Raw genomic sequence first — 60948 nt, 5'->3', positions numbered from 1 at the left:
ATCATGTAGCCTGGCATTAAAAATGAACTGCACGTATCCTATTTACCTTTTCAATAAATTACTCTAGAGAAAATGCATTTTAATGATGGGAGCTGAAGTTGAAAGGAAGCCATAAAATAGAGGGGAGTTGTCTCCAGCCATTTGCTTAGAAAAGTAGCAGGGACACACACAGACAAAATAGAAAAAATAAGACATAAGACCTACTAATTGATAACACAACAGGGTGACTATAGTCAATAATTTAATTGTATATTTACAAATAACTGAAAGAGTATAACTATAATTTAATTGTATGTTTATAAATAACTAAAAGAGTATAACTGATTGTTTGTAATACAATGGATAAATACTTGAGGGGACGGGTACTGCATTTTCCATGATGTGATTATTATGCATTGCATGCCTGTATCAAAGTATCTTATGTACCCCATAAATATATGCATTATATACCCCCATAAACCCAATATGTACCCACAAAAATTAAAAATTGAAATGAAAAAAGTAGCAGGTAATGTGAACAAGCAGAAGAAATTATGACTAGAAAGTGGAGGTTGGATAGATGCAAGAGAGAGAAAAATGAGCAAGAGTGCTCACGTGACTAACGAGAGCTGCTTTAATTCACGTCTTCCCAGACCTCGTGCCATGCACCCCACCCCCATTTTTTCTTAAAGAACTCGAGACTCTGTATCAATTAGATGATTTGGACTGCAAGAAATAAAAAAAAAAGCCATCTGAAAGCAGTGTAAACTAGGGACATTTATTATCTCACATAACATGAAGTGCGGAGACCAGCACGGTTTTAGGCTGTCTCAGTGATGTCATCAGGGATACAGTTCTGTTCTATCTTTCCTATGTGCTGTACTCAACATTTTGGCTAACTTTGGTGCATTCTTGTGAAATTTAGTTGCTTCTCAGCTTTCTCCATGGATGGCTTACATTCAGCTCATTCAACTTTCTTGGGTCTTCTCTCCCCTCCTGTTTTCCTCATTTTTACAAATTTATGCCTTAAAGGAAATAATACTATTATTTTAGTGGGGTTTTGAGGGGAACCAGTGGTAAATACATGTATTTAATCATTTAATCTGCCAACTTTATTGTGAAGTCCCTTGAGTCTCTCTTTTAAGATGAAAGAAATTTACTCAAGAAGTTTTCTCACTGGACTTCCCCTCCCATATCATTGGCCAAGATGGAGCTATATGTTTTTTTTTTTTTTTTTTCCCGAGTCACTGTAGTTCTTTTTTTTTTTTTTTTTTTTTTTTAATTTATTTATTATTATTATACTTTAAGTTGTAGGGTACATGTGCATAACGTGCAGGTTTGTTACATATGTATACTTGTGCTTTGTTGGTGTGCTGCACCCATCAACTCGTCATTTACATCAGGTATAACTCCCAATGCAATCCCTCCCCCCTCCCCCCTCCCCCCTCCCCATGATAGGCCCCGGTGTGTGATGTTCCCCTTCCTGAGTCCGAGTGATCTCATTGTTCAGTTCCCACCTATGAGTGAGAACATGCGGTGTTTGGTTTTCTGTTCTTGTGATAGTTTGCTAAGAATGATGGTTTCCAGCTGCATCCATGTCCCTACAAAGGACACAAACTCATCCTTTTTGATGGCTGCATAGTATTCCATGGTGTATATGTGCCACATTTTCTTAATCCAATCTGTCACTGATGGACATTTGGGTTGATTCCAAGTCTTTGCTATTGTGAATAGTGCCGCAATAAACATACGTGTGCATGTGTCTTTATAGCAGCATAATTTATAATCCTTTGGGTATATACCCAGTAATGGGATGGCTGGGTCATATGGTACATCTAGTTCTAGATCCTTGAGGAATCGCCATACTGTTTTCCATAATGGTTGAACTAGTTTACAATCCCACCAACAGTGTAAAAGTGTTCCTATTTCTCCACATCCTCTCCAGCACCTGTTGTTTCCTGACTTTTGAATGATCGCCATTCTAACTGGTGTGAGATGGTATCTCATTGTGGTTTTGATTTGCATTTCTCTGATGGCCAGTGATGATGAGCATTTTTTCATGTGTCTGTTGGCTGTCTGAATGTCTTCTTTTGAGAAATGTCTGTTCATATCCTTTGCCCACTTTTTGATGGGGTTGTTTGTTTTTTTCTTGTAAATTTGTTTGAGTTCTTTGTAGGTTCTGGATATTAGCCCTTTGTCAGATGAGTAGATTGCAAAAATTTTCTCCCATTCTGTAGGTTGCCTGTTCACTCTGATGGTAGTTTCTTTTGCTGTGCAGAAGCTCTTTAGTTTAATGAGATCCCATTTGTCAATTTTGGCTTTTGCTGCCGTTGCTTTTGGTGTTTTAGACATGAAGTCTTTGCCCATGCCTATGTCCCGAATGGTACTACCTAGGTTTTCCTCTAGGATTTTAATGGTATTAGGTCTAACATTTAAGTCTCTAATCCATCTTGAATTAATTTTCGTATAAGGAGTAAGGAAAGGATCCAGTTTCAGCTTTCTACTTACGGCTAGCCAATTTTCCCAGCACCATTTATTAAATAGGGAATCTTTTCCCCATTTCTTGTTTCTCTCAGGTTTGTCAAAGATCAGATGGCTGTAGATGTGTGGTATTATTTCTGAGGACTCTGTTCTGTTCCATTGGTCTATTTCTCTGTTTTGGTACCAGTACCATGCTGTTTTGGTTACTGTAGCTTTGTAGTATAGTTTGAAGTCAGGTAGCGTGATGCCTCCAGCTTTGTTCTTTTGACTTAGGATTGTCTTGGAGATGCGGGCTCTTTTTTGGTTCCATATGAACTTTAAAGCAGTTTTTTCCAATTCTGTGAAGAAACTCGTTGGTAGCTTGATGGGGATGGCATTGAATCTATAAATAACCTTGGGCAGTATGGCCATTTTCACGATATTGATTCTTCCTATCCATGAGCATGGTATGTTCTTCCATTTGTTTGTGTCCTCTTTTATTTCACTGAGCAGTGGTTTGTAGTTCTCCTTGAAGAGGTCCTTTACATCCCTTGTAAGTTGGATTCCTAGGTATTTTATTCTCTTTGAAGCAATTGTGAATGGAAGTTCATTCCTGATTTGGCTCTCTGTTTGTCTGTTACTGGTGTATAAGAATGCTTGTGATTTTTGCACATTAATTTTGTATCCTGAGACTTTGCTGAAATTGCTTATCAGCTTAAGGAGATTTTGGGCTGAGACAATGGGGTTTTCTAAATATACAATCATGTCATCCGCAAACAGGGACAATTTGACTTCTTCTTTTCCTAACTGAATACCCTTGATTTCTTTCTCTTGCCTAATTGCCCTAGCCAGAACTTCCAACACTATGTTGAATAGGAGTGGTGAGAGAGGGCATCCCTGTCTTGTGCCAGTTTTCAAAGGGAATTTTTCCAGTTTTTGCCCATTCAGTATGATATTGGCTGTGGGTTTGTCATAGATAGCTCTTATTATTTTGAGGTACGTTCCATCAATACCGAATTTATTGAGAGTTTTTAGCATGAAGGGCTGTTGAATTTTGTCAAAAGCCTTTTCTGCATCTATTGAGATAATCATGTGGTTCTTGTCTTTGGTTCTGTTTATATGCTGGATTATGTTTATTGATTTGCGAATGTTGAACCAGCCTTGCATCCCAGGGATGAAGCCCACTTGATCATGGTGGATAAGCTTTTTGATGGGTTGCTGAACCCGGTTTGCCAGTATTTTATTGAGGATTTTTGCATCGATGTTCATCAGGGATATTGGTCTAAAATTCTCTTTTTTTGTTGTGTCTCTGCCAGGCTTTGGTATCAGAATGATGTTGGCCTCATAAAATGAGTTAGGGAGGATTCCCTCTTTTTCTATTGATTGGAATAGTTTCAGAATGAATGGTGCCAACTCCTCCTTGTACCTCTGGTAGAATTCAGCTGTGAATCCATCTGGTCCTGGACTTTTTTTGGTTGGTAGGCTATTAATTATTGCCTCAATTTCAGAGCCTACTATTGGTCTATTCAGGGATTCAACTTCTTCCTGGTTTAGTCTTGGAAGAGTGTAAGTGTCCAGGAAATTATCCATTTCTTCTAGATTTTCCAGTTTGTTTGCGTAGAGGTGTTTATAGTATTCTCTGATGGTAGTTTGTATTTCTGTGGGGTCGGTGGTGATATCCCCTTTATCATTTTTAATTGCGTCGATTTGATTCTTCTCTCTTTTCTTCTTTATTAGTCTGGCTAGTGGTCTGTCAATTTTGTTGATCTTTTCAAAAAACCAACTCCTAGATTCATTGATTTTTTGGAGAGTTTTTTGTGTCTCTATCTCCTTCAGTTCTGCTCTGATCTTAGTTATTTCTTGCCTTCTGCTAGCTTTCGAATGTGTTTGCTCTTGCTTCTCTAACTCTTTTAATTGTGATGTTAGAGTGTCAATTTTAGATCTCTCCTGCTTTCTCTTGTGGGCATTTAGTGCTATAAATTTCCCTCTACACACTGCTTTAAATGTGTCCCAGAGATTCTGGTATGTTGTATCTTTGTTCTCATTGGTTTCAAAGAACATCTTTATTTCTGCCTTCATTTCGTTATGTACCCAGTAGTCATTCAGGAGCAGGTTGTTCAGTTTCCATGTAGTTGAGCAGTTTTGATTGAGTTTCTTAGTCCTGAGTTCTAGTTTGATTGCACTGTGGTCTGAGAGACAGTTTGTTATAATTTCTGTTCTTGTACATTTGCTGAGGAGTGCTTTACTTCCAATTACGTGGTCAATTTTGGAGTAAGTACGATGTGGTGCTGAGAAGAATGTATATTCTGTTGATTTGGGGTGGAGAGTTCTGTAGATGTCTATTAGGTCTGCTTGCTGCAGAGATGAGTTCAATTCCTGGATATCCTTGTTAACTTTCTGTCTCGTTGATCTGTCTAATATTGACAGTGGAGTGTTGAAGTCTCCCATTATTATTGTATGGGAGTCTAAGTCTCTTTGTAAGTCTCTAAGGACTTGCTTGATGAATCTGGGTGCTCCTGTATTGGGTGCATATATATTTAGGATAGTTAGCTCTTCCTGTTGAATTGATCCCTTTACCATTATGTAATGGCCTTCTTTGTCTCTTTTGATCTTTGATGGTTTAAAGTCTGTTTTATCAGAGACTAGTATTGCAACCCCCGCTTTTTTTTGTTCTCCATTTGCTTGGTAAATCTTCCTCCATCCCTTTATTTTGAGCCTATGTATGTCTCTGCGTGTGAGATGGGTCTCCTGAATACAGCAGACTGATGGGTCTTGACTCTTTATCCAGTTTGCCAGTCTGTGTCTTTTAATTGGAGCATTTAGTCCATTTACATTTAAGGTTAAGATTGTTATGTGTGAACTTGATCCTGCCATTATGATATTAACTGGTTATTTTGCTCGTTAGTTGATGCAGTTTCTTCCTAGCCTCGATGGTCTTTACATTTTGGCATGTTTTTGCAATGGCTGGTACCGGTTGTTCCTTTCCATGTTGAGTGCTTCCTTCAGGATCTCTTGTAAGGCAGGCCTAGTGGTGACAAAATCTCTAAGCATTTGCTTATCTGTAAAGGATTTTATTTCTCCTTCATTTATGAAACTTAGTTTGGCTGGATATGAAATTCTGGGTTTAAAATTCTTTTCTTTAAGAATGTTGAATATTGGCCCCCACTCTCTTCTGGCTTGTAGAGTTTCTGCCGAGAGATCTGCTGTTAGTCTGATGGGCTTCCCTTTGTGGGTAACCCGACCTTTCTCTCTGGCTGCCCTTAAGATTTTTTCCTTCATTTCAACTTTGGTGAATCTGGCAATTATGTGTCTTGGAGTTGCTCTTCTCGAGGAGTATCTTTGTGGCGTTCTCTGTATTTCCTGGATTTGAATGTTGGCCTGCCCTACTAGGTTGGGGAAGTTCTCCTGGATGATATCCTGAAGAGTGTTTTCCAACTTGGTTCCATTTTCCCCCTCACTTTCAGGCACCCCAATCAGACGTAGATTTGGTCTTTTTACATAATCCCATACTTCTTGCAGGCTTTGTTCATTTCTTTTTCTTCTTTTTTCTTTTGGTTTCTCTTCTCGCTTCATTTCATTCATTTGATCCTCAATCGCTGATACTCTTTCTTCCAGTTGATCGAGTCCGAATAGGAACAGCTCCAGTCTCCAACTCCCAGCGCGAGCGACACAGAAGACCGGTGATTTCTGCATTTTCAACTGAGGTACTGGGTTCATCTCACTGGGGAGTGCCGGACGATCGGTGCTGGTCAGCTGCTGCAGCCCGACCAGCGAGCGCTGAAGCAGGGCGAGGCATTGCCTCACCTGGGAAGCGCAAGGGGGAAGGGAATCCCTTTTCCTAGCCAGGGGAACTGAGACACACAACACCTGGAAAATCGGGTAACTCCCACCCCAATACTGCGCTTTAAGCAAAGAGGCACACCAGGAGATCATATCCCACGCCTGGCCGGGAGGGTCCCACACCCACGGAGCCTCCCTCATTGCTAGCACAGCAGTCTGTGATCTACCGGCAAGGCAGCAGCGAGGCTGGGGGAGGGGCGCCCGCCATTGCCGAGGCTTAAAGGTAAACATAGCCGCTGGGAAGCTCGAACTGGGTGGAGCTCACAGCAGCTCAAGGAAACCTGCCTGTCTCTGTAGACTCCACCTCTGGGGACAGGGCACAACTATACAACAACAAAAGCAGCAGAAAACTCTGCAGACGCAAACGACTCTGTCTGACAGCTTTGAAGAGAGCAGTGGATCTCCCAACACGGAGGTTGAGATCTGAGAAGGGACAGACTCCCTGCTCAAGTGGGTCCCTGACCCCTGAGCAGCCTAACTGGGAGACATCCCCCACTAGGGGCAGTCTGACACCCCACACCTCACAGGGTGGAGTACACCCCTGAGAGGAAGCTTCCAAAGCAAGAATCAGACAGGTACACTCGCTGTTCAGAAATATTCTATCTTCTACAGCCTCTGCTGCTGATACCCAGGCAAACAGGGTCTGGAGTGGACCTCAAGCAATCTCCAACAGACCTACAGCTGAGGGTCCTGACTGTTAGAAGGAAAACTATCAAACAGGAAGGACACCTACACCAAAACCCCATCAGTACATCACCATCATCAAAGACCAGAGGCAGATAAAACCACAAAGATGGGGAAAAAGCAGGGCAGAAAAGCTGGAAATTCAAAAAATAAGAGCGCATCTCCCCCGGCAAAGGAGCGCAGCTCATCGCCAGCAACGGATCAAAGCTGGACGGAGAATGACTTTGACGAGATGAGAGAAGAAGGCTTCAGTCCATCAAATTTCTCAGAGCTAAAGGAGGAATTACGTACCCAGCGCAAAGAAACTAAAAATCTTGAAAAAAAAGTGGAAGAATTGATGGCTAGAGTAATTAATGCAGAGAAGGTCCTAAACGAAATGAAAGAGATGAAAACCATGACACGAGAAATACGTGACAAATGCACAAGCTTCAGTAACCGAGCTATATGTTATATACAAAACACAGAGCCATAAGCCAATCACTGGCAAGGGGAATGAGATCACTTTGACTTGGATACATTGCCATTCACTCTTGGCAATGAGAAGGAGCACCCTCCCTTGAGCACATAGCTGTATGGAGGATGAACAACTGGAGAGTGATCTTCAAAATATTGAACAATGGATGGAGCATGGACCGACCAGTCAAAATGGGCATGCTACCCAAACAGAGCAAAGAAAACCGATACATACCCAAATGAAATCTGGTTCTACCAACAAGGAAGAAGATGGAAAAAGATTTGTGTAAGCTACCAATTGTGGCTGCAAAAGTCTTGGTTTCTAGCACCTAGAAAATAAAGTACACAACTGCTTCAGAGGAAGGACTGAATCACCTCATAAGGACCATTCCAGCCTGTAAATTTTTACCTAGAACAGAATTGTTCCATTTAATGAATATTTGCTTAAAGCAGTCTACTGACCTGAAATGAATGTCACTGCAGGGAGCCAGAATACATATAAATTACAGGGTTGTGGGCACTTTCCAATTCTGGCACAACCTTTATATAAAAGGTTACCCTAGTCCTTTAAGAGTGAACTTTTAGAGAAAGGTTCTTCCTCAATGGTATTTGCAACTAATTGTCTTTATCTTACTTGCAAGCTCTTGATTGATGAAGCTGGCTGAAGCGTTGGATTGAACAGAACTCTGAGGTTGATTTGGAGTCAGCTGGAAAGAGCACTATGTTCATTTAGCAGTGTGTGTGTGTGTGTGTGTGTGCGCGCGCGCGCGCGCGCGCACGCGCAGCACTTGGGCCATGTATTTTCTCTTTTCTTTCAGATCAGTTTTATATGGGCTGAGGCTCCATGGAGTCACCTAAGCTGGAGGCTTCCAAATTACAAACTATACCTAAGACAAGGAGATGACCTTTCTTAGTGGGTGACATTCTTAGTCTAGGAAGAGGAGCATCCTTGTGGAAGAGTTCTCAGGGATTTGGGTAACATCAGAGTCAGAAGGAAAAGGAAGTTCTATTGAGTTTCATATTTGAGAAGAAAGCTAGAAGGCAGAAGTCTAAGGGTGTGTCAGTTATTTTAAAAAATAAAACATGAAGAAGAGAAGTATAAAATATTTCCAAAGCTCTGGGATTAACACCACCAAGTTTGCTTGTTTTGTTTCCTGGTGGTAATTAGCAGTCAAACAACATGTGTGCTTTGGGTCATCAAATATTATTGTGAGTAGGGAGAGCAGCCAGTCTTGAACAACATGATTTCGAGGGATTGAGTGAGTGATGAAAATTATTGCAGGATAGGAAAGCAAGTTGAATTTCTGGTGCCTACAGTAAAGAGGAAAAGAGAATGTGAAGAACAGGCTGAGAGGAAAGCTCTAGGTTGAGCGACAGAAAGGCCTCTGTGGAGGTTTCCAAATATAGTGCCTTATACTACTCAAAGCCCTTCCTATTATCTTGTGTAATTCTCTTACTACTCTCTGGATTGGGTATAGTTGATATTTTTAGCTCTGTTTTTCTGAATAAGTTAATTTTCAGAGAAGGTAAAGTAACCCAAAAGTACACAGCTATATGGAAGCTGATCTAGGACCAGAAATGAGTTCTTTCAACTTATAGATCAGGGCTTTTCCTACTATCTCACAAGGCCACTGAGATCTAAAACAGAACTCTCTGATCTAGAGGATATCTAGAAGTATATTAGGCACAGGTGGGGGTGTATGGGTGGGGAAGACAGCATTCCAAGTAGAGGAAATAGCACTTGCAAGACCCTGAGGAATGAGAGAGAATGGTGGTTCCTAAGAACACAAAGCAGACCCATAGGGCAAGAGCAGGAAAAGCAACATGGATATTAGTGTAAGATGAGGCTAAACATGTAGTAGGGCCCAGATTCTGAAGGCTGTGAGGGCTAATATTTTACTTATTTAGCTGGATCTCACACTCACAAGCAGTTTCCTTCCTAAATAGGATCAACACGCATTTCTTTGGACCTTTGCTGACACCAAATGGTACCAGCCTTTGAGCCTCTCAGGTGAGGTGGGAGGTGGGGAAAGGAGGACATAAAATTAGCATAAGTACATCAACCTAGTTGCACACCTGTCTTAGTATGAATAAATAATATGTTCTGCATTTTCATGTGCTATGACTTTCCAAGTGAATATAGATGTTATGATGAATAAAACTCAAATTCATTTCATTGTACTCCTGAATTCCTGGGAGCTTTTAGCCATTATGGATATAATCCCTCTACCTCTTGCCTCATTGGTCTGTGACAACAAACACAGTTGCAACTCCTTTTGCTCTACAAATTATTGTGGCTTGAAAGTTGGCCCCACTCAAAGAATCATCCAGCTATTTCTGGGTATTTCCATGGGGATGGAATAGATCCCTTGGGCTCTTCCTACCTGAGTTTCTCCACCTCTTCTCCTCTTCTCTGAGTTTCATGCCATTGTCCATGTTCTGTTCTCCTTGTGGTTCACTGCTTTTCTGTGCCTATCTTTGTTCATTCCCACCTCGCATAAACCCTTCACTGCCTTTCTTTATTCTCGCTGCTCCTGAACCCCTTGTTATGTTTGTTCATTTCCATTGGTCATATCAGCACTGCTACTGTTGGGCTCAAAGGCTGAGATAGGTTGCTTTCTACATGGAATGGAATCATGACAGAATCTCCTGAGGTTTGAGGATGGCTCTGTCACTTCACTGAGATTGGCCTCTTCTCCAGCCATCATCTCTGCACTTCTACACCCACAGCTGTAGCTGATGTAAGAGGACCAGCATATATACTTGTGGAAAGCCCAGACTTGCTGTTACTACACTCTTCTAGCCTTCCCAGTTGTACTAGGGCTACTTACTCCCAATGATGGAATTTCTCTGAGGGTTTGATACCTAGGATTTCAGTACAAATGGCACAACAGAAATAGAGGAAGTCCTTTGTTCCTCTAGTCCGCGGGTCAGCAAACTAACTCAGGGGCCAAATCTACTTGTTTTTATAAATAAAATTTCACTGAAACCCAGCAACAACTATTTTATTTATAGATTGTTTATGACTGCTATTATACTACACTGGCAGAGTTGAGGTTATGACAGACATGGTATGACCTGCAAAGTCAAAAATACTTACTCTCTGGACTTTTACAGAAAAAGATTGTCAGTTCTTTATCTCGTTTATAAAATCATTCAAGGAATGGTTTTAAAATGAAAAGTGGGTGATATGATCAGATTTATACTTTGCAAAGGTCACTCCAGTTGTAGTGACAAAAGTGAATTCAGGGTGGGAAAATCAAACTGGAGACAAAGACCAGATAAGAGGCTGTTCCAGTAATTCAGAGAAGAGGTGATGGTGGCCTGAACCAAAGGAACAACAGTGAAAATGCAAAGAGGTGATGGATTTGAGAACTATTGAGGAGGTAGAAATGATAAAACGTGATAGTGGATCAGGCGCTTCATACCTCTTCTCTGACACTCAGCCTCCAGGCTCTAGGTACTACAAGTCTGATCATGGATTTGCTTCTTTGTTTCTGTGGTCTCCCGATTCCTGTCTGGGTCTTCTTCTAATCCCACCAGAGCACTAGAGTTCTATTTTCCTATTTTTGCCTGATGGCTAGGGCTCTACTGCCTCCTGACTATCCACTATGAGGCAATTAGGGGAATTCAGTATTAGGATCCATGTCTCTTGTCTTTGTCCACCAATAGAAGATACTACTAACTTGGACTTGCATTGCCTTCTGATATTTTAGGCAGGAACCTCTGTGAGAGGTTCTATGATTTCTCTGTCAGGCTGAACTTTCTGCTAGCAGTTGTGTATTCCAGGAAATGAATATAGCTCTAAATCCAACTTCTCACAGTTTGCTTGGTTCTTTTACAGTACTTGAGATGGCTGGGCCAATTCCAAGGTACTACAAAAGTAAAGAAGAGTAGGTAGGTATCCCGGGGCTTCATTATATTTAAAATGCTAATTCTTTGATTTTTATTCAGTTATCTCAACTGATTAATAATTTTTGATGGAATGAGAAAAGATAACTCTGTTTTAGTCTTTCCTCTAAGGTTCTGTCTGTGTTTATTCTATATCCCTATATGCTGATAACTTCCTAGTTTCTGTCCTAGAATCTAGCATATATCTAGCTTCCACTAAATTCCTCCACCTGGATGTTATCAAAACACTTAAAGTTCAATCTGTCTAAAACCTAAAACCTTTATCTTATTGCTCCTTTTCCTTTTCTTCCTCCCATATCCTTTGTACTAATGAATGGCCCCACCAATCAATCCTGTCACACAAGCAAAAGATGTGGAAGTCATCCTGGAGTTATAAATTCTTCCTGTTTCCTTACTCTACAGTCTATCAGGATTCTGTCTCTTAAATATATTTTAAAAATCTTTATCTCTTCTACATTCTTGCTGCCTTTGTTTAGTCTTTTTATGTCTCACAATGACTAGTCATTTCCTGGCTTGTCTCTCTGCCTCTTGTCTTGTTCTGATCTAATCCTTCAAGGACAGGAACCAAATGACCATCATTTTAGTATCCTCAGAACTGAGGATGAGATGGGAACACAGAAGGTCCTTGTTGAATATGCACAAATTTAAATAAAGAGGAAAATCAGGATAACTTATGTCTTTTCCTTTTGATACTCCTGATCTAAGATCTTCTCTTGTCAGTATCTTCCTTCTGGTTCCTAGAAAATTCCTCCTATGCTATGGAAGACCTCAAGTGAGGTTTCTACCAAGACTTTGAGAGGATTTGAAGCTTTTTTAAAATAAAAAGTTTAGCTTTTTCACAGGCACTGTTATGGCTCATTGGGGAGGTGGGAAGGCCTTCTGCTGGGGTGAGAATACAAGTCAGGCTCCTAAATTTTCATAACGGAATGTCAGCCTCGCCACCTGACAGTCTAAAACATATGCCCAAAGCATATGGATCTCTTTTCAATCAACACAACGTCTTCACTTCCTCTAAAGAGCTCAATCTTGGACTGACTGATATTCAGCCCTATCCAAGAAGCTCAGCTAAAAAGAGTGATATTTGAGAGATATTTGGAGCTAATCATTCAGTCTCTAAGTTTGGACTACAAGTTAAAAATTCGTTTGGACTACAGCTCTAATTCCATTAGAAATGTCATCAGTGAATAACATTTAAGTAATGTGCTTTCTGATTTTTTTCTTTCTTTTCTTTTTGAGATGGAGTGTCGCACTGTCACCCAGTCTGGAGTGCAGTGGCACTATCTCCACTCACTGCAACCTCCATCTCCCAGGTTCAAGTGAATCTCTTGCCTCAGCCTCTGCGTAGCTGGGACTACAGGTGCACACCACCAGGGCCAGCTCATTTTCGTATTTTTAGTAGAGACAGGGTTTCACAGTGTTGGCCAGGATGGTCTTGATCTCTTGACCTCGTGATCTGCCTGCCTCAGCTTCCCAAAGTGCTGGGATTACAGGTCTGAGCCACCGGTGCCCAGCCTGTGCTTTCTGATTTTGTGCAAGACTGATAAAAAATGCTTGCTTCTGAAGAATCACCTCCCTCCCCAAGTATTTGTCCATTGTCTTACTCAATGTGTCTTTGAGGAAAAAAAAATATTTCTAAAGAAGTAGTATGCTGCTTATATTGGGTAATGAGAACTACTATAGTTCTGTTCAAGACAAAGTTTCAATATCTGAGCTACCCCTCTTCTTCTTTGGATAATAGTAACTGTAGATAAAATAACAAAAGATAAAATTTAAAAGACAATAACACTTTAAGGAACAAACTAAATATGTCTTTGACTAGAAAAGAACAGAAATGCAAAGCAGTAGGGCTGGAGATGAATGTCTGCTGGGCTGTAGCACTGTAGGCAGACAGAGATGATTAGGAGTTCAGCACTCACAGGGTGACAGGATCTAAAAGTGCCAAGCAGGTGGCAACCAGACATTGGATCATTGTTTGAAATCAGGGTCTGAGGTGGAGTACCACTCCATAAAAGGAAGCTTAAAACAAAAACAAAAACAAAAAACTGCTGTCTAATACTACCAGAATATCAAGAAAGGAAGTAAAGATGAAGCTACAGTTTTGAAGCCAGAGCTTCTGTGAAGCTGCCTTCTGGCTCAGTGATGAGTGATAATGTCACAATTATCCCAAGAAGGCAGGAATACCGATATAACAATATAAGATTTATTTCTAATTTGGGATCCTAACAGGGTTGGCTGAAGGCCATTGAAAGGGAGGAAAGAGATAGAGGAAGAAAAGCCTAAATAATTGACAAAGCTTCCTCCTACCCAAGACAAACCTGAAAATCTAAATTCCATAATTAATGAAGAAAAAATACTAAAAATAGCCACGAAGATAAATTATTGACATCAATTCCTTCTCAGATGAAGTGAAAATAATTATACAATCTGAAAAATGCTTTATAATAAGACATTTATGATCTTTCACCAATAAGATAAAAAAGAAAAAATTCATAATGAAGACTAAGAAAATATAGAACAAAACCATGCAAAAATGATATGATAACAGGCAGATCTAAAAATAGCTTATTAAAAATTCGAGAAATAACATGGCATAAACTTTTGAAAAGGCAAAAGCAAAGAGAGAATTAGTAAATCAAAAAAATAGACCTGAGGTATTGTGAAAAAGAAGTTCAGAGAAAGGGAAGGAGGATTGAGGAGGTGAAAGTTAAGTATAGCAAAAGCTCCGGAAGAAGAGAGAAAAGAGTGAAGTAGCAACAGTTGAAGAGACCTTGGGTATGCATTTTTCAATGTTGAAGACACAAGTCCTCAGATGAAAAATGTAATCCAGGTTCTAAGAAGGATGAATGAAAATAAATGCATACTTAGATATGTCTTAGTAAACTTGAAGATAAGGAGAACATGTTATAAAGTTTTAGTTACGCAAGATGAATAAGTTCTAGAGATCAGGTGTACAACATTGTGCCTATAGTTAGCAGTACTGTGTTTTGCACATAAACATTTGTTGAGAGAGTGGATCTCATGCTATGTTCTTACCACAATAAAACACAAAGCAAAACAAAAAACTATTTGAAGAAAAAATCAGATTCTTAAAGAATGGCCTTGGCTGGGTGCAGTGGCTCATGCCTGTAATCCCAGCACTTTGGGAGACCGAGGTGGGCGGATCACCTGAGGTCAGGAGTTCGAGACCAGGCTGACCAACATGGAGAAACCCCATCTCTACTAAAAATACAAAATAAAAATACAAAATTAGCCAGGCGTGGTGGCACATGCCTGTAATCCCATCTACTAGGGAGTCTGAGGCAGGAGAATTGCTTGAACCTGGGAGGCGGAGGTTGCGGTGAGCTGAGATTGTGCCATTGCACTCCAGCCTGGGCAACAAGAGTGAAACTCTGTCTCAAAAAAAAAAAAAAAAAAAAAAAAAAAAGATGGCTACTAGGCAGACAGTTGACTTCCAATCAGCAACTATCCAATAGAGCAATATCTACAAATTGCTGAGGAAAGCCACTGTCAATCTAGAATTATATGACTGGCAAAACCACCTATGTGTAAAAGGTTACATCAGGCCAGGTACGTAAACATAACAAGGCTTTCCTGGGAAGGAAACATCAGTTCTCACAACACCATTTCCTTGAATGCTTACTGAGTTAAGATAAATATGGAAGGCCAGGCACGGTGGCTCATGCCTGTAATCCCAGCATTATGGGAGGCTGAGGCAGGTGGATCACTAGAGGTCAGGAGTTCAAGACCAGCCTGGCCAACATGGCGAAACCTTGTCTCTACTAAAAATGTAAAAATTAGCTGGGCATGATGGCAGGCACCTATAATCCCAGCTACTCAGGAGGCTGAGGCAGGAGAATCCCTTGAACCTGGGAGGCGGAGGTTGCAGTGAGCCGAGATCACACCATTGCACTCCAGCCTGGGTGACAAGAGCGAAACTATGTCTCAAGAGAAAAAAAAAAAAAGATAAATATGGAATACTGCATGCTAAGAGCTAATAATCTGTCTTGTTTACTGTGAAATTCCTGATTAGAGAGAGCATATCTGGACTGAGATTTTTCTACATGGGCATACAAGTTTCGGGCCTATATGACAGGAACAATATATAAGAGAGGTGGGAAACTAAGGCAGTAGCTTCTCTGTGCTAAGTGAAACCGTATATATGTTGAATACATCCTGTGTAGGTAAGGGGAGATACAAGAAGCTGTGTATACATATTCTTTTAGGACCTGCAAGTAGTAATAAGGCTGTTTTTCTTGACTTCTATAAATCTGAATATTTTAATGATAGATTAAATCCTATTGTGTTATATGAGTTTGATTTCCAATCTTGTGATCACTGCTAGTAAAATAAAACATTTTTCACATACAAAAATTAGGAGACTTTTCCACTCACAAACTATTATTGAATGAACTATAAAGGCTGTAATTTAGCAAGAAGAAAATCGAACTCAAGGAGGGAGACTGAGATGCAAGAAACAAAACCAAGTAGAGAAACTTAAAAATTAAGTGGATAACTAATGGTTATCTACCCAAAGGAAAAGAAGTCATTATATGAAAAAAGATAAAAAGATACTTGCACACACGTTTACAGCAGCACAGTTCGCAGTTGCAAAAATGTAAAGCCAACCCAAATGCCCACCAATCAACGAGTGGATAAAGGAACTGTGATATATATATGTGTGGACACTGTGAGATATATATATATATCAGCCATAAAAAGGAATGAATTAATGGCATTTGCAGCAACCTGGATGGGATTGGAGACCATTATTCTAAGTGAAGTAACTCAGGAATGGAGAAGCAAACATCGTACATTCTCACTCATAAGTGGGAGCTAAGCTATGAGGATGCAAAGACATAAGAATGACACAATAAAATTTGGGGACTCAGGGAAAGGGTAAGAAGGGTCTGAGGGATAAACGACTACAAGTTGGGTTCAGTGTATACTACTCTGGTGATGGGTGCACCAAAATCTCACAAATCACCATTAAAGAACTTACTCATGTAACCAAACACGATCTGTTCCCCAATACCTATGGAAATCAAAAAAACCTTAAAAAAGTTGAATGGAAACTCAAAAAAAATTAAGTGGATAAGTTTTTTTTTTTTCAATTAAAAAGTGAAACAAATTGCTAAACCTCAATAATAGAAGAGAAGGTGAGTCTTCAATGGTTACTTAATGTGTTAACATCTTTGTCCTGTTTGAGAGAAAGAGATACTGATGCTGAATGACTTTATACTCTCCTAAGAAAAACACTTAGAAAAGGATATAGTTTTAAAATTATAAAGTACATATTTTTAAAACTTCCTGAAATACATATTTTATAATTTTTAAACTTAAGAATAACCATTAAAATGAGAGTAATATTCTCCATAGCTTCTGAATTCACAAAGCAAAAAGGAGTATAGAAAATTTTATCAGTACCTCAGGAGGTAGAAAAGGAGGAAAAAAAGAAGCAAAAAGAAAGGAAGAGAATTAGATAATCAATGAGTTTTCCTTTTTCCCATGGCTGGCAGGATGACCAGATAAAAAATATTTTCCAGGTATTTCATCCTGTATTCCTAATATGGTTATTTTCACTTTTCATAAGATAATTTCTCATTTCTTTTGCCTTCATTTTGGATATCTATATATTCAAGTTAATTTTCTTCTTGTATTAGAATCATACAATTTTAGACCTGGAAAAGTCCTTAGAGATCCCCTGGTACAGAAATAAAAACAAAGCAGGTATACTACCATGATCTTATGCACAAGGCAGGCATTGCTAATTAAATACAATGTTCCTTCTCACTAAGCCTAATCATGGTCTTACATATTTCTCAATAAAGCTTTCCTACTGTATTTTATTGGCCCAAGAGATGAAACCTATTTACTATCAAGATCTAGTCCAATTATGTCTGTGACAGATGAAGAGACTGAGATGTGGGATGACAAGATAATTTGCCCAAGGTCACACAAAAACTGAAACAAGAGCTAAACCTATCAAATCCAGGATATCATCTTCTATATCAGATCAAGTCAATAAATCCTATGGCTCCTCTCCCAATCAAAGAAACTTCTAGAACCCCCAAGAATGTTGCTTTTAGTTTTAAGTTTTTTGTTTTTCCTAACCAGTTGTGGGTTCCAATTCTGTACAAGATGAAGTCACAACATGCCATTTTACTGCTTCCACTAATCACAACAAAAAACTCTGGACAAAATATGTGTGAAAAATAGAGAACAGAATGTAGATGGCTAGGGGCTTAAGGACTTGAGGAATTGCCTGGAGGTGGGTTCCCTGGGTTTTTCTCTTGCCTCTTATTTGTCCTGACTTTGGCGCTGGAGAAGCCTACAACTTGAAAACAGGCACAGAAAAAAAAAAATAAAAAAAAGCCACGAGAAAATCCTGGGCTCTTTAGCCAAAGAACTGTGAAAAGTTATTTGTGAAAAGTATAACCCAGTAAGTCACATCCTTTAACCATACCTGCCTGCTCTCAGGGTGAGTACCACAAGCAAGTCATGCCCCATCCTCCACCTTGATAGGCACTGTAGGAAATACAGTCCGTGGGCAGAGCCCTCTCTTCCAGGCCCCTTGCAATAAGGAGGGGGTGCTCTTCCCCTTTGAAGACTATGGGTGGAATTCTGACTTCCAACCCTGCATTAGTCTGCTCTGGTTGCCATAACAAAAGACTGCAGAGTGGGTGACGTAACAGAAATGTATTTCCTCACAGTTCTGGAGGCTGGAAGTCCAAGATCAAGGTACTGGTAGGGTTGGTTTCTGGTGCGGCCTTCCTTTGTGGTTTTCAGTCAGTTGCCTTCACTGTGTCTTACCTCTGTGCATGTGCAGAGGGCAGAGGAGAGAGAGATGTCTGATGTCTCTTGCTCTTCTTATAAGGACACCAGTCATAGCAAATTAGGGTCCTACCCTTATGACCTCATTTAACCTTAATTACCTATCCAAAGACCTTGTCTTCAGATAGAATCACATTGGGGGTTAGGGGCTTCAACATATGAATTTTGGAGGATATAATTCAGTCCATAACAACCCTGAACCCCTGTCCTGCAGTAATGCCCTGCCCTCTCTGGTGGAGCCTGTGTGTGAAACCCTGACTTCCATCTCTGCCCTGCATTAATAAGGAAACAAAACTGGTAAATTAAACTTTATCAAAATTACAGTCTTTTGCTCTGTAAAATAACCTGCTACAAAGATGAAAAAACAAGCTACAGACTGAGAGAAAATACTTGCAAATTACAGACCTAATAAAGGACTTATATCCAGAATATATAAAGGACTCTCTAAATTCAGTAGTAAGAAAACAAACAATGCAATTAGAATATGGTCAAAATCTTGAACAGACACTTTTCTAAAGATGACATCCTGGTGGCAAATCAGTATACGAAAAAATAGTGAATATCACCAGCCTCTAGGAAAATGCAAATTAAAGCTATATGTGCTACCACACCTATTACAATAACCAAAATAAAAATTACTGATAGTACCAAGTGCTGATGAGGAATGTTAAATGGCATAGCCATTTAACATTTCCAAACAATTTGGAAAATAGTTTGGCAGTTTCCTATAAACATACACACACCACAGGACCCAGAAATCTGTTTCATCAGTGTTTATCTTAGAGAAATGAAAAGTTATGTTCACACAAAAACCTGTACATGAATGTTTATAGCAGCTTTATATTGTACCGGTCAAAACTGGAAACAACCCATATGTCCTACAACTGATGAATAGAATAACAAAGTGTGGGCCATCTATACTATAGAATACTGCTCAAAAATAAAATGGAATTAACTACTGGTTCATGTAACAACTTGGATGGATCTCAAAAGAATTATGCATAGTGAAAGAGGCCAGTCTCAAAAGGTTACATATTGTATGATTACATTTATATAATATTATTGATGTGGCAAAATCAATGCTGCATAGATATATGATTGCCAGGGGTTAGGATTGGGGGTAGGATATGATCATTAAGGTGTAACTCAAGGGAGTTTCTTTGTGGTGACAAAACAGTTCTGTATACTGACTGGTGGTGGTTACACCAATCATAGAACTATATACACACACACATACCCCCAAAAGAAGTCCACACAAAATCTGGTGAAATCCAAATAAAGTATTGTACTATTGTGTTACAGTTATTGTTATTGTATTGTATGTACCAATGTCAGTTTCTTACTTTTGACAACGTTCTATGGTTATGCAAGATATTATCATTAGGAAAAGCTGGGTGAGAGGTACATGGAAATTCTCTGTACTATATATGGAATTTCGAGTCTAAAACTATTTCAAAATAAGAGTTATAATTTTAAAAAATTAGTTGTAACAAATTTTTAAAAATGTTCTAGTCTCACACCTGTCTGACTTCAAAGCCAGTGTGATTAAACCACTACACCACATGGTAAGGATCCATTAGAAAAATGCTTATGTTAGCAGGCACAAATAAGGGATACTCCCAGCTATTCAAAATTATTTTTGTCTCCTTAAACTCTAAAATAAAAAAGCACAAAACAAGAAATGGCTGAGATAACTGTAACATTTGAGGTGGGATGGTTTTAATAGATTTTACCATTTTAACTCTTTTAGGTTAAATCCCACTTTGTTGTTCAGTGATCTCAGAATGTTTTATGAATTCTCTTTGGTAGATTTTCACATCAGCATTTCAAATCACCTTACTCTAGATGTTTTTCTCTTGGGTGTTCTTTTTGTTAATATTTTTAACTTCACAAAGCTCTTTTCTATCATTTTAGTCAGTTAATTGAAAGCAAAGCTTAAAGGAAACGAACATGTTTAAAATAAACTTTTTAGGGTTGGAGACTACATGCTTTTTGTTATTTTTCTTGCTCTGATATCTTATTAGTGTTATCACATTCCTGAAATACTTAACATGGTTAAAAGCGTGAAAAGCACAAGTATTGAAAGACCTTAGGAGACTGCATTTTGAAGCCCTCAAAAATGTGAACTGGGAAATACATAAAACAACTCTGTTTGTTGGGCTTAAGGTCATGGGAAATACATCTGTTTGCATTTGTGGAGTATACGGTCATAGAAAACTACGCCACATGAAGCAATGGAGCAAAAAGCACAGCAGCAATATGCGGTTACATCATCTGCTAAGCATGTATATCACAAATTACTTGAAAGCAACCATCATGATATTCTGGGTCCCACCAAAATGTTATGATTAAACATTCACAACAAAGGCTGTGACCAGGAGCCTTTGTTCTGAGCAGGGTTTATTTGAAGAAAATGGAATGTTATTGTAATAAGAAACCTGGGCTGGCTCTGCCTCTCCAACTCATTAGGCTGTGGTAATGTGCATGAGGTGGTAGGGTGAAGGGAGATGGGCTGGGGAGAGGCTCATAAGTTCCACACAACACCCTGGGGCTTGACAAGGGAAGAGGAATGACAGGTGTAGAGGAGATATATGAAGTTCTCCATCGGATACCTCCTGCAGAGTTGGAGTCCTAGCCTTCAGGGCAGAACTCTCAGGAGGTGCACTCTATCATAGTCAAAAATTCCAGTGATACATTGTTCATGAGAAAAATCAGACAAGGCAATTACAGGAAAGAGCAGGAAGCCACCTCCGTCTTCCAATCAGATTTTCAATATTTAACCATCACTTCCTAAGTACAGTTGGGCTCACTGAATTATGCAGCATCCACAAGACTGTCAGAGAAGATTTGTTCCTAATAATGGATTTTTGCATCACAAATGAATAGGGCTCTTCGACTTTATATTCATCTCCCTTTTCTGTGGTTACTTCTGCCTAATTTGCGTTTTTACCTGTCACTTTGCCTATATTATAAGAAATGTGAAAAATATGAAGAATCCTCTTTTATTGTCATGGCCTATGAGTGCCCAGACTGCTTGACCCTATATGAATTAAATACACCTTTTTGGATATTTTGTTCTTCCTGTATGTAGGGCTTCAAATGGGTGCAAATAAGATACAGTTAAATCTAAATGTACTGTTTCCACCAGAAGAATAAAAACAGGCACTAGTCTGCTACCAGCTGAAGATGAGAAAGTGGAAACAGGTGTAGCTGAGATAAATTAAATTTAAAAAAATGGGAGCCTTGGGCATTTTTCATAACAGCCCTGGAGTTAGTGGTTGGCTGGGAGCAGGGACCGTCCTGTGTGTGGTTTGAAGTTATGTGGAAGTCATTCACATTTAGCATTTATTCGCAGGCTATGGGGGTAAGGGTGATGCTCATTTCTCGTAGAGAGAGAATGTTCACTTACTAAAAGCCTGCCTGGACTTTGTCCTTTTCCAGGGACCATTGAACAATTAGGAGTTCTAGATTATACCTGGCATTAAGGATGTCATAACAAACTCCACTTTCTAAGGTTTCTGATCCTTAAATATAATCAAGGGAAGTAATGGTTTATTTTCATCTGCATGCATTCTCATACCTTTGCTGAGATTATGCCAGGGAAAAACAAGAACATCCATTTAATGGGAAGTGTCATATCTTCCTCTGACCCACCCTCCCTTCCTTTCTTCATTCCTTCCCTCAGCAGAGGTTTTCAAGTGCTTGCCGTGTGCCAGATAGGCACTGTGCTAGGCTCTGGGGAAATCACAACTAACAACATGTAGCCCGTGTTCCAGGGATGATTTTACATTCCAGTATGGAATACAGAAAAGTAAACAGGCAATTGCAACACAGTGTAATAAGTAGAATACATCTTCTGGTGATAATGATAACAATAATAGGGGTATATTTCTTAGGTGATTCTCTCAACTATCCCTTGAGCCAGGTACTATTTTTATTCCTGTTTTACTGAAAAAGCTTGAGGCTTGGTCAATTTTGCAAGTTCATAAACTTAGCAAGTGTAAAGTTGGAATTTGAATCCTGGCCTGTGGAATTTGAATCCTGTTTGTGCAGTCTTAGAACTGGAGCACTTAACTTTGACACTAATTGGTTGCTATGGGAAAACATGGTGGTGGGAATGTACATCTAGCATAGTCTTGGAAGCCCCAGAGGGTGGTTACGGAAGGCTTCTTAGAGGAAGTTACAACTAATCTGAGAATCGAAGAGAGAACAATAGTGGAAATAATAAGGTATGAAGAATAAGATATATTTAGGTTGGAAACCTGGCCATTCCTACATTTTAGCTTGGGTAAAATGTTTAACTTCTCAGCCTCAACTGCCTTATCTATTAAAACAATGATGCTAATATTATCCCTATTTCAGAGTTGTTAGAATGCAGTGAGATAGCATAGCATATGTGAAAGTTTTAGCATAAGACTTGGTATTAGGAAGACACCCAGTAAATGTTTATTTTCTACACTTTTCCAAGCAATAATAACATTCTGCATTTTACCATGCATACCATGGAATGTGTGATCTGCCTTAACCCAAAAGCCATGGGATAATTCAGATAGTTTAAAATGAGAGTTTAGATTATTTATTCTAATTTTTGTTAGTCCTAACCCTAATATTGCCTTGGTTATTTTGGGTATTTCACTTATCTACTTGCCTAACAACTCATTCAGCTATTACTGGGTATATTTTAGAATAAACATTCCTGGAGGAAAAAGATGTTTGGCTATTTCTCAGAAATAACAGAGCTTGAAAGGAGCATTTATCAAAACAACTAAAAAAAAATCTCAGTGACTGGTTGCTGGATTAAAGGAAGAAGACATGAATCTAAAACATAATAGATTGCTAATTGTTTCTCAAGTTCATGGCCATTTGTAACATTTAAAAATAATTATGTACATTATGATAGAATTACTTTCAGATGTAAGAAACCCCTCTTCTCCATACCATTTAATTAAATATTAGGTACTGTTGAAACAAATGGATGAAATTGGTTTAGGATAAATGGTTGTACCACTGTTACTGCAAGGTGAATACTCATAAGCAAGATTCATAATCTTTCTCATTAAATCTCTTTTCCTCTTATGTGTCATATCTCAGTTAATATTATCACCATCCTCTAAATTACTCAGGTTAAAAACTTTGACTTATTTTTTTCTTCTCTTTTTATCAAATCAGCTGTTAAATGTGGTAGGCAGAATTCTAAGATGGTCCCCAAGATTCCTGCAACCTGGTATAATATTTTCTATATAATTCCTTCCCTTTGAAGGGGAACATCACACACCGGGGCCTAATATGGGGAGGGGGGAGGAGGGAGGGATTGCATAGTTATACCTGATGGGTGCTGACGAGTTGATGGGTGCAGCACAACAACATGGCACAAGTATACGTATGTAACAAACCTGCACGTTATGCACATGTACCCTAGAACTTAAAGTATAATAAAAAAATAAAAAATAAAAAAAAAATAATTCCTTCCCTTTAAGCGTAGGTGGGACTTGTGAAAATGATGATGTCACTCTAGCGATTAGGGTACATTATATGGCAAAGGCAAAGGGATTTCACAGATGTAATTAAGGTCCCTAGTCACTGGATTTTGACTTAATCAAAGTGGATTATCCTAGGTGGGCCTGACCTAATCAGCCCTTTAAAAGAGGGATTTAGCCTTTCCTGAGCCCAGACATTTGGAGGAGCAGATGTTCTCTTGCTGGTTCTGAAGAAATAAACTGTAATGTTATCAGAAAAAAGAGCACGGGGTAAGAATATGAGAGTGACCTCTAGGAGCTAAGAGGTGTTTCCAGCCAGTAAGTACCAAGAAAAATGGGGAGGTCAGTCATATAACCACAAAGAAAAAAAAAAAAAGAATTCTGCCAACAACCCAATTAAGCTTGGAAGCAGATTCTTCCCTAGTCAAACCTTCAGACAGGGATGTAACCCACCTGACATCTTTACTGCAGCCTTGTGACACCTGAGCAGAGACTTAGCTAAGTCACACCTGGACTCAACCCACAAACTGTGAGATATCAAATGTATGTTGCTTTAAGTGACTACACTTGCATTAGCTTGCTATGCAGCATAGAAAACTAACACATTAAGTTCTCTTCATTCTCCCCTTCCAGTGTCTTTATCTATCCCCTTTTCTCTATTACTCTGGCCCTCATTTATGTCTTCATGTCTCTCACCTGAACTAATAACTTTCTAACTAGTCTTGTCATTTTCAATTTTTCACTTCTCCAGGAAATCCACTGCCCATATATCCACTGTATTCTGTCTTATAGAAATGTAGTTTTGATTATATCTCCCCCTTTAAAAATTCTCGTTGCTCCCAATTTTCTCCACAGTCAAGGGAGTATAGCTTTGTCATTTGGGCTACAGGTTTTTGATTTAGAGAGCTATGGATTATGAATTTAAATTCCAACACTTAACCAGCTTTATGAACATGGGCAGTGAATAAACATCTTTAAGCCTCAGTTTGTAAAGCAGAGGTTATAATTTTCCCTTCCTTATAGGGTTATGGTGAGAATTAAATAAGATAATGCATGTAAAGATTATGTCACATAGTATGTGCTCAATAAATCATAGCTATTTTAGTGGTCATGATATAATTAAATTCAAACTCTTATTCTGGTACTCAAAGTTACTAATGATCCTCAATAGCTTTTTCAGCCACATCTCCTACATCTTTATGCAAATCTTATGGATCAGCCATGAGAGACTATCACAAAACTTGAAGTTTTCAGTTAGCTTTCAGCTAGCACCTATAAGTGCTCCTTTACTGAGTACTTACAGCCCAAGTCTGTTCTGCTCTGTTGGAGGCCCATTCTGATTTGTGGTGCCATATAACTTGTTAGTTTTTGTATCAACCCTACCCCTACAACCTTTCCTTTTCTTTTACCTTTTGACTCAGAATTTATCTTTTTGCTTCTGCAGCAGTTTTCTTGCCCCTATGCTTAGTATGTCAAACTATGTTTTGAACTCCAACCTGCTCACATAGTTGGGTACCTCCCCATATAAAAAAGAGATCATTTTTATATTCCCAGTTCACTTGGCACATAATAAGTACTCAAAACCTTGTTGGATGATTAAGAATTAGTTTCACTGACCTCCTTGTCAGTCCTAAGAATGATGGAACAAATTTTTTTTTAAATTTATTTATTATTATTATACTTTAAGTTGTAGGGTACGTGTGCATAACGTGCAGGTTTGTTACATATGTATACTTGTGCCATCAAAAAGTGGGCAAAGGATATGAACAGACATTTCTCAAAAGAAGACATTCATACAGCCAACAGACACATGAAAAAATGCTCATCATCACTGGCCATCAGAGAAATGCAAATCAAAACCACAATGAGATACCATCTCACACCAGTTAGAATGGCGATCATTAAAAAGTCAGGAAACAACAGGTGCTGGAGAGGATGTGGAGAAATAGGAACAAATTTTTGTAATGGATGATAACTACTAATGGTTGACTGGCTTTAGAAACATGTTATTTGGCTTAAATAATTAAATATTCTACATAAGAATGCATCAAAGTAAACTATGTGTGCTTTATAAAGCACAATAAAATCCATGAAAAATCTAGATGGCCAATTTGTTTAAATAAACATATCTCTATCTTTATATATGCTTCTTTTTCAGAATAATTTCAGATCTTCATTGTTCTAACAAATCTTTTTATTCCGAACAATTGCATTTATTATCCTGCAAAAAGTCTTGAGATACCACCTAGTGTAGAGATCTGGAGACTTGAATGCATGTAAAGTAGGAACTGTGTCTTCCCTTTCTCTCTGTTAACATACTCTTGTTGATACATACACTCTGCCTGGCTTCTTCTTCCATATCCAGTTGAAGACCATTCTTGCTGGAAAATGTAGACCTCAAATAGAAATTATGCAACCTCGCCTTCTTTTCATCTGGTAATTTTGCATAGATGTTCCCAAGAAGTATTTGAATGCTGAGGAAATCATTTAGTCTTGAGAAATATAATCTTTTTCTTTCTTTTTCTCTCCCCCTCTCCGTCTCTCCCTCCCTGTCTCCCTCCTTTCTCACTCTCTTTCTTTCTTTCCTTTTGAGGCAGGGTCTCACTCTGTCACACAGGCTGGAGTGCAGTGGTGCGATCTCAGCTTACTGCAGCCTTGGCCTCTTGGGCTCAAAGCGATCCTTCTACCTCAGCCTCTCTAGTAGCTGCTACTACAGGCACACATCACCAAGCCCAGCTAATTTTTGTGTTATTTATAGAGACAGAGTTTTGCCATATTACCCAGGCTGGTCTCGAACTCCTAGACTCCAGCAATACACCTGCCTCAGCCTCCCAAAGTGCTGGGATTACAGGTGTGAGCCACCGTGCCTGACCAACTTCATTTCTTTCTAAGCACTAGCTTTTTAAAACTCTATTCTTAGAAGATAATAATAGCAATGATAGTCCTTGGTGTTATTAGTTGTATCCTCCTTTATTTCACCTTCTATTTATTTTAAATTGGAGCTAGAATTTCTTCTTTCTTAGAATTTTAGAGTCCATGAAATACTGTAAGTAATGTGTGTGTGTGTGTATGTGTGTGTGTGTGTGTGTGTGTGTGTGTGTGAGTGAGGGTCTTTAAAAATTCTCGCTTTTTGTTAAACTCGGTGCTAGGTATTTTACGTGCATTTTCTTAGTTAATTCTCCCAACAAACCTACGTGGTGTATACTATTACTTTCCTCATTTTTCCAAGTGAAAACAAGCTTAGAGAGGTTAAGTGATTTTCCTAGTCAGTTTGTGCTCTTTTTGCAGTTCTTGCTTTACAAAAGAAAACTCTGAGATTTAAAGAGGTTAAATAACTTGCTCTATGTCACACAACTAGTAAGTCTCACCCCAAGGATTCAAACCTATACGTTTCCTTGAGTCCGTAGTCTGAGCTTTTACTCTCTGCGCTATAGCTCCTTCCTTTCCTTTGAAGGTCTTGATATCTGCTTTCTTAACATCTTCAACACATGCCAGCCTCTGCCCTATATTTTCTTTCTTATTACAAATTCCAAGATGGCATGGTAACCATTCAGTTCTTCCTTGTAAGATAGAAGTTGGTTCAAAAATAGCAGTTTCTTTGCTGTATCTGCTATCATTTCAGAGATGATATTGTCAGTAAGGTAAGTAAAACAGTTTTTAACTACTTTACTTTGAGCTGCAAAGTCTTCTAGTAAATGTGAGAGTTTCCCATGAACACATAGCTTACCTCTGTGCCAGTTTTGTCATAGAAGCAGTCCATTATATTTAGTACATGAATGTCCCCAAGACTGTGCAGGAAGTCAGATCCACACATATTGAATAGTAGACTTAGGTATTATAATGGAGGACTCTGTTTCCAGAATAATAAAGAATACTTAATTATACTACAACTTTTAGAAAAGACAAAAGTTGGTGGGACATAGTGGTTGACATCTGTAATCCAAGCACTTTGGGAGGCTGGGATGAGAGGATTGGCTAAGCCCGGGAGTTTGAGACCAGACTGATTAACATAGTAAGACCCTATCTCTACAAAAAAAAAGCGACTGGGCATGGAGGTGCATTCCTGTAGTCTCAGCTACTTGGGAGGCTGAGGTGGGAGGATTGCTTGAGCCTGGGAGGTTGAAGCTGCAGTGAGCTGTGATTGCACCACTGCACTCCAACCTGGATAACAGAGTGAAAGAAAAGATAAAAGTTGATGATGTTCTACTTTTTAATTCATTTTCTTTAATATTAATTTGTTCCTTTATAACCAAGCTTCAATTTGGCACCTTGACCCCAATGACCTCAACTGATGGTAAAGGCTCTGCTATTTTTGTTTGTTTTCAGACAGGCTTTCACTCTGTCACCTATGCTGGAGTGCAGTGGTGTGATCACAGCTCACTGCAGCCTTGACCTCCTGGGTTCAAGTGATCCTCCTACCTCACCTTCCAGAGTAACTGGGACTACAGGAATGTGCCACCACCCCAGGCTAATTTTTTATTTTTTGTAGAAACAGGGTCTCACTATGTTGCCCAGGCTGGGATGGGCTACTTTTGACATACCTAATGACCTCAATCTTGGTTTTAATTGTAATAAGTTTAGGAAAATATATTCTTTATTAGTAGCATAATATGTTCACCCTTTTATTCCACACTCATATTTTAGAAAATAACTACAGAAATATAATAGATACTCATAATTGCATAAACACTGTATTGAGGTCAAAAGTGGCTACATTGTTAAAACTAAGCTGTTTTGGCCAACGAACAGCCAATTTCACCCAACAATAGCTTGAAACATTTTTCAAAAGTTGATGGATGGCTTAATACTTAGGTGGTGAGTTCACAGGTGCAGTAAACCACCATGGCACAAGTTTACCTATGTAACAAACCTACACGGCCTGCACATGTATCCCGGAACTTAAAATTAAATTAAAAATTTAAAAAAGTTCATGGTGGAATGTCCAAATTCAAGTGTTAAAGTAAATTTAGGAGTATAAACATGTCATTATTAAAACTCAGGCCTCCAGTATATTTTAGAAAGGCATTGATTATCTGTAATTTTTATTTGATTAAATAGGCTGTAGCATTCTTCTATAATGATTAACTCTGTTTCTCTCTCACTTTGTCTTAACCCAAATGGTCTTCACTATGCTCCTGGTGACAAGTTTAAGAATTCCCATTAAGATTGTATCTTATGTATCACTGGGCTTTCCCCCTTCCTTTTATATTTAATCCATTCCTTTCCAGAAGAAATTCTCTTTAGTTGTCATATTCTTCACAGGAATTATACCAAATATTAATAATAACTCATTTATTATTGTCAGCATCAACGGTAGAGTTACCATATAATTTCTTACCTACATCAGAGTGAAACACTATTAATTGTTACTTTCTTATATTAGAATATCAAATTCACCCTTGTTATCTGTCTTAATTAGGGTCTTTATTTGCAACAAAAATCCACTAAAATTAACTTAAGTAAATGAGGAATTTATTGGAAGGGAATGGGGATGGCTTATTAAACCCTAGGATAAGAAATGAAGCTGAGACTTTTGAGGATCTGAACCCAGCACATGGAAAGCCAAGAGCTTGACGTGTTGCTCTCTGCTTTTGAGGGGCCATAGGTTACTAACTTAGTGATTAAGTCCATGCCTTCTTTAGGAGCCATAAGTAATGAATCATTCTCAGAATGAATAGATCAAGCATGCCATGAGGTGTCTTTCCATTACCAGTATATAAATATTTACTGCTGTCACAGTTCATTTTTCACGTTTTCATAAACGCCCATAATTTGCCAGGTAAGCATGCTGCCACGTACATAATAGATGATGAGTAAACATTTGTTGAATGAGTAAGTATTATAACTCACTTTTAGAGTGCTGTCATATTCCTTCTTGGATATGAAGATGTGACAGTGACATCTGTCCCTCCATTGACTGATTATGCACATCGGTATTGCCCTGGGCAGGATTGATGTGACTGATCTGACACCTTATCTTTGCGTTCCCTGCAGACTTTAATTTTCCACCTAACACATGAAAATCTTAGAAGATCAAATAACTGTAGTCCAGGATAATTATCTTCAAAAACCATTTGATTTGTTTTCTTTGAAAGTCAGGCTTACTGACTTGAAAAAAAATTAAAAAAAAAATATTTGAGCAGTTTGAATTAATTAAAAGTCTGAATTAAGAAAATCTGCCAGAATAGGCTTCATTTAAAATTTTTTTGTAGAAATTACAAAAGTGCTAGGAATTTAATGCTTTGAGTGACATCCTTGTGGTAAGATTAGGTCAATAAAAAGCTGGAGAAAACAGCCAGAAGTTTCTTGGCACAATTGTTCTATACCAGACCCTCCCTGGCTTCTGTCTAGGGTTTTTCCCTCCCCTTATTATTCCTGATCAGAATTGGTCCCTGGGACCCTGGTCTTTGGATCCACTTTTCTCCCAGCATCTTAGCAAGTCCTTTCTGATTCCCACCCAAACTCTTCTGGTCCCATTAACAACAATTCCAATTGGCTTTCTGGCATCTATCTTTAAATATCTCTTGACATCCCTTTGTGAAAACATTAATTGTTGCCTCTACTACATGATTTAGCTCCACCTCACACTACAAACTAAGACTGATTACCAATTATGCACTGCTGGTAAAGATTTGGTTCCCACTTGTGAGGATACATTGTTTTTGTTTGTTTGTTTTTTGTTGTTGTTGAGACAGAGTCTCACTCTGTTGCCCAGGCTGGAGTGCGGCTGCACAATCTCGACTTACTGCAACCTCTGCCTCCCAGGTTCAAGCGATTCTCCTGCCTCAGCCTCCCAAGTAGCTGGGACTACAGGCACATGCCATAACACCTGGCTAATTTTTGTATTTTTAGTAGAGATGAGGTTTTGCCATGTTGGCCAGGCTGGTCTTGAACTCCCGATCTCAGGTGATCTGCCCGCCTCTGCCTCCCAAAGTGCTGAGATTACATGCGTGAGCCACTGCACCCAGCCTCATTGTTCATCGTTAATATATTTCCAAGCATGGATCTTTGTATCTGCCCTAATGAAGAGATACAACTCGTTTATTATTGTTAGCATCAATGGTAGAGTTACCATATAATTTCTTACCTACATCAGAAAAAATGTAAGAGTGAAAGGGAACACTATTAATAATTGCTCTGGAATAACAGGTGCACATCAGGATTGCCCTGGGCAAACTGGGACTATTGTTACCCTAATCATTACTGATTATCTGGCTTCTCTGGGAAAATATTTTATTTCTGTATTGAGATTCATTTATTTTTATTCATGTGTTTAAATCTCTTGAGTTTACTGATTTCTGGAAATAAGCAATTCAGTAAGTAGATTAGAGATCAGTCTTACTGAAATGCTCTTTAAAAGCAAACAAACACCATCCAAGGACCTTAGACTTTCAAAATTAAGGAACATTTGACATTTTAGAAATACTTGACATGGACACTTTTCTTTTAAAAGTAAGGAATTGATTACCTTGTCAGAAGGAGTTACCTACTTTTATCTTTATTCACAAATAATTACTAGTTTATGTACGTTAGGATGGCATTAAGACTTTAGGGTTTTTTTTCCGAAGCCCCTGTGACGTAGTCCAGTATGGACCATAATTTAAAGTTCTGTAATAGAAACATGCATCCAAAATTGACTAAGTAGTTTTGCCTCTTTTATGTATAAATTTCTAAATTTTTAAGTTTTGGATAATTCCTTATACATTATACACATATATATTTATAGAATATCTGAGTTGATAATTACCTCACAAACCATCTAATTCAGTGGTTTTCCCCCTTGGCTGCGTATCTGAATATTTGGGGAGCTTTAAAAAAAAATACTCTCTTTCCTATCGCCAGAAATTCTAATTTAAGTGGTCTGGGATGGAACCCAGGTATAGACATTTAAACAAAAAATGCCTCAGGTGATTCTCATGAGCAGTCAGGGCTGAGGCTGCTCTGATTTAATTCAACCCTGGTGTTTCACATCTGAGAAAATTGAGGCCCCTCTTACTTAGCTGTCACTGTGGGTTAACAATCTAAATATCCCTGTGAATCTCTAGATGTTTTTAAAAGGGCTCTGCAAATGTGACATCACCTTCTTTATTTAGAACTGATCATAATTTTTATGGCTTCCAACAGATGTCTTGGTTTCTTGAATTATCCTTTCACGTCATGGGGCTTCTAAGGCACTTGCTGCCAAAGGAGCCGGAAGGTATGCCTCTTTTTCTGTTCTCCAGGTAGTAGAGCATATTTTAGCTTTTTATTTCTTGCCAGTATTCTTGCTTCAGTTTCTTCATTTATCTTTTGTCCATTAAAGTTTGTCTTTCAACACTTTAGATTATGTGGATTACATGCCTGAAGATGTCAAACTTCAAAAATATTTTTGTTTTGCCTTTATATTTGAGTGATAGTTTAGCTCAGGGGTCAGCAGATTACGGCCCAAGGGCCAAGTCCAGTAAGCTGCCTATTTTTATAAAGTTTTATTAGAACACAACCATGCCCATTGATTTATATGTTGTCCACAGCTGCTTTTAGGCACAACAGCAGAATTGAGTAGCTGTGACGGAGATTGTACAAGCCACAAAGCTGAAAATATTTACCATCCGGTCCTTTACTTTAAAAATTTTCTGACTGGTTAGCTAGTTAAACTCTCTGGACTGCAAGACATTTGTAGGCATTGTGCCTCTATCTTCTAAAGGTAAATAAAGCTGTAGAGATATCAGAGATCAACATGATTCCCACCTACACTTCCATTACCTACATTAATGACTTGGTCTTTTTGCATGATTAAAGGGTTTTTTCCTTTATCTCTGAAATCTCATAACTTTTAGGCTATGTCTTAGTGTCACTTATTGTTAATCAGTTTTTCTTATCACACTGCACATTTGATTCTTTTTTGTTATTTTTGAATGTTGTTGAACACCTATAATCCAAGGATGCCAGTTATCCACATTTTCATTTAACTTTGATGGGCTTGTTTAGTTCTATCTTTTTTCATATATATCCCTATCGCTTACTTTTTTAGCCCCGTATTCTGTATATCTTATAGTATTTTCAGTAATGCCTATTCATCTTTTCCCTGGCTCTCGTTACTCTGCTTTAAGATTGTTAAAAATTCTTAAAATATATGACAATATGCTTGATCACAATTTTGTCTGCCTGGTGACAACATTTTTTTTTTTTAAACAGATGTTGCTTCTTCATCTGCCATTTGTTTTTTCTGTTTCCTTCCTCCTTTTTTTCTTGCAATATCTTTACATAGTTTGTATACTGGTTTCTTTTTAATTACTACTTATCTTTCAATGAGATACGTTCTTTCTGACTATTTGCAGGAGATAGGACAGGGTTATGTTCTGAGCTATAAAGAATTTTCTATGGTTCATGATTGTGGCATAAACTACTAATTGCATCCTTCAACACTCATTTCTCCTTTCTTCTAATACAGTAGAAACCAGGTTCTATTCATTGTCACTGTTCTCAGTTATAGCCCTAAAATTCTCAACTTTCCTTGCAGGGGATTATAGCAATGTGACTAATCTTTGTCCAATAATATATAAAGCAAAAGTGTTGAGTTGGCTTTTGGGTAAGCACCTTAAATGTGAGAGGAGAATAGAGCCTTCTTCCTCATCTCTGCAGCCTAGAATATGGATTTAATGACCAGAGTTCCAGAAGCCATCTAAAACCATGAGGGGTGCTTGAAGATGGAAGCCATGTACAGAGGGTAGCAGAGCAGAAAGTTAGGAGCCTGGCTTCCTGATGACACCATGAAGCCACTATACAAGTCTTATTCCTGGAAATTTTTAAACAAAAAATAGCTTTTTTGAGATATAACTTATATATACAGTTCACCCCTTGAAAGTGTACAATCCAATGGTTTTTAGTTTGTTCACAGAGTTGTGCAACCATCACCACAATCAGTTTTAGAACATTTGAAATTCTTTTAAGTGAGAAAAAAATAATCATGTTAAAGTTTTTTGGATTTTTTTTTTTGTTACGTAGTTGAACTTCATCTTAACTGATATGGTAATAAAGCTTTTTATAACAGAGTTGTGTGAGTGTGAGTGGGTGTGCAAGAGAATCGCTTTGCCTTTATTTTTTCACTGCTTACCAAAACTGCCAGCTTGGAGTTCAGGATCTTCCTCTATCCTGCCTCATCTCACCAATAACTTGCTTCCTGTTGAAATGTCATGTCTGTGTGGTTCTGCTTTCAGTCCCAGCTTCCCTACTTCTCTAAGGTGCCAAACAAGCACCAAAGAAGTTTCCCTTCTAAGCCTGCATGTTCCAACACCATTGTTTAGGCAAGGAATTGGTGGTTGCTGTCCCACTTCTTAGGAGAGCACATGCTCTGCAGGGTCCTGGCTTTGTCTTCCCCATGGGCCAATTTAATGGGCTCTTCCCACTGGGCTCTTCTCAGTAGACTCTACATTAGTCAACCCCTTCCTCACAGAGCATAGTTCAGATGAACAGTCATTTCCTAGTTTTCTCAAGGATGGAACTTGCATTCTGTTTTCCTTCTTCTGCTTGTTGCAGTGTGACTTTGGAGAAGAGAAAGGAGACAGATGTTTTTATTCCACCATTTTAAAACCAGAAGTCTCCTTGCTTAATTTTAAAATAACTTATTTATTTATTTATTTAGCAAAGGATACATGATCACCAATCAGTGGTAACTACTATTAACATTTTGGAGAATATTTTTCCAAATTTTCTCTCCCTCAATCTGTCTCTCTCTCTATATTAACCTATTTAATTTCTGGAAAACATGATATGGAATTATTAAATAGTATACAACATTATTTTTAATTGGCCTTTGGCATTTCAGTGTATGAATATAGCATAAGTTATTAACCAATCCCCTAGTTTGGGCCACAGTCCACAGGGTTGAAGAGCATTACCTCAGCTCTAGTAGTGAGGTTGAAATAATTACTGAGCTCTAGGGCTGTCATATGAACATAGGCATAAAAGGCCACAGACTTTCAAGGACTGGGATGCCTGCTCTGCTGGGAGTTCGCAACATCGTAAGACCCAATGGCCCTCTCTACTTCCCATTGAAGTCTTTTTAAAAAAATACTTTTAAAATTTTAAACCAATTTTAGACTTGTGAAATAGTAAAAGTAGTACAGAATTCCTTATATTCTTTACCCCATGTTCCTTAAAATTAACATCTTACATAAGCATAATAAAATGATCAGGAACAGGATATTAACATTAGTACAATACTGGCAACTAAACAGCAGACCTTATTTGAATTTCATCAATGTTTCCATTAATGCCTGTTTTCTGTACTAGTATGCTAACAGTGATCCCAGATTGCATTTATTTGTTATTTCTCCTTAGTTTCTTTCAGTCTATAACAGTTCCTCAGTCTTGCCTTTTTTTTTTCTGTGATGTTCACACTTTTAATAAGTACCAGTCAGTTAATTTGTAGAATGTCATTCAATTTGGAATGTTTTCTCATGATTAGATTGAGGCTGTGTGTTTTTGGCAAGAGCACTACAAAAATACTCTTGTATCTTTCTCAAGGTATCATTATCCAGGAGTAATAATCTTGATATGTCTCATTGCTGCTGATGTTTATCTTGATCAGTTGTTTAAGTTGGTGTCTGATCAGTTAAGCAAAATTAATGTTTTTTAACCACACAGTGGCCTATCAAGACACTATCTCCCGTACTTAGGTTAGTTCTTTTTCTTACCCATCCATTTCAGTGTGGTTATGTTACTCATTTTTAGTATGATTAGATTCATTTGTTAGTGTTTCTACTCGGTTCTGGGTTCTCCTTTCCTTGCATCCTGGTTGATTTTAAGTTTTTGTTTATTTTGAGGATATGTGAAGGGTTTGTGAAACTGTGGTTCTAAGAGTCAGAGCTATACAAAAATACGTACTTGGAGAAGTGTGACTCCCTCCTCATTCCTAAAACTCTGTTTCCATTCACCTCTTTTCTCCTCTTTTTCCACTTGCTTCCTTAGGTAACCACACTAATTAGCTTCTATTAATCCTTCTTTTAAATCTTTTGCACAAAAGAACAGACACCTTTGTATTTTCTGTCTTCTTATGCCCTAGAAATACTCTTTTGGGCCTTGCTTTTTTCACTTAACAGTATGTCCTGGAAATCATGCCATGCCTGTTCACAGAGACCTTCTTCATTCTTTTTTACCACTGCATAGGATTTCATGGTGTGGATGTATCATAGTTTATTCAACCACTTTACTATGTATGGGCATTTGGATTGCTTCCAGTATTGTATAGCTACAAACAAAGCTGCAATGAATACCCTTGTATATATGTATTAATGTGTTGTTGAAAGTGTATCTTCGGAGTAGATTCCTAGAAGTGGGATTGCTGGGTTGAAAGGTTAAAATATATGTAGTTTTGTTAGACATTGCCAAATTTATTTCCGGAAGGGTTGTACCATTTACATAATTGGTACATAAAACCCATAAAAATAACTTTTTCCTCATAGCATTACCAACAGAATGTGTTGTCAAGTTTTTAAACTTTAGCCAGTCTGGTGAGAAATGATACTTAGTGTGTTTTAATTTGTATTTCTCTAATTATGAATGAATTTCAGCATTTCCCATATATATGAAGGCCATTTTTAATGTCCAGTTTTTGTGAATTGCCCATTCATGTCTTTTCCCATTTAAAATTTTTTCAATGTAGTTTAATTTTTTATTTTATTTATTATTATTTTTTGAGGCAGAGTTTCTCTATTGCCCATGCTGGAATGTACTGGTGTGATCATGGCTCATGGTAGCCTCCAACTCCTGGGCTCAAGTGATCCTTTTGCCTCAGCTTCCCCAGTGGCTGGAACTACAGGGACATACCACCGTGTTCTGTTATTATTATTGCTATTTTGGTAGTAATGGGGTTCTCATTATTTTTCCCAGGCTGGTCTTGAATTCCTGAGCTCAAGTGATCCTCCTTCCTTGGCCTCCCAAAGAGCTGGGATTACAGGTATGACCCACCACACCTGTCCTCCTATTTTTTTAAAATGAGTTTTCAGTCTTTTGTATCTCGGTTATTAAGAGTTTTTCATATGTTAAAACTATTAGCTCTTTGTCTGTGGTATATGTTGTAAATCTTTTCTCTCAGTTTTGTCAGTTGCTTTTTTACTTTCTTTGTGGTGCTTTTGTTATGTAAAGTGTTTTTTATTTTCAAGTAGTAAAATTAATTAATTTTGTTTTTTATTGCCTCTGATTTTTTAACTTTTTATTGCCTTGGGATTTTGAGTCATCCTTAGAAAACTTATCACTACACTGAGATTAAAAATGAGTTTACCCATAGTTTCTTCTAGTACTTTTACAGTTTTATTTTTAAATATTTAGATCCCTAATTTATTTGAAGTTTATTAATACAGATGATGTGAGAGATGGATCTAATTTTGTCTTCCTCCAAATGGCTACCCAGGACCATTTGTTTGAGAGTGTCCATCTTTACCCCAGTGATTTGAGCTTATAAATAAGAACATGGTATTTTGTTTTCTGTTCCTGCATTAATTCTCTTGGAATAATGGCCTCCAGCTGCATCCATGTTGCTGCAAAGGACGTGATTTCATTCCTTTTATGACTGTATAGTATTCTATGGTATATATGTACTGTATTTTCTTTATGTAATTCAGTCTGGATGGGACACCTAGGTTGATTCCATGTCTTTGCTATTGTGAATAGTGCTGCGATGAACACACAAGTGCATGCATCTTTTTGGTAGAACAACTTATTTTCTTTTGGACATATACCTAGTAATGGCATTGCTGAGTTGATTGGTGGCTCTGTTTTAGGTTTTCTGAAAAATCTCAGCTGGGCACAGTGGCTAACGCCTGTAATCCCAGTGCTTTGGGAGACTGAGGTAGGCGGATCACTTGAGGTCAGGAGTTCTAGACCAGACCAGCCTGGCCAACATGGCAAAACCCCATCTCTACAAAAATACAAAAATTAGCTGGGTGTGGTGGCACACGCCTGTAATCCCAGCTACTCAGGAGGCTGAGGCAGGAAAATCGCTTGAACCCGGGAGGCGGAAGTTGCAGTGAGCCAAGACCATGCTACTGCACTCCACCCTGGGCAAAAGAGTGAGATTCCATATTAAAAAAAAAAAAAATTCTCAAAACTGCTTTCCACAGAGGCTGAACTAATTTACATACTCATCAATAGTGTATAAGCATTCCCTTTTCTCCACAGTCCTGCCAGCATTTGCTGTTTTTTGACTTGTTAATGATAGCCATTTTGACTGCTATGACATGATATCTCATTGTGGTTTTGATTTGCATATCTCTGATGATTATTATGTGGAGCATTTTCCCATATATGTTTTGGCCACTTATATGTCTTCTTTTTAGAAGTGTCCATGTCTTTTGCCCCCTTTTTATTGAGGTTTTGTTTTTTGTTTTTTTTTCTTATTGAGTTTTTTAGGTTCCTTATAGACTCTGGATATTAGACATTTGTTGGATGCGTAGTTTGTGAATATTTTCTCCCATTCTGTAGGTTATCTGTTTACGCCATTGATAGTTTGTTTTGCTGTGCAGAAGCTCTTTAGTTTAATTAGGTCCCACTTTTCAATTTTTGTTTTTGTTGCAATTGCTTTTGAGGACTTAGTCATAAATTCTTTCCCAACGCTGATGTCCAGAATGGTGTTTTCTAGGTTTTCTTCTAGGATTTTTAGAGTTTGAGGTCTTACATTTAAATCTTTAATTCATTTTAATTTTTGTAAATGGTGAAAGGTAGTGGTCTGGTTTCATTCTTCTGCATATGGCTAGCTAGCTGTACCAGGACCATTTATTGAAGAGGAAGTCCTTTCTGCGTTGCTTACTTTTGTTGATTTTATTGAAGATCAGATGGTGTAGGTGTGCAGCTTTATTTCTGGGTTCTCTATTCTGTTTCATTGTTCTGTGTGTCTGTTTTTGTACCACTACAATGCTGCTTTGGTTACTGTAGCCTTATAGTCAGGTAATGTACATTTGAAGTCAGGTAATGTAATGCCTCTGACTTTGTTCTTTTTTGCTTAGGGTTGATTTGGCTATTTGGGCTCTTTTCTGGTTCCACGCGAATTTTAGAATAGTTTTTTTTCTAATTCTGTGAAAAATGACACTGGTAGTTCCATAGGAATAAGTGCTGAATCTGCAGATGGCTTTGAGCTGTGTGGCCATTTTAACAGTATTAATTCTTCCAATCCATGAGGTTGGAATGTTTTTCCATTTGTTTGTGTAATCTATGATTTCTTTCAGCAGTGAGAAAACTGACATCTTTATACTGTTGACTTACCTAAATCAAGAACAGTTTATTTATTTTTTAGTTTTTAGTTTTTCTGGAGTAATTTACAATTTTTTTGTGTGGAGGCTTTTGGTTGATCTAGAAGTAGGAAAAGACTGTCCTGGGCCCTAAGTGGTCAGGAAAGAAAAAATACACTAGAAAATGTATCAAGGATCTGGTAAATCTACTTACAGTGTCTCAGAGTTCTTCACAACCACTCTGTAAAGTAGGTATTGTTAGCTACATTTTATAAATGGTTATAATGAGTCTTAAGTATTAAATAAATAGAAAGTGGTCAATAGTGAAGGGAGGATATAAATTTATGTGCCTATATGTCTCCATTCCATATATTATTTGCAAGAGCATGCCAGGTAATGGAACCTCTAGGGAAGGAAGCATTGATAATAAAGTTTAAAATCTTCAGAATGAGACTAGAATGGTGGTTAGCCTAGATCCAGTATTAGAACCCAGTGCTTGAGCCTAGTATTTAGTTCTGCACACTTCACTTTTAGTGGGACATGGCTAGGCTTGGATAGCAAAAAGATTTCACCCCCTTGTTAACACTAATCGAGCACATTAGCAAACTGTGTAGGGATCAATATGCAGTGTTTTCCATGAGTATGAAGATAGGGAAGTGGGGTGTGCCAGCTATCTGTTAGTCAACCTTGGGCTATACAACGAGTCCAAAGGGAAGTGACAAAGATGGGGTGGGAACTTATAAGCATGCCATGGAATGGAAGGTTTGAAATCCAGGCTTGGTATGGAGGAAGTTTTGCTAGTTTTTTTGCTTTTTTTTTTTTACATTTGAAAAAAAAAGTCATGTCAACTTTTTGTGTGTGATTCTTGTGGTTAGAACAATGATGTTGTGTAGAGTGCCAACTCAGGTTCCATAGAAGGAAGAACTTTTTTAATAATCAAGAATTGCCTAAATATGGTGGGAAATGGCCTGGCGGCGATCATGCACTTGCTGATTTTTCATTGTTACATAGATTTTGAGAGTTCAGGCTTTGGGATTATAAGATCATGGGTACTTGTGTTGAATATATTACAGAAGTCACATCACTCCATTATATATACTCCTAACCCTCTAGAGCATGGTGTAGGACTTATTTTACATTTATTTGTATGATCCTTTGCTTAAGATACATCTTTCCCAGCACATGAGTACTCCAAGGATGGCAGTGACTGGTTGTTTTTTTTTTTTATACTTTAAGTTCTGGGGTACATATGCACAACGTGCAGGTTTGTTAAATATGTATACATGTGCCATGTTGGTGTGCTGTACCCATCAACTCGTCAGCACCCATCAACTCGTCATTTACATCAGTTATAACTCCCAGTGCCATCCCTCCCCCCTCCCCCGTCCCCATAATGGCAGTGACTGTTTTGTTCATAGTACCTGGCACAGAATAAATGCTCAATAAAGGTTTGCTGAATGAATGAATGAATGAATGAATGTAGGTTTGTCACTCTGAGCTGTTCCCTCCTGGGAGCTATTACCAATCTTGTACTTGAGTCACTTGCTTTGAAGTGCCAAAATATGTTAACCAATAGGGACCCCAAGAGACACAGAAGTCACAGAATGGTGACACTCATGCTTTATGTCCCTGATTCCAGTTTCACTCATGGATCAAGGGAGGGATGAGGCAGGGGAGGAAGGATGTTCAGAAGGAGGGGTGGTAATCTCTTGATATTGTTCTTTCAGACTTTGCACTCCCCTTTTAGAAACCTCATTATACTTCCTATTAGTTGTTGAATATTGTCTTTTCTACTAGATCCTCCTTGTTCAATTTCTAGTTTTTCTGTTGTGCAGTGTGCTCCATGAGGGTAGGGACCATGTTTTCCTTAATTATTTCTGTAACCTGAGCACCTAGAACAGTGCCTGGTGTATAGTAAGTACTCAATAAATTTTTGTGAGATGAATAAATAAATAAATGAAATGTGGTCTAGAATCTGTATGTGCCCAATAAAGTAGTGTATGAGATATTAGGACATGCAATACACAGTCTCTGTTTTCAAGTTGCTTGTAGCCTAGGTAGATACTTACAAATATGCAGACAAAACTCTAATACACAAAGAAAAAGGCACTGAAGCAGAAATTGAGTTTAAATCTTTGCCCCCAGTGATTTGGCTGTGAATAGGATTTCAGTGACCAGTAACAATTACCCTGCTCTTTATGGTGAGTTGTCATAAAGTATATGTGCCCCTGCCTTTTCTTATAACTTCTAGTAGCAAAAGAACACAAGGCTGCAACTTAAAAGTCCAGCGTGTAGTCTCTTCAGTTTCCCTCCAATGTGACAGGTTAGTGGGGAGCAATAATTCAAAAGGATCTTTCTGGAAGTAATGTTGCAAAATTCTTAGAAAAATCTAAATTGCAAAGTGAATATACAAGGGAGTAGTTGTGCAAGCATCTTCAGCCCAAGATGCTTCAAAAATACTGAATCATCACCAAGGCCAGAAAAATAGACCTTATCTTATATAACCACACATTGAACTATACATGAACTCAAAATATGTAAAGGGAAATTAAAATTTTTTTGCATGTTACACAAAACAAGTCTCTGAGAGGCCAGAGAATGGTATCTTAGCTAAAGGAGTATTTGATGTTAGTTGAACTGTAAATTTTTAGGAATTTAATATTGATTACAGTTATATGCAAAGAGGACATGAGGAATGTGATGGGCTGCCATCAGCCAGGAGAGACTGTTATACTTGGAACCATAAGAAACATGTGTGAGTGGTCAGGGTGCTGAAAGAATAGGGCTGAAATGGGCTGTCAAGAATGCATGAATGTCACGAGGTCAGGAGATCGAGACCATCCTGGCTAACACGGTGAAACCCCGTCTCTACTAAAAAAAAAATACAAAAAACTAGCCGGGCGCGGTGGCGGGCGCCTGTAATCCCAGCTACTCGGGAGGCTGAGGCAGGAGAATGGCGTGAACCCGGGAGGCGGAGCTTGCAGTGAGCTGAGATCCGGCCACTGCACTCCCGCGTGGGCGGCAGAGCGAGACTCCGTCTCAAAAAAAAAAAAAAAAAAAAAAAAAAAGAATGCATGAATGATTAATACGTACGTACAGTGATGTGGATTGGAATATATTGCTAATTTGATTGAGTGGGAAAAGTGGGAGGGGAGACTTGGTGCCTCTAAATGTGTGTGGGATTGTTTTAATATCATGCATTAATAGCTACTAGCCAGATCCCTTAAGAGGTTGTCACCAAGACTCATCAGTTTTTCTTACCATATATTTCTTGTATTCACTCTTCATTTCCTCTGCCTTTTCTCCAGTTTGGACCATACATTTCATGTCTTGGCTGTTTCAGTAGTTTTCCAATTAACATGACTAGTATTCCCCAAATTGGGTTGACAACAACTAAAACCACCAGGTCAGTATTTCTAAAACAGCACTTTTCTATCTTAATCCTTCATTGTTCTTCTCCCAAACCCCCCAATATTACCCAGAATATTCAAACTGTGTCCTATAACCATACATAGTATGCTCCAGAAAGAGAGATTATGTTTGTTTTTATTCAACGAATATCTTTCTGGCACTTAGCACAACGTGGAGGCAGAGGAAGTGTTCAATGAATTATTTGTCGAATGAGTGAACGAGGTGGATCATTGGTTGCTGGGAAATGGAATTAGAGAAAGACAAGAAATTGGATTCTGGTGCTCCCACTTCCTCTCAAATCAGCAGCTCCGTTATTATCTACTTATTATTTAGGTGTTTTTAGTAAGTTTTGTCTGGAAAAGAGTTCTGTTGCTCTAAGTATATGAAAGCCAATTAACTAAAAATATTTTAACTCTTACACCTGACATACAAAATCCTAAATTAATCTTTCAAAGGAACCTGCTAGTACTCCCCAAAATACAGAGAATATAATGTGGTTTTGTTGTTGTTGTTGTTGTTGCTGTTTTTTTGACCAGCAATCCTCTCCAAAACCCCATGGGTCTATGGGGCTGCCATATTTGTTAGTATATAATCCCATTCCTGAGAAACAGGTTTTGACCCAGGTCTGGCCAGTTGTAATGTCTTGACATCCAGGCCTGAATTTGTTTGTGGGTACATACCTGACCCCAGCTGGGTTATTTGTTATCCTTTCCTGGGATTTTAAACAGTTTTTATCAGAAACCAAGCAATAACAATCTGATCATTTCTGTGGCTAACATTTTTCCCCCGGTGGCTAACATTAAGAGAAACTCTTCATGATCAGATTTCCCAGTGTTTGGGGAAGCAATCTAGAGTGGAAGAGTCAGAAGCAAAGATCCAGAAAGAAGGAGATATGAGAGAGAGAGAGAGCATCCTACTGGTATTTGAGTTCATTTCCAAGGCTGTCAAAAGTTGGGTTCTACTGACACAGTCCCTGTGATAGAATTTGGGGTGTAGGATATTTATTAGGGACCAACACTTATGGAAAGGAGGAGGAGAAAGCAAGATTGGGTAGAGGGAGAAACTGAACTCAATGCAAGTCTGACAACTCCACAGATAATTATTGACCATAATGAGTCCATTGAGCATAAATGGCCCATTGAAATTGTGCTGCATGGGCTGAGATGTCCTGGCCTTTATACTTCCACAGTGATTAGTCACTGAATATGGGCTACCCAGGGAAGGGCAAGTTCTCAGACAAGGCAACTCTCAGCAGCTGAAGCAAACCTTGAAGTAGATGATAGATGAAGGCTGTCTCCTGACCACATGGCCAGCATCTGGGAAAACATATTGTTCTGCGAAAGGGTATCTGAGCAGCACATCTCCATGTCCACCATGTAGGCCCACCTTTACCCTGCCTTCAACATGTTTGATCTTCAACTTCTTCTTTTAATGATGTGAGATACTTCAATATGTTTCCAATACATTTCCTTTGTTGTTGTTGTTGTTGTTTGGCGTTCTTTTTTTATTATGATTATATTTAAGTTCTGGGATACATGTGCAGAAAGTGCAGGTTTGTTACATAGCTATACACGTGCCATGGAGGTTTACTGCACCCATCAACCCATCATCTACATTAGGTATTTCTCCTAATGTTATCCCTCCCTTAGTCCCCCACCCACCTCATAGGCCCTGGTGTGTGATGTTCCCCTTTCTGTGCCCATGTGTTCTCATTGTTCAACTCCCACTTATGAGTGAGAACATGTGGTGTTTGGTTTTCTGTTCTTGTGTTAGTTTGCAAAGAATGATGGTTTCCAGCTTCATCCATGTCCCTGCAAAGGACATGAACTCATCCTTTTTTATGACTGCATAGTATTCCATGGTGTATATGTGCCACATATTCTTTATCCAGCCTGTCATTGTTGGGCATTTGGGTTGGTTCCAAGTCTTTGCTATTGTGAATGGTGCTGTAATAAACATACCTGTGCATGTGTCTTTATAGTAGAATGATTTATAATCCTTTGGGTATGTACCCAGTAATGAGATTACTGGGTCAAATGGTATTTCTGGTTCTAGATCATTGAGGAATCGCCACATTGTCTTCCACAATGGTTGAACTAATTTACACTCCCACCAACAAGGTAAAAGCGTTCCTATTTCTCCACATCCTCTCCAGCATCTGTTGTTTCCTAATGTAGATGATGGGTTGATGGGTGCAGCAAACCTCCATGGCACGTGTATAGCTATGTAACAAACCTGCACGTTCTGCACATGTATCCCAGAACTTAAGTATAATAACTTTTTAATGATCACCATTCTAACTGGTGTGAGATGGTATCTTATTTTGGTTTTGATTTGCATTTCTCTAATGACCAGTGATGATGACCTTTTTTCATATGTTTGTTGGCCGCATAAATGTCTTCTTTTGAGAAGTATCTGTTCATATCCTTCACTGACTTTTTGATGGGGTTGTTTGTTTTGTTTTTCTTGTTAATTTGTTTATGCTCCTTGTAGATTCTGGATATTAGCCCTTTGTCATATGGATAGATTGCAAAAATTTTCTCCCATTCTGTAGGTTGCCTGTTCACTCTGATGATAGCTTCTTTTGTTGTGTAGAAGCTCTTTCATTTAATTAGATCTCATTTGCCAATTTTGGCTTTTGTCGCCATTGCTTTTGGTGTTTTAGTTATGAAGTCTTTGCCTATGCCTGTGTTCTGGATGGTATACATTTCCATTTTTAAAAAAATCAAGGTCAAGTTAGATTTTTGTCACTTGCGATTAACATCCTGATGGATGTCCTTCAGCCAGATTGCCCTCCAGAATACTCTTCTATCCTTTTGGTTTTGAAGTGTGTGTGTGTGTGTGTGTGTGTGTGTGTGTGTTTTCTCTACTGCTAAGGTCTGAATGTTGGTGCCTTCTCCAAAGTCTTATGTTGGAACTGGAAAACCAATATGATAGTAATAAGAGGTGGAGACTTGGCCAGGCGCAGTGGCTCAAGCCTGTAATCCCAGCATTTTGGGAGGCCGAGGCGGATGGATCATGAGGTCAGGAGTTTGAGACCAGCCTGACCAACATGGTGAAACCCCATCTCTACTAAAAGTACAAAAATTAGTCGGACATGCCAGTGGGCGCTTGTAATCCCAGCTTCTCGGGAGGCTGAGGCAGGAGAACCGCTTGAAGCCAGAAGACAGGTTGCAGTGAGCCGAGATTGTGCCACTGCATTCCAGCCTGGGCAAAAAGAGCAAGGCTCCATCTCAGAAAAAAAAGAAAAAAAAAAAAGAGGTGGAGCCTTTGGGAAGTGAATAAATCATGCAGGTTCCACCCTCATGGATGAGATTAGCACTTTTATAAAACAGCCTTCAATGGACTCCCTTGTTCCTTCTGCCACATGAGGACACAAGTAGAAGACATAGTTCATGAAGCAGACATTGAATCTGCTGCACCATGATCTTGGACTTCCCAGGCTCCAGAACTGTGAGAAATAAATTTCTATTGTTTATAAGCTGCCCAGTCTAAGGTGTTTTGTTACAGCATCCTGAATGGACTAGGACATCTATACAGTCATTCATGCAACAAATACTTCCAGTGCACCCACCATGGATCAGGCAAGAATCTAAACCTTCCCTTTCCTAAAGTTTCAGACCACTGCCTTTCTTCGCACATGACTCCTTATGAAATCTGCTCTCCTTTGAATGTCAATAGCATTCACATTCCTCATCATCTCTACCATTCGTCCAGCACTACTTTGTCTTCCACTGGATGGCTGGCCTCTGGCAGAACTGTTTTTTGTGACACTGTGCTGTGAAATAATGGGCCTCAAATGAGGGATGGGGTGAGAAAAATTTCATGGGACTTTGTCCCAACCTCTAAGGGTGTTGTTCACTACATTGCAGTGTTCTTTCTACAAGACCCTCAGGAGATATTTCTTTTCTATCTCAATATCAATACCATATGTGCTTCTGAATAACTGCTTGATTTTTATCTCACTACCTTGTGAACTGTGCACCTGGCTAAATTTCTCTTTTCACATTGGCTGCTAGAGAACCCAAGCCAAATTTCACACTCTTAGCAAATGTGTAACATACTATGTCAGATGCCAGTAACTGTTGTCTCCAGGTCATTGAGACTGAAGACATGATTCCTTGTTTAAGTGGGTTGATATGGTTTGGCTGTGTCCCTACCAAAATCTCACCTTGAATTGTAATAATCCTCACGTGTCAAGTGTGGAGCCAGGTGGGGATAACTGAATCATGGGGGCACTTTCCCCCATACTGTTCTCATCGTAGTAAATAAGTCTCAGGAGATCGATGGTTTTATAGAGGGGCATTCCCCTGCACAAGCTCTTTTCCCTACTACCATGTAAGATGTCCCTTTGCTCTCCAACTTTGTCTTCCACCATGATTGTCAGGCCTCCCCAGCCATGTTGGACTGTGAGTCCATTAAACCTCTTTCCTTTATAAGTTACCCAGTTTTGGTTATGTCTTTATTAGCAGCACGAGAACAGACCAATACATGGGGTTTCTTAAAAATGTAACCTGGGCCAGGCATGGTGGCTCACGTCTGTAATCCCAGCACTTTGGGAGGCCAAGGTAGGCGGATCATGAGGTTAGGAGATGGAGACCATCCTGGCCAACACAGTGAACCCCCATCTCTACTAAAAATACAAAAAATTAGCCAGATGTGGAGACATGCACCTGTAGTCCCAGCTACTCAGGAGGCTGAGGCAGGAAAATTGCTTGAACCCAGGAGTTGCAGGTTGCTGTGAGCCAAGATTGTGCCACTGCACTCCAGCCTGGGTGATAGAGTGAGACTTCGTCTAAAAAAAAAAAAATTGACCTGAATGCATTAGGATTGGGCATAGAGTCTTGGTTGCCTCAAACATACTCACCTCCTGTTGTAAACACCACTTGTCACTTCGTATATGTATGCACACACTGGCCCCCTTGAAGTTATTTGATTTTATTATTCTTCCTCTATAGATTGCATTAAAAAGTTTTTAAAGAATAATATGTTTAATTTAACCCACCATCTTCAAAATGTTATCGTATCAACTTGCAATCAATGCAGAAAAAAGTATTAATGAGATATTTTTCATTTTTTTGTACTAAACCTTTGTAGTCCAATGCGTTTTTTATTGTTGTAAAATATATATAACATAAAATTGACCTGTTAACCATTTTTAAGTATACAGTTTAGTGACATTAAGTACATTTGCATTGTTGTGCAACCATCACCACTATCTACCAGCAAAACTTTTTCATCTTTCTAAGAGAAAACTCCATACCATTAAATAATAATTCGTCATACTCCCTTCTCCCCAGCCCATGGCAACCACCATTCTATTTTCTGTCTTTGTGACTTTGACTACTCTAAATACCTCATATAAGAGGAATTGTATATGATTTGTCCTTTTGCATCTAGCTTATTTTACTCAGCATAATGTCCTCAAGATTCATCAGTGTTGTGGCATGTGTCAGAACCTCTTTCCTTTTAAGGCTGAATAATATTTGATTTACATATATTCCACGTTTTGTTTATCTATTCATCTATGGTTTCCATTTTTGTATTAGCCAATTTTATGTTGTTGCCCTTGTTTTCTCTGTAAACTGCCTTTAATTATTTTATGAGCAGTGTGCAGCTTAAATACATTCATAGTTTTCATCTTCAATAAGACAATAAGCTCCTTAAAGATAGTGTCCAGCACATGTTTAGCACAAAGGAGATGTTTGACACATGTGTTCATTGGTACAAGTAACACCTGCTTCTAACCTGTAGGTGAGGTGAATGCAGTGGGGAGGGAGGGGACCCTTGCACCTTGCCTAGGGGTGATGTGGAACACAGAACATTGTGTTCCTGTGTCCAAGCCTTTGGTAATCTTATCTATATGTTCTCCTGCATTTACTCTTCTTCCCCAACATCTTTTTAATGATCATTTTAATAACAGTACTGTCAACATACATTACACTGAAAATGCCGGAAAACGCCCCTTTGGGAGGAGACACACAGGCTGAAAATAGCTCTTCTTGTTTTCCTCTCCTTCCTATTCCAGCCTCAACTGCTGTTCTTGGTGGAGACAACCACTGTGGGATCAGAGTAGATTAAAATATAAGGCTGCTTTAATAGTAAAAAGTTTCCCAGTATTCAAATTCACTGAAAAATGCCCTTAAGCTTTAAAATATAGAGATACAATTCAGTGATTTTCGGGGAAAACCTTTACACAGCAATCTAAAAAGAGAAGTTTGGAAAGAACCTATAAATCAGAGCCTGGTTGTCCCGGGAGGTAAGGTTATATGGATATGGTGGCTTCTTCTATGGTATAACTAAAGAACATGAAAGTCTTTCTGACCTTATACCCAGCAGGCCAGGAGAATTTTCCCTTGTGTAGTGACACTTGATTGGCATTCATGCCAAAAGGCTCTTGTGAAATGGTTGCCTGAGCAGAGTGAGGTGGGGCTATAGTAGCTCATCAACACAGATGCCCCATGTGCTCCCTGCACAGTCAGTCCCTGACACACAGGCATAAAGCCTCTGCTGGAGCCACTGCAGGGATGGGAGCTCAAGACCCACTCATGCCTCCCCTTACCTGAGTAGCCCACTTTGGTTTGGGACAGCCTTGTTGTTAGAAAAATCTTTGTTTTATTGAGAACAAAACTTTCTCCATAAACAACACCTTTGGCTTATAATTTCCCTTAATCATATCTAATCTTTTGTTTTTGTTTTTTTTTTTTTGAGACAAGGTCTTGCTTCATTGCCCAAGCAAGAGTGCAGTGGTGCAATCATAGCTCACTGCAGCCTCAAACACCTGGGCTCAAGTGATCCTCCCACCTCAGCCTCCTGAGTAGCTGGAAGTACAGCCATGGGCCACCATGCTTCCTGGCTAATTTTAAAACTTTTTGTAGAGATGTGGGGAGTCTCACTATGTTGCCCAGGCTGGTCTTGAACTCCTGGCCCCAAGTGATCCTCTCACCTCAGCCTCCCAAAATGCTGAGATTACAGGTATGAGCCACCGAGCCCAGCCCACATGTCTAATCTTGAGTGTACATGTCAGCTAGTGCTCACCTAGCCAAGAATTGGCACCAAGGGACCTGCACACTGGATTGGGTGCCTTTCATGACACAGGAGTATGTATTAGTTTGTTTTCATACTGCTATAAAGATACTACCCATTGCTGGGCCGTTTATACAGAAAGAGGTTTAATTGACTCACGGTTCCACATGGGTGGGGAGGCCTCAGGAAACATACAATTATGGTGGAAGGGAAAGCAAGCACCTTCTTCTTAAGGTGGCAGGAGAGAAAAGAACAAAGGAGAGACTTTCAAACACTTATAAAACCATCAGATCTCAATGAGAACTCACTCACTATCTTGACAACAGCTTGGGGGAAACCACCCCCATGATCCAATCACCTCCCTCCCTCAACATGTGGGGATTACAATTCAGATTACAATTCAAGATGAGATTTGTGTGGGGACACAGCCAAACTATTTAAGAGTGTTTTATGTTAGTTTCAAGTGAAACTCTTGGTGGGGGTTGGGTGAGGAGTGGAGGAGGGCAGCAGCTCTGGCAGGGACCGTTGGGCAGCCAACAACACCAAGAGGGCTTTGAATGACACCTGAAGACAGGAAGACAGACCATAGAAGAACAAGGTGTGCCAAGACATGGTTCACTTGCATTCATTCCTGCCTTCTCTAGGATCTCTCCCACCCCGGAGACTTGGGCATCAGAATTCACTGAGCTCTGGGCTAGCCCTTAGAAAAACTTGTATCTGGTATTACCCTGTTTTGGTTTGCTTGTTTGTTTGCTTTTGTTTTTGTTTTTGTTTTTACTAGTTGTTGTTACTGTCACCTTGAGAAGATCATTGAAGTTCTCAGAACCTCAGTCTCCTCATCTGTAAAACTGGATTAATAATGCCACACCCAGTCTTCTTCCCACTTCACAGGGTTGTGTTAAGGATCAAATAGGGTAATGCATATGAATTCTAGAAAGGAGAAAGGACTTTAAAGCACAGATATCAAGTAACATAACCTCTCTGTGTTTCCACCTGTCTATTTTCTTTGCATTCTTTCAAACCTTATTTATAATTGTTTGTATAATGCTAAATTGTTTGCATATTTTAAGGTGCCTCATCTCCTTTTTGAAATATGGTGTGGAATAAACAAAATTATACATAAAATCAACATTTAATGGATTGTTATGATTACTATTGTCTTGGGGAAACATATTGGGGGAGTTATGTATAGAATTTGTTGTCGAGAGATAATATAGAGAGAATGTGTTTTAGAGAAAATATATGATATTACTGGTCTGGGCCTTGGCGCAAAGCATTTTAAAGGTGCTACTTTCTCTACTAAATGGGAAACTCCTTTACCTTGAAATGTGTATTTCAAACCCAGTTCCATAAAAAGGAGAACTCACCAGGAGTTGCTGCAGAGTTCATGTTTACAGGATGCACGTTCTTTCTTATTCAGCACTAGGAAAGCCATTTGCTTTACCACTGAGGTGAGGCCTGTGAATGAGTTAGGGTACAGCCCAATATGTGGCTTCCTTTTATTTTCTTGTTTTAAAATGGCCATCTGTAGAGTCTTCTGGAAGCCACCATTTGTATCCTCTGTTCTTGAAAACAGCCATGAAAAGTGGGGTAGGCCAGCTCGTGTTCTGCAGATGGTGAGATGGCACATGGGGAGACAGTGTTGTGCAGTGGGAAATGCAGGCCGAAGCCAAACAGACCTGGGTTGAATGCAAGGCCCACCAAGCATCTGGGTCCACACTCCCTGTCTGGTCTTGGCCTAGTCATTTAAACTCTCTGAGCCCAGTTTCTTCATCTCTTAAGTGGGGAAAATAATAGTAGCTACAGAACAGGGTTGTAATAACAATGAATGTATAAAGTTGTACAGCCCTAAGCTTAAAGCTTGGCTTGCATTATTGTTGTTAATAAACTATTCTCCACCTACTTCCTTCATTTGAGTAAATCTGCAACCCAAGCTTTACTCAAAAGAAAATATTTTGCATTATGGGAAAGGGGGAATTTAAGAAAAGTCCCTTCTTTATGATACCTGGAGTCTGTTTTATGAACCTAGAAACTAAATATTCTTATCAACTTGGCAGGTAAGTGAAAACAAAATTTATGTCACACCAAACTGAAAAGGTGAATGCATCTTCTTGCATCTGACTTTAAAAAGCTATCAGGTCTAAGTCACCTAGATTTCATTCTAATCAGGATTCAGGCCCAGCTTGTGAATTGTGAGTCATGTGCAGGCTCTGAACCCAATAGTTGGTAAACTGGGCTTCAACAAAGAACTTAATTAAGGAGAACCACCCTCTTCCGGCCCCCATGTATTACCACCCTCAACCCCCACCCACAAACCACAAAGGGATATGCACCTTGCACTAGATTTTTGACCTTATTATGCACAGTGTAACATTTATTACTTCACTCAACACTGCTGGATGAAAACAGCCCTCTTCAATTTACAAAACCCCACTTTACAGGAAACGTAGGAGAAAGGCCAGAGTACAGATTAATGAATGCTATCAAATACATCCACCCGAAAGTATCACCAATTTTGCTGTGACACAGTTCCTGGAATTGCATCAGATATTTAAACTTTTGGATGTACCAGTATTGTATCCCCAAAGACTTTGAAAGAAGTGCAAAAATTACGTACTTTTCACAATGCATCGTCATGCTTATTTGCACGTGTGTCTGGTCTGCTGTATTCCTAGGCCCTCCATGAACTTTGTCCCACCTGCCTCTCCTATCTCTTTCTGTTCCTCTCTACTTCAGCCCACCTGGCCTTCTTGTTCACTGAACCAGCAAAGCTAGCATTGCCTCAGGATATTTGCACTTGCTATTAATTCTGCTTAGAATATCCTTTGCTTGACTGGCTCCTTCCACCATACAGGTCTCAGCCAAAATACCACCTCCTTAGAGAAGCATTTTCTCATCACTACTATGAAGTAGCAGCCCTCAGCTTTTCTCTATCACATACTTCTTTTTTTTTTTTTTTTTTTTTGCCTTCATTGTACAGTCTTCCCTTGGTATCTGTAAGAGATTTGTCCCAGGACCCCTGGAGGATACTAGAATCCCAAGATGCTCAAGTCCTTTATGTAAAATATCATAGTATTTGCATATAACATACACACATCCTCCTGTATACATTACATCATCTCTAGATTACTTATAACACCTAATACAGTGCCTACACGTCACTTCATTTGCTTGAATTCAACGTAGTACTTGGCATGTGGCAAATTCAAGTTTTGCTTTTTAGAACTTTGTGGAACTTCTTTTTCCCGAATATTTTCGACCCACAGGCAGTTGAATCAATGAATGCAGAACCCACGGATGTGGAGGGCCAATGGTATTTACCACTATGTCTCAGTGATTTTAGTTAATGGAGGTGACAACATGTAGAGGTCAGTGCCATTGGAAGAAGACTTAATACTTTATCTTTCTCAAGAGAAGGGGATATACCACACCACACAGGGCCACAGAGAAAGCACCAGATTTTGATATGAGGCAGAAGCTGGAAAGAGGAGAGTCTAGGTCACAGTCTGTATGAGGGATTCCATGGGAAGGTCAAGACAGAGCAGAATAAATACTTTAGAATTGGCTGGTTTTAATAATTTCAGTGGGCTTTGGGCTATAGAGGTGGTCTCTAATTGCCTCGTACATGGTTCTGGGATAATTTAGGGCAGGGAAAATATTAGCTTGGTGTGTGAGAGTTAGATAAAGGGGGTAGTTGGGGATATAGACTCTGGATTGGTTGGTTGGCATATGAAAGGTATGCCTTTCATAAGAGCTCAATCCTGAGCTTTTAACTATCTCTAAGATTTGGCTAATGTTGCAGGAAAAGCCTCTTTCCAGACAACAAGATTTTTCAGGTGTCGAAATGTCATAAGATATATAAAATAAAAAATATGATTAATACAAACTATATGAAATAATCTCATTTATTTTTGTCTATCTACTTTAACAGAAGGTAAGCCCCATGAAGGTAGGGACCATGTCCTTATTGTTCACGACCATATTGCCAGCACAAAGTAGGTGTCCGATAAATATTTGTTGCATGAATAACAAAATATGAGCCCCCAGAGTCTGGGACTTTGTGGTCTTCACAGTTGTATCTCCCTGTTCCAACTCCATCCTTATACTTTCCCTAGCACAGTGCAGAATACATAGTAACTGTCATTTAAAAAGGGTTGTTGAATTAATTTGAACTGAGAAGGGTAATATACCATTTTAATTTGTGTAGTTTAAAATAGTTTTAGCAAATGTATTCATTTGTCACAGATAAAGTGGATGGCACAAAAATTCATACATTTTGGTAAGAAGAAATAAGATCAAACAGATTCAAAACATATGCTCCTTTTAATCAGGGATTAGCAATAGCATATTCAAATATCAAGGACAACACATCATGGATTATAATGACCTGATCTCTGCCTAAAAGAGATATTGAAATTCACCTTTAAAAACAGGAACACAACCAGACAGGGGGGTATACAGCTGTAGTCCAAGCTTCTTGAGACGCTGAGGTGGGAGGACTGCTTGAACCCAGGAGTTTGAGTCTTGCCTGGGCAACACAGCAAGACTCTGCCTCTAAAATAATAAAAATAAATAAGTAAATAGGAATGTAATACACCAAGATGTTAAAAGCATTAATCTCTAGACAGCAGGAGAAGTATCTTCGTAGTTTTCCACATTTTCCTTATTTTGTACAATGAATGTACATGACTTTAAAATAAGAAAAAAAATCATTCAAAAGAAATTAGCATTTTGGTTATATTTTATTCTATCTTCCACATTAGAGTATGCCAGCAGATTAATAGAACTAACAAAGGAGCCTAAATTCTGCAGCATTTTTTCTAGCTCCTTTTTTATTTATTTATGCCTCAGAAGCAATGTGAATTCTTAAATTATCCTTCATTAAATCTAATCAGAGTTTCGATGGACTCCAACAAACGAGAGCACAGCACGTTAGTTACCATGTCATGCAAGAACAGAAAATAACCTGGTAGATTCTCCATGTCCCTCTACCAATGTCAGCCCTGCCAACGTTCCTTACTGACGTTCCCAAAACTGACATTCCCCTTTCATTGATGTCACTGAATCAGGAAGCCGAAAAGCTGTTGCAAAATGACTGTTTCTATTGCAAAGGTTTAAAACTTTAGAGATTGAAAGGTTAAAGTTAAAAATATGTATTTTAATTTGAACAACAGATGGCCTTGGAGTGACTACAAGGCTGAATTAACTCTCGAGTCTCTATGGCTGTTTGTGGAAAGAAAAAATAAAAAAGACAACCAAAACCCTTAAAAAGCCCACACTGGAACACACAGCTCAAGTGCTGGTGACATCAGCAGAATCTCTCTGTTGAATTAGAGTCCCGAATTTGGCTTCAGAGCCATCTGTTAGCCTCCAGATAGAATAATCTTCTATGAAATTATACTGCATAGTTTCACTAATGAACATTTCCAATTGTCAGAGCCTCAGTCTCATAGCTGTCCCACCTCTTGAAGCCTCCATGGCTCCCTGAGCCCCTGTGATACACAGAGGGATCCTACTTGCTAAAGTTCACAATGGATCTGTCCTTTGAAAAGATGTGTTCTATCTTAGATTGAGTTCTATGGAAACAGACTTTGAGATGGAGAGCTGCATGCAGAAGGTTTATTAGAAAGTGCTCTTGGGAAATACAGCTATAAGGAAATGAGGAAGGCTGCATTGTGCAAAGGGAAAAGCTAACATATAAGGCAGTTCTAACTCAGGCCTTGCTGTCCTATGGAGAGCTCGATTGCTGGGAAGGGCCCTCAGAGTTGTCCCAGATTGAATCACAGAATCTTGGTCTTTGCATCTTCATATCAGTTGTCATTGGATATAGGCTGCTCCCCAAGAAGATATTTAGTAAATGATTGCTTTATTATTATTATTACTGTTTGCTATAGACTGAATGTTTGTGTCCCCTCAAAATTAATATATCGAAACCTAACCCCCAAGGTGATGGTATTAGGAGGTGGAGCTGTGGGGAACTGGTTAGGTCAAGCACGTAGGGCCCTCATGATGGAATTAGTGCCCTTATAAGGTGCTAATAACTCTGGTCACCCTTTTGCTATGTGAGAACACAGCAAGATGGCACTGTTGATGAGCCAGAAGGTAGGCCCTCACCATACACCACCAAATCTGCCTTGGTCTTAGACCACCCGGCCTCCAGAGCTGTGTGAAATAAATTTCTGTTGCTTATATGGTACCCAGTTTATAATATTTTGTTATGAGAGCCAAATGGACTAAGACATTATTAATCCCAAAGTGAATGGATCCTTCTGCTCAACAGCAGGCACCAGTTGGGGAGTTTTGGGGCCATTTGTATGGGTGATGAGGAAGGATAAAGGGCTGAGTAGAACAAAAGTCAGATGCACAGTGCTGGAATGAACAGAAAGGCAATGTCATCCTGGCATGCCTATGCACATGTATGGAATATCAAAATGTGGGGAGAAGCCAGTCACCCTGCCCAGCAGCGATGAAGTCCTAGAGTCTACTGGCTTGGGCATCTTGCTGCTCTAACCGGAAAGCTCCGAGCCTGGGCTGCTGCCAGAGTGGGTATAAGCAGTCCCTTTTTAGGCAGAACATTATCTAGATTGGATTACATGCCTGTAAACTGATCAGTGCATCTTCATATGCTGTCAAGCATCTGAGTTCAAACAATTGGACTATTTTAATAAGATTAGCAACTTGACCCCTTCCTATAGTTTTCTCTCTACAGGATTCCATTCAGAATCCTCTGGAAAAGAGTGTCTTAGGGAAGTAGTAGGATTTCTGAATGCCCTGCATCTGCCTTCCTCAGGCAGATACAGCTAAAAAAGACCTTCATGTCAACTAGAACCACCTGTATACTCCAAAATGTGCCAGAGAAATGTGCCCAAAGTCAAGGGAGTAGTATTGTGGACAGGTGGTTTAATAGGATGAATATATATTCTTGGTTGGTAAACCTTGCAATGAGTGTGCTTATAACTCACCCATGAATGGAGAGCCAATCTCTGCCTGCAAAGGCTAGAGTGTAAAAAATGGCCAGATGGCCAATAATGAGCAGACTTTCATAATTATATAACGATTAAGGGTTTGAAATAAAGATTATGGAATTGCACAGATCTGCTTTTCAAATTTCAGTTCCTTTACTTACTAATTTTGAAAACCTGATGAAGTGATTTAACATCTCTAAATCTTACTAGTTTCCTCCTCTTTAAAATGGGATAATAATGCCTACTTGTGTCAAATGGACGTAAGCCAGTTTGCTCATTCACAAATACTAGATCCTTCGAGGATTATGATTGGGTTCTTTTTGGTTGATGGTAGGTAGATGGTAGATGTTATAATCATTGCAGGTAGAAGGCTATCAGTTTCCTCCTCAAAATTTCTCTACCAGGTGGTACTTTGCCAGAAAGCAAGTCTCTGGCCAAATTCTCAAATTCTTCCAGATAGGTAGGCACAAAAACAGTCATCAATCTGTAAGTGTGACAAAATCCCAGCTCTCTGTAATTCTCTATTGGTTAATAGGACAATTTTTAGAGGTAGGTTTCAACTTAAATTTCTAGTAGGTTCTAGGTAACACCATCGTCTCTTCAGAATCCTAAATCTAGGGATTCTTTTTTGAAGCAATTGGGCTATTTCAGTAAAGGGGGAGTGTCTGTATGATACTTGTAGACAGTGCAGTGCCTGGAACACTTTTATTTATTTCACCAATGAAAAATGTTTTCTAACATTTTTATACTAATGAATAAACCTTTGGTGTTGACCAGAAATCATGATAGCTAAAGAATAAAGTAATTCTGTAGGAACCATTTCTGGAATACTGTATTCTAATATGGTTTCACAAAAGCTAGTCATTTTTGGAGAGTGTTTTCCTGATTAGAATTCTTTGAATATTAATTGACCACCCTAAGGTGGTTTTAATTAAGGCAATTAACCAGGTTAATTAACTACTCTAAGATGTAGATTAAAATACGTATGCAAACACTCTCTCACAGACAAACTGCTGTCTATGCTGATACATTTTAAAGTTAAAGACCACATAGAATGTTTCATAGAATTAAATTACATAATCAGGTGCTGACTGACAGCCTGCCCTGAATTATGGGAATGAATGATACCTCCTTGGCGGCCACCAGAAATACATTGATGGTGGGGGAGTTTTTGCAAGGGATTGGAATTCTTGAGTCAACAGCTAAGGGGTGGGTGTAGAGAGCTTTTGATGTTAATGTTAATGTGATATTGATAGATATCACTAGAGGGTAAACTCCATAAGGACAGGAACACTTCCCTTTTTTTCCCTGCTGTATTTCAATGTTTAGAACAGTGCCTGGTATATTGTAGTTGCTCAATCGATACTTGTTGAAAGAATGAATACATTTTTAAAATCTGATCTGATTCTTTTGAGGATGTACAGGAGTTAGTGCAGTGCTAGGCATAGAGTAGATGCCTAATGAATGTTTACTAATTAGTATGAATGAATGAATAAGCAATTTCTTATTGAACAAGTAAAATAATTCCCTAAAGGATATTGTCAAACTAGATCAATATCATGCTGCATAGAAATTTTAATTTATGCTGTATTTATAGCAACTCTAATGGTGATATTTAAGATAAGATAGCCTGAGCATAGTGGCATTATAACCAAATGAATGCCTCTGTCTGAAGAATACAGGTTAAGAGACCCATATTGAACTGAAGAAAGGGCTCTATGGTAGTTGTTGGAAGGCTCCCTTCTAAGCTCATCATAGTCTCCATGTAGAGATTGCCATATTCCATGTTGTATATTTTGCTTTTCATGAACAGCTCTTAATTTTAATTATCAAATCTATCAACCTTTTCCTTTTTGGTTTGCACATTTTATACCTTGTTTAAGAACTTCTCTCCTAGATCAAGGTTAAAAATATATACTTACTTATTTTTTACTAAAGTTTTGAAAAGTTTGTCTCAGAGGTCATCCAACCATCAATAATTGATATTTTGCCTATGGTATAAGGTAGGAAAATACAATTTCATTTTCTCTCATATGGTTAGTCATTATTAAATATAATTTTATTTAGTCCAATAACTACATTTTATCATTTCCATTTAAATCTTAACTAGAGGCTTTTTTGGGAGGTGGAAAGGGCAGGTGGTACAAGTCATGTTAATTTTATCCTCCCAACTAGTGTAAATGGGAGCCTGTGCTTAGGGATTTGGTGAGAGGAGAGATCCTTCCTCCCATACTCCCTCCTTTCCAGCTCCAACTGTCTCAAGTCTGAGACAGGCCATGATTTTCTTCTCATTGCAAGTTCATTAATCATCTAATGAGGATGTCAACCTTTGGGTTGTGGGAAACTTTATTCTAGAATCTGCTTTACTTTCTCATTCTGCTTTATTCCCTCACATCTCATGTCTGCCCCAATAAAACCAAGGCTTTTGCTTCCAGGAGTAAGGAATTTTAGTACTAGATTATTCCTCCTTATTGTTGATTCTGGCCTCAAGGGCTTTGGGAATTCCCTTTAATCTCCTGAAAGCTCATTCATGCATTAAATTTTTTAAAAATTTAATTCAAACTTGTAGATGTTCTGAACCATGAGGAAGTCTCCAAAAACCTAGTCTTTCATGTTGCTGAAATAGAAGTCTATGGTATCTTTTTGTTTGTTTGTTTGTTTGTTTGGGGGGGGGTTGCTTTGTTTATTTGGGCAGTGCCTTTGGAGACTAATGTTTTTTACACTAACATCTTTGATCCATACAGACTTAATTTTGATATAGTAAAGGATGTGGTAGGGATCCTGCTTTGTTTTTTCACAGCCATCCAGTAAACACAAAACAACACTATTTATAGAATAATTCACAGAATGGAAGTTTTAGAATGTAAATACTCAATATGTGATAGGGAAAAGAACACTAATACACTAATAAAATATTCCAAAGCAAGACTGACCCCTATTACTACTGTCTCACCAGTCTGCACTGGATGCGGTCAGCTTCTTGAATCACCAGGGCTATCCATGCTAGAGATACTTCCATCTCTTTTAGCTGAAAATATTTACAGAAATACATATCCTGTTGGGAATATAATGGAGGATATATAATCAACTTTTTCATGTTCATTGTTTTGTTACTATACATAGTAGATGAGTTTCAGAAAAGTTGTATTAAATTAAAATCATATTTTTAGTTCCCCTGGCAAGTGTTCTCTTTAAAGGGATTTTACTTTGAATTATTTTTGAAAATCATCTTAAAGGGTAAATAATGACTCCCTAATTTTTCTACGATGCAAATAAGAGTTTTTATTTACTAAGTTTCTCAATGCAAGATATACTTACATAATGCAGATTCTTTTCTAATACAGGAGAAAAAAATGAGGAGGCTAAATTTTAAAAGCAAATCAATGTGTATTTTAAAAAATGCAATTGTTGGAATACAGACTTAAAGACATTTCTTAAGGATCATTTACATGAATCCAATTTGCTTGCCTCTATATGAGAGGCAACATTTTGGGTGTTTTTTTTTTTTCAAAATCTAATTTTTAAGCTTTGTAGGGTAGGTGCCAAATGGTATTTTAAAAACACACATTTAAAAAAGGAAGAACGTGCAGTTTTGCCTGGAGTACAGATGGAGCCTGTGTCAATTGAAGGCATTTTGCCTAAGGACACAGAGAAAATCACTTTTTCATAAAGACCATAAACTCCACTCATGTTTCTGTTCATTTTAATTTGTAGAAAGTGGGAAGAAATCAAATAGGGGGGCATACGGGTTCATTTGTTTTAATAATCTCATCACTCAAATTTTATATCAATTATGCTATAAAAATTATTTGACCCTCAAATCAGTAATGTAATTTTTATATGAAAACATATGGTCATTTCTGGTTATTTCTTGTTACTTATCTTACTGATTTTTTTTTCTGTCATGTACTGTGTATTGTGTAGATAGGGCCCAATTTTATTCTATCTCCGTACCTCATACATATCTTTTATGAAATCTCCTCACTTTTGTCCCCTGCAGCATACCCTATATTAGAAATTAAAAAAATGTTGATAGTAACCCTCATTCCCTGTGCCAGGCATTGTGCTCAGAACTGTAGAGGTAACTTTTCATTTAAGCTGTGAAACAGAAATGAGGAACCACAGAGTATTTGAGAGACAAGAGGCAGAGCCAATATCTGAGCATGCACTTTGGCTTTTAAAACCCCTTGCCTTTACCACTCTGCCGATATTCTTTATAAAGACATAAATATGAAACTGCTAGTAAGAAGATAATATAAATCTTCATTGATTGATGTGGAAATATGTCTATTATAAATTGTTATGTAAAAAACTCAGATTGTAATACAGCGTAAGCATCAGGATCCCATTCTTTTAAAAACAAATTTGCGTATGTAAAAAAATGGCTGGAAAGATAGATTCCTAAATGTTAATAGCAATTCCCAGTGGTTTAAAATATTCTTCTTTAAATATTTGGATTTCACTTTTCAGGGAGCATTTTTCAGTCATGGTTCTTTATTGCAAGCAACAACTCTGGCGGTGGGGCAGGGGGAGGCGCGGGGGGAGGGGGAAAGCAGCAGCACATGGCCAGACCTGAGATCTTTGGTTTTAATACCATGTGCTGCTGTATCACTTATAGATGATAATCTTTTTCATTTTATTTCTTCCTTCTACTTTTGATTATAAAGCCAATCCTCATATTATCAAATAGTTGGGACAAAGTTAATC

The 60948-nt window shown here is 38.6% G+C and overlaps 1 long non-coding RNA gene across 1 annotated transcript; it reads right to left on the bottom strand.

Moving 5' to 3' along the window:
- Positions 1–867: 867 nt before the first annotated feature.
- LOC105463284 (uncharacterized) lies at positions 868–17927 on the bottom strand. The gene is made up of 3 exons (XR_976234.3): positions 17792–17927; positions 7652–7745; positions 868–1004 (listed from the first exon to the last, which is right to left on the bottom strand). It is a non-coding gene; the product is annotated as an uncharacterized lncRNA (long non-coding RNA).
- Between the last annotated feature and the right edge of the window lie 43021 nt (positions 17928–60948).

This window comes from Macaca nemestrina, chromosome 12 (genome assembly GCF_043159975.1).
Source record: "Macaca nemestrina isolate mMacNem1 chromosome 12, mMacNem.hap1, whole genome shotgun sequence".
Lineage (NCBI taxonomy): Eukaryota > Metazoa > Chordata > Mammalia > Primates > Cercopithecidae > Macaca > Macaca nemestrina.
This window is presented reverse-complemented; position numbering and strand designations above follow the sequence as displayed.